General features: G+C 48.5%; 2 protein-coding genes across 2 annotated transcripts in view; both read left to right on the top strand.

Annotated features, from left to right (window-relative positions):
- The first annotated feature begins 19,007 nt into the window (after positions 1-19,007).
- Nmdyn-d7 (nucleoside diphosphate kinase homolog 7) lies at positions 19,008-39,510 on the top strand. Its single transcript, XM_077696767.1, has 12 exons — positions 19,008-19,053; positions 19,873-19,979; positions 23,604-23,770; positions 25,359-25,511; positions 27,514-27,637; positions 29,072-29,119; positions 31,165-31,267; positions 32,229-32,293; positions 35,331-35,399; positions 35,981-36,091; positions 37,823-37,930; positions 39,278-39,510. Coding segments are annotated over exons 1-12 (1,107 nt in total). The 5' UTR covers positions 19,008-19,052; the 3' UTR covers positions 39,329-39,510.
- An 8,927-nt stretch (positions 39,511-48,437) lies between these two features.
- LOC144169500 (glypican-6-like) overlaps positions 48,438-71,636 on the top strand; it is a 125,311-nt gene continuing 102,112 nt past the window's right edge. Inside the window, exon 1 of the mRNA XM_077698690.1 lies at positions 48,438-48,972. Coding sequence (XP_077554816.1) covers positions 48,807-48,972 — 166 coding nt within the window. The 5' untranslated portion in view covers positions 48,438-48,806. The remainder of the gene's footprint in view (positions 48,973-71,636) is intronic.

Below are 71,636 nucleotides of genomic sequence, written 5' to 3'. Positions count from 1 at the left end.
GTTCATTTCGTGTCAATACTTGTATATACAGTAATCCCTCATCAACTCGAACTCGGATAGTATATCGAAATATCGGGTAAGTTGAAACTTTTTTTCGCTGTGCCTTTAGCTCCCATAGGAGCTATGCATTCATTCTTTATCTCGAAACATTTTTCTGGGGGACCACGTATATCTCGCAATGTTGACAGAGAGAACACAAGGCAAAGTCTGCTTACAGGCAGCTGGTAAGGTTTTTGTTCGACTGCCTAGCTTCCACCGTGGGGTGAATGCACTCATGAACGGCGAGTTTACGCAGAGCATGCGCTGTACGAGTCCGATTTCCCTTTTACTGGGATGCAGTACGACGCCTACAGCGTTGAGGTAGCTGTGGACGACGGAGCTGATCATGCGCACAACGAGGAGCCTCAAAAGGTCCCACAAGGGCAAAAACAAGAAACATGCTGCGCCTTCTTGGCAACAAGGTAGAATGTAGCAGTGGCGACCAACAATTGATGCGATGCGTTGAGCAGCTCGAGAATGCTTTTCTGGGACCAGATGCAAAGATGAAAGGCGAGCATCACACAGTTCGTTCTTCCACATTATTGAAAAGTTGTTTTTCCTGCTAATTATTTTGCCTTTATTATGAAAGCTCCTCTGTAATGTGGAGCTTTTGTTTCCAGCACTGTAGCTCTTATTGAAGTGACATGGCCACAAATTTTCGGCATTGTGTTTAACTGGAAACTCTGCTTAGCTTGACATTTTCAGCGGATTTTCATGTTTGAGTTAACGAGGAATTACTTTATCTACATACATATACATATTTCATATATGCAAATATTTCCCCTGATGGGTGATATACCCATGACATGTTTTTTCAGAAATAAATAAAGATTTTTAAGAAATTAAGTTTTATGGCCAAACAATGCCTCCAAGAGTTCTGCCGATGTGGCGCTCTCTTCATTTCTCCTTACCGAAGTGTTTTTTTGTCTTGGTGTTTTTTCTCCTTGGAAGTTTTAGTTACTTCGGTGCTTTCTCGTGCAAACTGTTCTTTGTCGAATGTAGGGCTGTTCTAATTCAGTGCTGCTGCCTTTTTCTCGTGATTGCAGTATTGACATCTCTTCGTGCTTAACAGCTATTTTCTGTTTTCACGTATTTTTTCGTATTTTTTTACGTATTTTTTCCTTAATGCCGCGGTTATTCTTTCTTCAGCTGTGTTGTGTTCCAAGCCAAACCTCATTGAAGAAGGGTTGCCATAAGTCTGGGGAATTCAAGTACCTGATTAAGCACCTGATTCAAGTACCTGTTTTTAGTTCTTCAAAAACGAAAAACTAAAATTTCTTGTGAGTGTGGTTGGGTGAGTGCTTTAAAAAAAAAATCGGCTAGCTTACTGCACCTAATAGTTCTGTTTTTCAGGACTGCAAGTGCGAAAATCATGAATAGCATTCACTATTCATGAATAGCATTCAACTGGTCATTCACCAAAAACTGATGGCTCGATCATAAAGATGTACTAGGGCACACCAAAAATGTTGCAGCGTTGCTTGTTTGGGAGCATTTGCAGCAAGTGAAAATGAATGACTCTGGTAGCCAATGCATGAATGCTCTGGTTTTGTTGTGTGTACATGGGCTGTGCGATTATTGTGTAGTGCCCGTAGTTTTATGCATTGCTGGCTACCGCGGTAGTCGCCCCACTGTCTTTGTTCCTTCGCCAGGCCTCGGTAGAGGCAAAAGGCTGTAGACAATTGCAATAAATGAAGGTCTACAAAAGGGTTGTGTGACCTTGAGAAATGGCCCCACACACCTGGGTTCCAGCACTTCTGAAAACCAAGTAACCATCAGAAAATTCGGGAATAGCTGAGGAGTATTGAGCACAGCTTTAGCTGGTGAAGTTTTTTTGTACTCGGTGTTATAATAACGTTGAACACGATGTCACAAACTGCGTTAGGAAAGACCACTTCGATTTCACAATGCTGAAGGAGTGCATCTCTGACGAGTGCATAGTCTGTTGCCATGCTTTCAATTTGAACTGGTAACTATGTAGATATAAGTGAAGGTATCTATCGTGCCGTGTTTGTTTTCAAGACGCGCTGCATGTAGGTACTGCTGTCCTGGAATTTAATCAGCTCAACACAAAATGCGCTAACCGAACGCAACGAAGGAGCTGTTAAAAACTTTCAATTCTATTCATGCCGCCAGTAGTTTACCATCTGGGGCGGTATTCCCGTGTTTTGTCCCTTTTGTGTCCCTTTCAAAAGTGTCCCTTTTGAGCGAGCCCTGATTGGCTAAAAGCGAACACCCGGATGTGACGCCATGCAAGCACGGCGGAGCTACGAGCCGTAGCTACTCGGAGCAGACGATTTGGAGCAGACGATTTTTCGTCGCGGTTTGCTCGCGGAACAATAAACACATAAAAGATACTCTGATAGGGTTTCAGTTCTTTAAAATGCGTTTGCAAGAACAATTACGCTATTTGAATCAAAGGCCCACTGCTTAACCGGAAGTACGTCACGATGAAAGGGACGCAAAAGAGACGTTTTCAAAAGGGACAGTTACTAGAATACCGCCCCTGCTTCAGGCGTAAAGACTATCGCCAGTCAAAACCAGTATTCCGCATGTCGAAGCTTTCAATACTATTAAATAAGATCTTGCTTGTTCTTTTGTTTATGGCACGTACGTGAAGACTTCAATATTTCTTATTGAAGCTCTAAGCGTGTGCATGAAATTGCCTGTTTCACTAAAGCAGCAGGAGGAGGCAGCGGGCGCGGGTTTGAAACATGCGAAATGATTGGACGGTTTCCCGTAACACAATTTTGTGAGGTTGAAATGGCTACAATGGTAAAAGATCTTGCGGGCGGGTGACAGTGGTACATTCGTAACTTGAAATTGGTTTGTGCAATTCGTCAGCCAATATGTTAGGTCCACCATACTGATTAGGTCCACCATACTTCGTCCCCATGGTTGCCAGACCAGGACTGCCCTCCCCTTTACGGACTGCCTTTACGGGCCCCATACGTTTGTAGTACCTCCCATAAGGACGAAACGAGAAAAAAAAAAAAAAAACAGGCTCGAGCTCGAGCCCACGGCGCGAGCGAGCAGGGGTTTGTAACCAGAGCGGGCTGACAGATCCGCAACCTTTACGGGCCCCATACGTTTGTAGTACCTCCCATGAGGACAAAGCGAAAAAAAACCCGGGCTCGAGCCCGAGCCCGCGCGGTGAGCGCGCAGGGGTTTGTAACCAGGGCGGGCTGACAGATCCGCGGCCTTTACGGATGATGCGAGCTAATCAACAGAGGGCAGTCCTGGTCTGGCAACCATGGTAGCCCCGCGAAAAAATGGCGGGAAAATTTGTGGGTACGCCAGCCGAAATGCTACCGATACTTTCATACTAACTACGTACACGCATACTGCCCCGATCATCTGGCTAACTTGACGCTGGCTGGGGGTTTTCACCGGCGAGTCTCTCCTTTGTTGATCAGAGGTTCATAACAATGACAAAATGAACCTTCTTAGGGTCCAGAGAAAAATTGATTGAGAGGTGTGGCCATTTTTCAAGGTTTGCAGCCATGAAGCAAAAAAAGTTTGGTGTGCTTCAGCATCGGCATCCAATCTTCTGCTTACAGTTTCTGTTTTCTGCCTTCATTTTGTTGTCCTACGATTGATGCTCTTGTCTTCATTGAAGCATTTCCTTGGGATGTGGTAGTTTTAACTTTGAATTGCCCTCCTCTGACGGAACCACCGCCTCATCTGATATTTAGATGGGACATGTAATTTCACTCGTGGGAAATAGTTTTCTCTTTCGTTTTAATTTAATGGGTTGCACCATGTCAGCATTTTCCTTTTTTTTTAGCATTCTGATGCCGAACTCATTAAGCAGCCCTATTGTAAGTGCGAAATGGTCTGCCGAGGCAACGGGAACATTTCAATTAAACAAAAATAAAAAAAGTAACGAATTGAGTGCTCATCTTCTATTTACTTCGGTGCTTGTTTAGATGTGAGTGCTGTGGCACTATTGAAAGCGTTTTCCTGAACAGGGTAAACAAGTCAGCAATCTGAACTAGTAGAATATTTGGCATTACAAAAAAATTTGCCGAAATTTTTCGGTGATTTACCAACAAGAACGCCATGGCCTTGTGCTTTGTTACAGCTGAGACTGCTGCTGCGGGATACTGAATCACAAACGCTATTGCAGCTAAAGGTGTCACCTAATTGTTGTCGCATGTGGAGGAGGTGCTTAATCTGGGCCTTTAAACGGACACCGGAGGGAATTGGTCAAACTTCTAGCTGTTTGTGTTTGCATTAAACCGGGTGGCTCAGATAAACACACTTTTGATAGGGTTACCATATTCCTTGGGGTGGAAATAGGGACACACCAGGGGGGAGTGGTGCGTAAAAAGCACACGAGATTTAGATTTTGAGAAAAGAAATTGAATAAAATTGTTTATAAAAAACAGTTTTACTAAGCCCTCACTCAGACCGAGGCAACAATCCCACTCACAGTTCAATTACGTGCATTCATTTTGAAGATCCCATTTCGGGTTCTTCATTGGTGTATTTTGCGGGTGGCTGAATTTTTTTTTAAGCAGGAGCTTATCCCGCAAGATTCAGTTGTAAAAATCTTCGCACTTATACAGAAAGTTCAGCCGCTCAAGTAACACTGCACGCGATGTGGACAGCAGAAGACGAGACTTATTGGATGTTTACGTAGTCTTCACAATGGGGAAAAATGCGCTCCACTGGTGCCGTGGTTCCAGGAAAACACAGGGCCAGTTTTACGGAGCGGACAATCTCGGCGGAGCATACAGCTTGTTTTCATATCTTTAAAAACTTGCACCCATCTTTCAGAAACCGACATATAGGCCGGAAGAGTTCCAGTCTTCTGGGGGTTTTTTTTCAAGGCTGTGCTTAAAGGGATCCACTGGTGAAGTAATGACTTTTCAATTCTGGCAGCTGCTTTGAGCTCAAGAAATGACGAATTAATCGAGACTGCTTTGAATGTCCTGCCATTCTGGCATTTTTCATAACAGTACCCACTTAAACCTCGCAGCAGCTTCATATCTTGGTACTTGCCCAGATATGGTATGCACACGTGCAGTTCTATGAAATCATTTTGTTTGAAGAGGAACAGATTCGACAAAGAACTGTGCTGTCACACTCTGTTGATCTCAGAAACGTACTCATTGCGAAGATCCCTATTGAAAACGCAAGTATAGTGGAATAAAATATTCCAATTCACTGTAACACAAGTAAGTCTTTTCTAAACTTTTTTAAGTTGCAGTGTTGCAAACCGGGATTGTACGTGTGTGCTATACATAAAGGGCCCTATTCTCGACACACTAAATTTACCGTGAACTGTGAATTTGCCAGAAGTCTTTTCTGATTGGCTTGGCTTTCAGTTTTGGTCACGTGCTTCCAATTGACAAAGCGGTTGTGTGTGCTTTTGTCATTTTTACATTTCATGATGTTTAAATACTGGCAACAGTTCTAAAGTTTGCCTTATTTCGCTCTACTGAAAGTGCATAATTCTTGGCCGGCAATGAAAAATTAGATGAGATGCAGCGGACATGACAACGTAGGCCTGTCTTTGTTATTTAACAACGATACAGCCTGTATGCCACGCCCTCTCTGTGATTGGCTGAGAAGGCGTGACGTAGTATAACTAGTTGGCGGGAACACTTGCGTCACACAGTGGCAACTTCAGTCTTCGTAAAAGTGACGTAATGCAATGTGACTGCTTTCAAATGGCGGCTTCTGTCGCCGTGAAATAGGGCAAAAAATTTCACCGACAAATCTCTGTGAATTTGCAGCAGGCGCAGTGCGCAATTTATAACTGTTTTCTAGCGAAAGAAATAATAGTTGTGACTGTTTCCAAGTCGGCGATAACGGCGCATAAAGATAACGTCTCGTATATTGTGTATATGTTTGGCAATAAAATAGCAGCTATTTGTTTTTTTGTAACAGCAACATAAGATGGTGGTACAAGCCTCTCCATTTTAAAGAACCCAATGCATGGCATTTGCCCAGACTCCTTCTAGTAACCTGGTGGGCCACATGATCGAATCCAAGAAAAAAACAAGTAAAACCGACTTTGTTATTCATTACTGCGCTGATTGAGGTCGAGCTTGACGGTACGTCGAGCATCGGTACGCTCTGCCGTTATCAGGCGTAGCGCTTCACTTTGCTTACCGCGTCATTCAGCCAATGGTCATGGCCGTCTTTCTCTGTGATTCCGCCATAAACTTGTGACATAGCAGCAGACTGAGCAGACTGCATGGTGGCGGTGACTGCCGGGAAGGTGATAACGCAACAAAGCTTGCACTGAAGCAGACAGCTCAACTACATTACTAAAAGCGATTGAAATAAATAAATAGATACGGCAAAAAAGATTGTGTGATGTTCTTTAGCTCAAAATCCGCCTTTCGCTCGCTTCAGGATCAACGTTACATCGCCTCGTGGCGTTGATGCCAATTTTAACCTCAAGGAATGTGTTTCTCCTGCCAGCCTCAGCTGGCGTCCTAATTTTTAGAATACATGCCAAGTGTTTTAATGTCTTTTATATGGAATATTTGATACCTTGGACACCCATATGTCTCCCTGCGGGCAGAGATAGGGCTGTCAGTTTTCCTCTTGTCTACAAGCCCATGCATTGAGAGCAGGTGGGAATTCCGCAACATTTACAACTTCACTGTGCCATGGACTACATTACGAAAAGTAAATGAAACTCAGCCTAAAAGTTCGAGTCGTCGTAGCGGGTAATTGTCATATAATTTGCTTCTGGATAGTTCTGATACGGCCGTTTTCTGCCACCTTATGTAACTACCCGTAGATGACCATGCATTGACAGCAGACTGGAATTCTGTAACGGCTACAACTTCACTGCAAGCTGACTAATTATGACGTGTAAATGAAGCTCGTCGCACTGATGGACTGTCTTGGACTGTCTTGGAGCACTGTCTTGGAGCTCAGTTTCAGTGTAATTTTTTTCAGGGATTAGATTGGGATCTAGGGAGCGTTTTACGCTGTACTCGGTTACAACTCAAGAACGGCACCACCTCATGTAGTGTATCACTCCGCCAAAGCGCCGGACCTGTGACGTCAGTGCGCACGCGCGTTTTGAAAGGGGTTTGCTATGAATGCGTGATATCGTCTGCCTTGTCTCACGCAGTTTGTTTGTCGTCACTGGAGTAGTTTATAAGCATATTAAGTCCAAAAAATCACGGGAATGGCTCACGCCATGTTCAAAATATTCCCAGTAACGCCCTACTTGCGCCGCGCGGAGCAACATCCGGCTACGGTGATAAGGCACAGCGGCAACTTCCGGTGCCGTATATAGCTCTTTAGCGAGCACGTGGCTATGGGGCGAGGCGTGCGACGCGACTTCCGTTGACGCACGCTGTGTAGGGGGGAACCGAGGCATTTACAGCTTCGCTGTAAAGTGCGCGTTCTTCTCCACTACGTTGGAAGTGGCTGCCAGAAAAGCAGACCGCGGGAGGAGGATTCTCACAACCGCGCACGCTGCCGAGTGCGCCACTGCCGCTTTCAAACTCCTGTGAGAAAATTGTGTCTAACATCTTTAAGGCAAAGTTTTACTACTTTCGTCCAGCGGTTTCGCTGCGGATGCACAAGTTCACCTTTTGACCGCAGACACACACCCCGTGACACACCCCTCGAAACGCGTCGCGTGATGCACCGAGAGTCGAGACCGCTTTCGGCGCTGGGCACAAGGCCCCGTTTTCAGTCGTTCTGCTCAACCATGTGCGGCGGCCGCCAGAGCGGTTGCGGCCGAAAGGCTGATCGGCAGCCGACCACCCCCCAGCGTCCCACGCATGCGCCGATAGGTCGTCTCGGACTACGTGACTCGTCTTGCGCTGTGTTCGCTGTGAATGAAAGAGAGGCCGGACCTCCTTCTGTGAGTATTGCTAGGGACCGAACGGCTTTGAGCCGTGGTCGGTAATACAGCTATATCAAAGGTTAGCCAAGCGAAACCAGTACTCAACCAGACTAGGCCAAGCTTTCGCTTTGCATATCCAAGGTTAGCTGAACTAAGCTAGAGCCATTTTTTAGTGGACATTCTCGAGCGGCTTCCTCTCACCCTGCGCCACACAAATTCTACTGCAGCATCCGCCACAACACCGGGTAAGGATTATTTGGGCTCCCGCCCATGCCGACGTCCCCGGCAACGAAGCTGCCCACCAGCATGCCCGAGATTTGACACACCGGGCTAGTCAGGACATCGGCGAGCAGTGGCGTGTCTGTCCCCTTTTGTCATACACAGAAATCACGCAGCACTACCGCCTGCAGCGAACAATGTACCCTCCTCCACACAAAAACCTCACAAAAGAGCAAGAACACCACCTTCGATGCATCCAAACCAACACCTTTCCCCACCCAACTAGAGCCCACATTCTGGCCCCCACCCTCTACTCCTCGTAATGCCGCTTCTGTGAGGCTCCGGGCACGCTTTACCACATTGTGTGGGGCTGCGAGAAGAACCCCAACCTACAGCCCCTGCCCTTCCCCTCCCCTGAGCACTGGGAGAGAGCACTAACCAGCTCGGACCCTGATGACCAGCTTTGGCTGGTGAAGAGGGCTCAAGAAGCCGGACGGTCTCAAGGGGTCCTGGAATAAGGACTCTTCCCCAAGGCGAACTGCTTTATAGGGACGTTTATTCCTCCTCCTCCTCCTCGTCAGCACTCCAAAGAAATTTTATAGGTCTGCTGCGTCGACCATAATGCAGCAGAACGATCTATCGTGTTCAGACGGTCGACCCGACAGAGCACTTGCAAGAAAAATTTTATCTGCTCTGTCATACCGTGCAAAACAATACATGCTGATATTGCGTAATGATTGAGCGCCTACCACATTTCAAGTGCAAAATTTATTTCGATCCTACCTTTCCGGATTTTGCGTATATACGATGAAGTCTTAGCAACGATGTGATTGTTGCTAAGAGCCCAGCCGGACGCAGGTGGAGCCGGGGACGCAGGTATGCTCCGGCCTGACATTAGTCCTAATGTTACGCTTGGAGGTCTATTCTAACTTCGTCGAAAACCTGTAGCTTGACGTTTAATGAGTTAAATTGAAGTTGCTTGGCGGGCCAATGAGCCGGCTGTTACTCTGCGCGGCGCAATAAGTGCCTTACTGCGAGTTTGAACGCGACACGAGTAATTTCTGTGATTTCACGCACTTATTTTGCCCTCAAATTCCTACAGCGGCTGCAAAAAGACTCGGTATGAAAAAGAATGCGATGTTACGCATTGAGCGTATTCTCGTTTGTTTACAGTTAGTGTCCACAACTAATATCCTCAGCCCATGCCAAATTGGCTTTTGCCCTGCAGCTGCTCGATATGAAGTGCGCACGTCGACATTAAAAGCCGTATAAAATTTGCCCGTCGATATGACCGGGATTCTGCTTTGGTGACACCAGGTATTGCTAAAGCCTACGACAGTGTCGAATATCACACGTTGCTGCCTTGATTAGAGAGCTTATACTTTCCGAAATACGTAATAGCGTGGCTTTATGTATGTATTTCTAAGACATAAACGATTCTGTTGTGCAAAGAAACGTACATGTTTCTCTCGGCGGCCGCAAACATGAGGAGGGCCGCACGGGTCAGTTCTTTCGCATGTGCTTTTTAACTAAGTGCGGTCCCTGTGGTTTTGGAAGTCCATGCATATTTTTATGCTGATGATATTGCATTTTTCACTGCAGAGTCTGATATTCGAGCCATTTTCTCCTCACGGCAATCATTTAAATATTCTAGACTCCTGGCTAGGCACTACTAATCCCTCTAGAGACGCCAATAAATGCTCACTACCAGTCTTTCCCGTTTCTACCCCAGTTAATATCACTTTTTGTTATCGCCAATACATCATCCCACAGGTTGATTCATTAAATTATCTTGGGATCATTTATACCAGCGCGCTTGACTGGAGTCCACGTATAGCTATTACAGCTGTTAAAGGAGCACGTGCAGTAGGTTGCGGCGTATCGGCTATATAACGAAGGGTATGCGCAGGAACTCACTTATGATATACCGAATGCATGTTCGCCCTATTTTAGAGTTTGTATGGGTGTGATTCTCTGGGTCTGCGACATACAAGCTTCATTTATTCGTCCTCCCGGAACGGCAGGCATACGCTGCTGTTTAGGATTGCCTAATTACGAATCAGCCCTCCGCAGTGCTTTTTGCAACACTCCTCGGCTGTGTGGCGAAGCCTCCACTACGCGCGCCTTTCAAGCCGGCCTCCCTGTCGGTGACTCACGCTTGCAGCCGACGGAGCCAAACGCGTCGCTACATGTCTGGATCGCAGGCGCCTTCGCTATCGGCGTGATCAAACTTCGGTGGCGCCGACGCAACACGCAGAGACTTGACTCCGAAGGACGCGGAGGCTGTTGTGGAGACCTCCTCTCTCCCCTCTCTCGGACTCGGCGTGCGCCGCTACTACCGACCGCTCACAAACTCTGGAAAGAGTGTTGTGTCTTGTGTGTGTGTGCCGTTCGTGTCGTGTGCACAGTCTAGAGGGAACGCTTTTGACTGTTAGCGCTTTGGGTATAAATAAGACCCCCCCAAGCGCTGGAGTTCATTCCTGTTTGAGCAGTGAATCAAAATCAATGCTGTCACTCTGCTCGAGTCCTGTACTGTAACCTCGCCCGTCGGGCCATTGTTCTTGCTTCGGCCATCTCTCGCCATGAAGTAAACAAGTTAAATTTGCCTTCGGCTTCTGGGCTTCTTCAATGCTGCAACATTGGCTGTCCGCTCGCTTCACCACGCTACCACACGCTTGTCGGAGGCGACGGAGCTCGTCTCGGGTACGCCTTCCTGTATGCAGCAACGGGTTGGCAGCGGTGGGATGGATGACAACGTCGCAACACTAAGTTTGCGGCTAATGCGATACTTTATATGGAAGCCCGCATCTTTCCACTCTTAACCAGATATCGCCTGCTCGGTGTGAATACCTTCCTACGAGCCAATGAATCTGTGGTTAAGAGGTGGCTGTACATCTTTATTGCGGAACCGGCTTCATTTTATGCGCTCCAGTGGCCTCGATCGTATCGCCCGCAATGTACCTGAGTACAAATCTTTATTTCTCTATTACGGGTAGTGTCCAATAGGGTCACTCCTCTTATTTATAGGAGTACTCCCCTAGAGATGAATTTCCACAACATCTTCCAAAAAAACGCCAAATTATGGCCTTCTCGTCTACTCAATAGGCTCCTCGAAGATCATTTGGCCTCCATTCAGCCTGATGGAATTATTGCCACAGATGCCTCACAGTGCGATGAAAAATTAGGAATAGGTATATATTCTCCCTCCCTTAATTGGTCGTTTTCGCTTCGGTTAGTTGAGTTCATCCCCATGTTTTATGCTAAATTTTTGGTGATCGTATTGGCGCTACAGAAGTTAGGTGCATCGATTGTTTCTCCGGTTGCTTCTCTGATTGTTTCTCTGATTCTCTTTCAGTCTATTTTTCCCTAACTGTACCTAAAGATTCCCTTCTCCAACGCGCATTTAAATCTCTTGTGACACCTCATCTGACTGAGGTTAATCTTCTGGGTTCTTGGACATGCGGGGATTTCTTTAAAGAAGCTGCTTACTCGCTGGCAGGGATAGCGCTCTCTGGGCCGTTCGTAGAAGTTATCCACTCAACCGAGTTAATTTTGGCGGCAAGGTATTACAGAATGCTAAAACTTCCAAGGCCAGCAGGAAATTATGATTGGCAGACTTTAATCACCTTAAATTTCCCTGGAAACCTGATTGGCGCCCTTCACGTAACCTTGAGTTTTTTTTTTTTTTTAACCGCTATCCGCTGTCGTGCTCCACAATTAAATAGGTATCTTTATAGGGCACGTTTAACGCAATCTTGTGTGTGTAACTACTGTAATGGAAGATAAGTCCGTCGGCTATTACCTAATGGCCTGTCGACGTTTTTCTAGAATCAGATTCCAGCTTCTTGAGGTGTCGCTTCGCAGCCTGGGGATTGCATTATCTGATGTGCCGAGTCTCCTTTTGCTTGGGGCCTCCGAGACGGGGTTCTGCCGCCGGGACGTGTGCTGTGCCCTTCTGAGATTCCTAGAAAACTCAAATCGATTTCCACTCTGATTGAATTCCTTTTTCGCTGGCCACTTATGTAATTGGTTGTACGTCTTCCCAATTATCTCTTTTTTATCTTGGATTCTACTTTCGAAAAGATTTTCAACCGCGCTAAATTTCCCTTTTTACAGGAGCCTGCAAGATCCCCTGTTTGGATACGTGCCATCCACCAAGGAACATTGTTATCATCATCATCGTCATCATCAAAACGCGCGCGCGCGCTGACATACGGGTCCGTCGCTTCGGCGGAATGATACACTAGATGAGCTAATGCCGTTCTTAACGCTCACAGGTGAGGGTGTGGGAGCCCAGATGGCTGCACGCACACGAATGCGCGTGAACGTTGGCGGCAAGGTTGAGTGCGAACGGCGCGCGTTTTTTGGGGATTTAAAGCGCGAGTACTGTGGTATCTGCGAATAGTAACTTTGTACACAGACATTCAAACACACCACGGGTGTGTGTACTGTGTTAAGCGCGAACCACATGGAGCGATTTTTCCAGCGACGCGACGAGCGACGCGACTAGGATCCGCAGTCGCCGAACCGAAGTCGCTCGCCGAGGCAACCACATGACAGCGACGGCTCGAGCGACTGAGCATGCGACTGAGGATGGCGATTTCAATGTTTCCGCACTGCGCATAGTAACGCGCTTGGTACGCTGGATGTTTGCTAACATTTTTTTTGTTCATTTGTCATAAAAAGCATGACTAAAAAGTATTACGCCTTTCTACTTTGCTTTTTGCACTTCATTGCATCTCTAAAACTGGTTTGGGTTAGCGATAGCGCACGCTTTTCCTTCTGCGCCTCGTTTCTCGGCTCCAACATGAACGCCGTGAAGAATTCCCTTTCTTGACGTCTTTTTTCCCACACGGGTCTCACCCAGTGTGAGCGGGAGCCTTCTTGCTTCTGCTTCAGCGTGTACACAAGCTTTGCCACGCAAAGCTTGCTTTGCCACTGCACCGCAAACGTCGTCTGCGTGGATTTGCAAAATCCCCCCCCTCCCGTTCCCTTTCAAAACCGGAGGTTGCGTGCTTACGTAGGGGCTCTCCTATTGGCTAGTCGCTAAGGCCACTTCCGGGAGGCGAGCGACTGTTTCTGGTGGCCCAGAACCGAGCGATTCGATGAGCGACTTGGTGCGCGGCTTAAAGTAGTTCGTCGCTAGTCGCGTCGCGCCCCAAGTCGCTCGCAAAATCGCTCCATGTGGTTGGGGCTTTACGAATCGACCCGCGCCGCCGTACTTTCCCGCATCACTCCTCGGCTGTGCGGCAAAGCCACTGCGTGCGCCTTTCAGCAGTCAGGCGCCACCATGTCGGTGACTCATGATTCACGTCGGGACAAGCTTGGGTCAGAATCTATAGTTCATTCCACAAGCTAGGTGCAGCACTGTGGAGGCTACATTGTTGTTAACAGGCCGCCCCCTCAGGGTGCCTCACCGCGAAGGAAGCGACAAAAGGCGCCGGGGCCTTGCAGCTCCACTTGCCGAGAGGGGAGAAAGAAATGTCCTTTCAGGACCCCCTTCACGGCGAGTTAGGCGCCCTCAGTGGGCGCACTGTTGACTAAAATGCAGCCTCCACAGTGCTGCACCTAGCTTGTGGTATGAACTATAGGTGGCTCTGGTCAGACGCCTCGCTTTCAACGCGCTTCAAACTCCGGCGGTTGCCAGTGGCACGTCGAGACCCGTCCCAAGGACACAGAGGCCCCGCGATCTCAGCGGAGTCCTCCTCTCTCCCCTCTCTCGGACTCAACGTGCGCCGAAGCTACCGACTGCTTACGAACTCTGGAAAGAGCGTTGTGTGTGTCTGTCAAGAGCGTAGCGTGCGCAAAATGTAGAGGGAAGGCTGTTTTTACCGGTACGGCTTTTGGGTATAAATAGAAGCCGCCCAAGCGCTGTAACCCATTCCTGTTTGAGCAGCGAATCCATGCTGTCACTCTGCTCGAGTCCTGTATTGTAACCTCGCCCGTCGGGGTATTGTTCTTTGGCTTCGGCTCACCTCTCGCTATGAAGTAAACAGTTACGTTAGCCTACGGCTCCTGGACTTCTTCAGGGCTGCAACAGCGGCTGGCCGCTCGCATCATACACGCTACCACTCGTATGTCGGAGGTCACGGAGCTCGGATCGGGTGCCCCCACAAGTTGCAACAACTAGTGTCAGCGCTGGGATGACACGGTTGCAACAACTGTCATCTCGTTTTACAGCATACTCCTTTTGGTTCGCATTTACACTGCCGCTTTTAATAGTTGTGTGTGACATCTCTGTAACGTCTAAGTATTCTTTCAACCATGCGTCTAATTATTCCGTTGCACTCCGATGGCTGTATTCGCTCCGTCTTTTTCACCTTTCTCTCCTTTCAAGCTAGCTTTGCCACAAGTGAAGGAACACTGCAACAAAGCTTGCTTGCGCAGCCGAAGTGTCATTTGGATAGCCCAAGTGCATACACCGCAGGTGACTTAAATTTGCGCGTTTTACAGCGGTGAAGCATATCGTTGCGAATCTCCGAAATTTCTATCACCGCTTGATTAGCGTGCCGTCCTTCTTTTATGCTGATTTCGGCTGAATAGAACCGCAACTCCTGTCACGACACTTCTCTCGCTACAGCTTCTGCGGTTTAGTATACGAACCAACTTTTAAAAGTTTTGTAGCAGCGTTGGCACTGTCCATACATGTCAACAATATTTAGCGCAAAAGACGCTTTGGGCACATTTGATGCCACGCACAAGGGCACAATTCTGCGTAACAGCGTTCTCTTAATTACAAACACAGATTGGATTGGTTGTAGCGTGTACAAAACAAACTAGAGTCACTGCAGATAGTTGAAAAAAGTGCGTTGAAAACAAGCAAAACACTATTAAAATAGGGGGGATGAGGTGGAAGCTGTCACGCGCCTTCGCAAAAGCGGCCCTGCTGCCGTGGTCCGCAGCACCGCCAACCGATAGCTGCGTTCGGGCGTTCGGTGGTTTTAGAGAGAGAGATGCTTCCTCCCTGTATAGCTTGCCAGTGAACCTAACGTCTCGGGTTACATGCCCCACACCACAATCGCTCGCCAAGTATGCTGCCACGTGGGGTTTCGTTCGCTTATCTCTGGACAGCGAAGTTTGCTGGGCGAGCGCAGCGCCAGCCGCGGCAGACCCGCGCAGCTCTGGGTCGATCCCGCGGCGTACACCGCCTTCAGCGCCCGTGAACGCAACTTTGCAAAAACGTGTGTCACAACATTATTTGCGTGTATATTCAGTACTTAGTGCAACGGAGTCAAGCAGAAATTTATTATAGAAGGGGGAAGCCTCCAAATAAAACGGGGCGCCGTTAAAATGCTGTCGTCTTGCTGCCGAGCCGTAGGTTGACGCAACTGGGAAGCGTGTGTTCAAGGTTTTGCATTCTCCCGCGGATTCTTCTCTTTTTAGATACGTAGCGTGGTTACTTAATCTTGAAAAGCCCACACTAAGCGAGCGGATTACATGCTGCCGTGGTGTACGAGCAGCTTGTTAGTAGGCTGGTTAGCAGATGGTAAATACACATAAGTGCGCATTAAATTTGGTAACAAATAGGGCCCCCAAACACAGTTATTGCAGCATAGGTTATCACCCAGTGGTTCTATACTCTGCTTTATCTAATATTTCACGTGCTTATATCGCCGTATTAAATACATACAAAGACATATGGGGCGGGCACTTATAGGCGTTAACGTTCTCAAATGTTTCGTAAGCTATTGGATAGCATAAAATCACCGCATCTTCTTGCAAAAGAAACAATCAAATTGTTGTCTAAGTCACTGAAGAACAAAGAAAAATAGAGATAAGACGTTCCCCAATAAAAGTTGGAAATATATGAACGCAGGACAACATTTTCGCGCTCGGGGAGGAGGAGGAGTAGGAGGAGCAGGACAAACTTTCTTTGTCTCATCCGTTGTGATTGCGGTCACTCCGGACCGGTGAGTGGTGTCCTCGGGTAACTAAATTTTTCTTCCTTGACTTTTGCTGCAATGGTGTTGACGGTAATAAAAGCGCTACCATTTTTAAGTGCGAATGCACTTCTTAAGCGACCCTGAACCTGCGTCCACCGGCGATGTCCGCGCACGTGGAGATGGGCGCGCGCAGCCTGGCCACTGACATGGCACATACCCACGTGGGGGATTGGCCAGGAATCTCCTCGTCTTCCTTGGTTTAAGTGCGAATGCACTTCTTAAGCGACCCTGAACCTGCGTCCACCGGCGATGTCCGCGCACGTGGAGATGGGCGCGCGCAGCCTGGCCGCTGACATGGCACATACCCACGTGGGGGATTGGCCAGGAATCTCCTCGTCTTCCTTGGCAACGGGGGGAGATGGGCGCGCGCTGCCTGGCCACTGACATGGCACATACCCACGTGGGGGATTGGCCAAGAATCGGGCGTGAGAAGGGCTAATGCACCTGCTTAAAGGAGTACTGACACGAAATTTCAAAGCTGAAATCCGCTCTAGCAATCAAGTACAACGACAACACAAATAGGTGTCTGTGAATAAATGCATCTTTCTTTCTTTGTAGTTGTGTGTGTGTGTGTGATCTCTCTTTCGCGAACATTACCGAACCGCGCAAATTCAACTCGTGCATTCGCACTTTCACATTCTTCCCTTCGGGGAAATGCGGGGAATTTTTTTTAAGAGGTCTGACGCCGGACCCGTTGGCGTGGAGAGATATAAATACCCGAACATGAATATTCCGTAATTTATTCCGATACGCCTATTAGATGTTCTGCCTACCCGTCTCCCCCCCCCCCCCCCCCCTCCCCTCCTCGCCCAATGGAATTTCTTGTGCTAGCCTTCTCGTGAAGAGTTTCTTTTTTGGGGCGTGTTTTTATACAGCCGGCGTACTCGGCTACACCTGGAAGCCCAAAAGTTTCTTGCCGGAGCGGGCACTTTTTAGCGGCAGAACTTTCGCTATACACAAACAAATGGGAATTTAATACTGTTACATGTACGGAGCATCACATTCGGATCAAAGACCCATATGTAACATCCATGTGGTCCAGTTAGTAGTTCTGCAGTCGCAAATGCACTCATATGGATGGACCTCGCGCGGAAACGTCAAGCAACGTCTGATATATTTGTAGACAAAGCCTCCTATTTTGCGGATTGAACAATATAAATTACGTTTTCTTTTGAAGGGAAACATGGTGGTCTCGAGAAAGTTTTGCCCGCAGGCAGGCTGTACAAGTGTTTCACTTCTGGGCATCACGCCTATGCGGCCTTTATATGCATTTTCATACGTGAATTCAATCGGATAAATCCTTCTCCATTCACCTGCACTATGTGGCAGGATTACTGTACAATCTCTTACTTCGTTTTAAACCCAAAAGGGGCAACTAATATGCTACGTGAATTCAATCGGATAAATCCTTCTCCATTCACCTGCACTATGTGGCAGGATTACTGTACAATCTCTTACTTCGTTTTAAACCCAAAAGGGGCAACTAATATGCTACGTGAATTCAATCGGATAAATCCTTCTCCATTCACCTGCACTATGTGGCAGGATTACTGTACAATCTCTTACTTCGTTTTAAACCCAAAAGGGGCAACTAATATGCTACGTGAATTGAATTCCATCGGATAAATCCTTCTCCATTCACCTGCACTATGTGGCAGGATTACTGTACAATCTCTTACTTCGTTTTAAACCCAAAAGGGGCAACTAATATGCTACGTGAATTCAATCGGATAAATCCTTCTCCATTCACCTGCACTATGTGGCAGGATTACTGTATAATCTCTTACTTCGTTTTAAACCCAAAAGGGGCAACTAATATGCTTCATCCCCGCTATAAAAAGAGGAGCGCTCCCCACCCAGGGACGTAACGGCTGGCGGGGACCGACCCAGTGTTGCACATATCTGCCGAAGGGGGGGCTGGGTGTCGCGGGCTCTGTGTCGCCCTCTGGGCGCTGTCCGGCGCCTATAGCTCCGACTCGAGTTCGCTGGGTTGTCGGCACCGTGTAAATCGAAACATCTGTGAACAAAAGGCTCACAAAAGGTTAACAAGAACAAACTGAAAGGTTCACAAAAGGTTGAGAGAGAGAGAGAGAGAGAGAGCTCCTGGTGAGCCGTGCTGCGCGTGCGCGAGGAGCAATGGATTGGATTGGATTGAAATGGATTAAATTGAATTGGATTGGATTGGAAATCGTTTTAGCAGCAGAAAGCACTCTCACGGATGATTCACTTCGTGGAGATGCGTGATTTTTTTTACTTATTCCACCGGTGCCTTGACGTGCGTTGAGGCTCTTGTAAATAAACAAGTACTATGGCATCGCTGTGACATCGCTGTGGGGCATCGCAAGTCAAATTTCTCCAAAACGGAACGCGTGAAGTACTTTCTTGTCGGCCCCGACACATTCACGCTAAAATTACTGACTTCGACCGCGGGGGTAGAATCATCGCCACTAACCCACGGTCAGAGGAGCCTGGGGACACCTAAGCGCTTCTTAAAGGTTCTGAATGCGAAAGCATTAATGTCCACTTGAATTCCTGAGAGAATATGCTTCCGCCCCCGTTCTCGAAGGGTTTCGTTCTTTCGGATTTGCTTCGCGATCCGCTTTCATCTTACGCTTTCGAATGGTTTCGATCTGACCCCTACGCGTTGCGCCTCTGCTCGCCCCCTTTCGCTACCGCCGGTTAAAGCGCGTGCTATGGAACGCCTCCCTCTTCAAAGACACGTGGAGCCTCGAGAGTTCTGACGCGAGGACATTGAAAAATGTATGGAAACCTAGCCTAACACAGCTGCGCTCTAAAAGGATCTGTAGCGCGCAATCCCTCTAGATTGAATTCCACACACGTGGTTTGGTTTCAAGCCGCACGCTGACGCTACATCGATCTACTGAGCAGCTAGCGTTAACGGCGGCGCCAAGTTCTGGGGCGAGCGTCTGGCAACAGTGCCAACATCCACGGAGCCTGTCCTATTTTTACGCCCGATTTCGGTGGGGATCCGTTCGTGTGTGCAACGATCTCGAGACTTCGAAAGTATGTGTAAAGGTTTTTTATTCCGATTTGCTCGTTTTGATTTGCGTCATGTTTAGCAAAGCGAGACATGTGAAACGGAAGCTTTTAAGTCCGGCACCGTACTTATTTTCTTTTGTGAGGCTCTTTAAACATCGAGTTAAGCGCGAGTGTATACGAACCACGCAAGAAAGTGAGAACCGTGGTACTTTCTTATTTCGCATACCCATGCAAGATGCAAGGGAAAAGGGGACTACCGAATGTGATAAATGAACATTTGTAAAATACGCTGAAAATAACGTTTGCTTTGCCTACCCGTTTTATATGACCGGTACGACGTGTCCCTGCTGCCCCCAGCGGTGCTACAATGCGAGGATTGGCGTCTGCTATAAACGGACCGGTAGGCTGTGTCTAGACGCGGTAACCACGGCAGCGTCACGTACCACCCTTGTTGCCAGTCCGTCACCTGTCACGTGACACGCGTCAATAAAGCGCGCGTACTACGAAGTTTAGTAACGCGTGTAGTTCAGTAACTGCATTCGGTACTAAACTGCACTTCAGTAACTGCAAGTCGCATTATTACGAGCTTTTATATCTTACCTTCCCTGCATAGCCCCATGCAAGCTGCCTGGCAGCAGAGCCTTCTAAAGAACTATCGCCGAGATTTTCTGGTCATTCTCTCATGAAAGAGCCGATCCGGGATGGCTTTGTAGGGGGGGAGAAGGTGGCTTAAATTTCGAGCATAGCCGCTTTGGAACGCCTACACCCCTCTCTACTTTACAACATTCCCAGTAAACATTAAACAAGCTTTTTGTTTTTAACAATCCGCTTTATTTGTACCAGTGTCGGGAAAGAAGTACTCCTTCCTCGCTGAGTGGAATGACGCGAGCACCTACTCCGTGAGGACCTTTATACTTAACTTTTTCACCAGGGATTCCACAGTTGAAATGGTAAGTGGCGTTTTTTTTTATTCCCTCGCATTTAACTGCGTGTTTTTGGTAGCAATCAGGAAGCAGAATAAACTCCAGAAAAATAAATCAAATCGAGATTGTAAGTCATGTATCTATCTTCACAGACGAACAGGCTAGTCACATTTTTCTCTTTTTTTTTTTTTCTCAATTATAAAGTATTAGAACCGCTCATTTCGCGGGCTGATTTTAGTCTAGAAAATTACTTGGTTAATTAAGAGCTTTATGCAACGCACGATGTATTTTGGTACTGTGGTTACCTGATGGGCCAGAAGTGGGAATTGAAAGGGAACACTATCACAATGTGGCTGATGTATATGCATTAGTTTCGAAAAAATTAGAAGTACTGATCATGCACCATGTTTTAAAAAAAGACAAGAATTCCGCACGGCAATAAACCGAATTGTGTAGTGTTGACGGCAATGTTGCAAGATCTCAAGTATTTTGCGATTAAGTCTAACTATTGTTAACTAGACAAGGCACATCAGCTGGATTTTAATTGCCGATTTAAGGGCCTGGGTGTAGGGAAAAATTACGGGCGACGTTTCATGCCATTTGATCCAGTTGTTTCGGGTATTCTGGATGATGTGGAGCTCTTTTTATAGCGTCGCGAAGAAAGCATTAGTCCTACAGACAAGAAGTGATGCAAAGCTATCGGTGAGTAATCAACAACTATCGATAGTTCACTTTAATGAAGCTGTCGTGTAATGATACTGATAATCTAATAATGCGAATCTGTTGATTAGTATTATCGATTATTGAGTGTCGCAAAATTTATCTGCGGAGTACTACCGATAATCAGATATATTGAAGTTAGTAATATGAATTTCGTTTGCTTAAATTGTTGACGGTCGCAAAATTATCGACGTAGTACCATTGATAACTGGGTATACTAAAGTTACCAAATACCATCTGTAGTCAACTGTGGATATTTTTGCACCACCTATGGTATTTAAAAAAATGAAGGAAGCTCAGATAAACGCGTAAGACTTGATGGTAGCGAAGCTGTACGCAACCTTCACGACCATCACGAAGATTTGAGTTCACGATTACAGCCGATTTGCTTCTTCTTCTCTGCCGCAATGACCTTTACTCCACCATTGTTGCTATAAGTGTTAGCTTGCTTTTTTTTTTAAGTGACAATCATTGGACATTACGTTGGAGGGGCGTATGCTTGATGTGTGTTTCTCGTTCCGAGCAAGTGTTGCCACTGTTACGGCGAACGCTGGAGTTGTTTTTTTTTTTTTTTTTTTTCCAATTTTGCCCAATCTTCCGAAGTGGGTGTGCTTTGGTAAACAGCTTCGAACAACTGCCGATGGTATTGATAGCTCATTTATGGAGAGTTTTCCATCACTAAAGGCAGCGCGTCCTTGTACTGTGCTTGATATTGTTCGTACGTGTGGGCTTACAATTTGAGTTGCTTTTTTTTTCTCGGGAAAATTTGGCGTCTTTAAAAAAAATTAATTTGCAGCATAACTTCCGGCGACAAAACGTACAAGCTTACGAATCAACAACAAAGCCGCGCGCACATTGCGACAACGTTAGGGGAGCTATAGAGAGCTCTTGAAATATTCCCGCACTTTCGGAGCAAGCGACGGTGTTACGGCGATAAAACGGGCATTGGAGGCTATCTCTGTGTTCTGACCTCCTGATATGACGGTTCCGACCAATACATAGCGCCTCGAATGGACCTTTCTGGACGGACAAACGAGAGATTTCATGTAATTGTCGCCTGATAAAATACCCACAACATCTTGCATACAAATGTACGTAAAGAAATCGCAGAAACTCCCAAGCAGGAATTTTCGGATAAATGAGTTACAAGCCGCTCTGCTAAACACCAAGCACCTACGAAGTCGGCTTCACAATTTCACATAAATTTATTGCTAGGAAGACGTTTTTTACCCGCCATAAAGCAGCTTTTTACCAAAGCAGGAAGGGCTATGCATGTAACGTCTTAACCTAAGCTTATATTCTCTACTTTAAACAGATTCATTACTGGAAAAAAAGTTAAGATGTCTATAAGATATAAGATATAAGATATAAGATATAAGATATAAGAAAAATATAAGATGTCTTGTACAGAAATATGAAGTCCCTGAGGAATTAATTTGAATACCTCCAAAGTTGTGATAGTATGTAATGTAAGGCTTTAGAGACTTCATGTTTTCATGTATAGCTAACAACGCTATAAAGTAAGCCTCTTTGAAGTCGTCTTCACTTCTAACAAATTAATTGCTCTGAAGAAATCTCCCAGAGGCAATGTCAGGAGTCTAATTTCGAAGTATGACGGCCCTAGCGCCTTTGATTAAATTACACCGCTGTTAGTGGTGCAATTTTCGGAAATCTCGTTTTATTGAACCCGTACGCTTTGATAGAAATGTACTCCTGAAGTTTCATGTCTCTAGGTCTTGCAGTATTGGCAGAGCGTTGATGAATCAGTCAGTCAGTCAATCAGGGTATCGGGCACTTCCTTTTATCGGTGCTGTATATCTCCGAAGACCTCATATATTCCCATGAAACGCAATACTCCAGGCCCTTTTAAATTTGGTTTCCTTTTTTGACACAAATGCATTGCTGGAAATTCGTTCGTCCAGGGGCAGTATAAGAGGTCGTATATGAAAATAGGAAGGCTCTAGGACCCCTTTTACAACAAATGCATACACAAAACCACATGTATCCAAACAGAGGGCTATGCACCAAGCCGTTTTAAAGTTGGACTCTCTACTGTACATAAACGGTTTAAGGAGAATAGATTTTTACGGGCAATATAAATGGTATTAATGAAATAATAATGTCCTTGGGCCTTTCATTATTGCCATTTTCGTATGCCCAAAAGTGGGACGCATCAAACGGTAAAGACGGAGAGAGAGAGAGAGAGAGAGAGAGAGAGAGAGAGAGAGAGAGAGAGAGAGAGAGAGAGAGAGAGAGAGAGAGAGAGAGAGAGAGAGAGAGAGAGAGAGAGAGAGAGAGAGTTTTATTGGTCATATTTGGTGAGCGAAACGACTCTATAGAGGGAGGGTTCCGTGTGGGCGCTGCCAGCAGACGGCCAAAATCCCTGGGTCCGTGGCGGCGCCTTCCGCCAATTGGACGGCCGCTTCTTGTACTTCGTTAACAGGGCTGGGCAGCGCAGCCTCGCACTGCTGGTAGTTACTGATGTGAAGTCCCTGGTCGGCGAGCGAGGCGGCCAATAGTTCCCACCGTGTACAGGCGTCCTTGTATCTATCTGGGTATTGTCGATGGCACTGCGCGGAATGAGTGAAAGGGTATGTCTGCTGCCTACTCACTGTCCTCTTGTGAGCAATATGTGAGCTGCTGCATGTTTTAATCGACTAAGCCTGTAGTGTGGGTAATATCTTGATATGTCCAGAGCCCGTCCCGTGTCAGATGGAACCACCCCGGAGAGGTCGGCCTGGTTGCACAATCCTCAGGCTGCCCCGTACCTCGTTCTCCGGGAGGGTGTCGAAATCAGACGGACTTGTCTTGCTATTATTTCAGAATGGGTCCGGAGTATATGCGCCGCCGCTGTAGAAACTGCCCCCTTGCGTAGTTGGGTGAACAAATGGGCAAATAGTATACCTCGTGGTGCTGGCGTTCCGTGCACAGATTGACTTGAAGACACGGCGCGTGTTTTTGCGTCGCCTCGAGTGCGAGAGCTGCTCGTTGCGGGACCTGTACGTAGGCAACGTGGTGGCTCTGCTCTCGAGACACCTGCGCATCGTCGGGTACGGCGACGCGCAGACTGCCACCTTCCTCGGGCCCAAGCACGAACGGTGCGTATGGCTGTGCAGTACCAAACACGACGCTTCAAGAGAGCTCTTCTCCATGGCTGCCTATAGCTTACGCAGCAACGCAAGTAATATCGCCGATATATATCTGGGGCTCGTAGTGCGCACGGAATACAACATATTGTAGCCAAATGAAATTTTAATAATATCTACGGTATTTCTCAAACAAAAACGCAACTATACATAAAGATCCGTTCTGTGTTTGTCCCCTGCAGTTTAAAAGCGCTCTTCGAGTATTCACCGATACCAACGAGCCCAACTTCAAGCCAATTAATTCGCATTCTAAGTGAATTTATCTATACAACGACATTCTAAGCATTTTAGCGAGCCAAAATGCGCGTGCGCAATTAAATATGTTCAGCATCAACTCTCAGCTGCTGTATTTTGCTGTGGTATGTGGAGGTGGCAGGGTACTACAGGTTTTCCCGCTCAGTTTAATCCAATCGCCATCCAATTTATTCCAGGCGCCAGCCAAGATCATAATAGCGCCATCTAATTTATTCCAGGTGTTAGCGAATTTAAGTCAAGTGCCGTCCAATTTAATCCGGTCGCCAGCAAATTAATCCAGGGGTCAGAAGGCTGTTCAGGAGTGTTTCGCGCGAAATTAGGCGCAGCTTTGCGGAGTTTGTTGTGCGTGATGTAGTGAAAACTGGGTGTTTCTTGATGCATTACGTTCAAAATATCTTATGCGCATAGCTTAATGGACATCTACTAACACGCGCAGACCAAGAAAGCGGTCCTGGTTGATCCACCGGTGCTCGTGTGCTGATCGTCTGCGATATCGTCAGAAGTATCGTCTGCTCGCGCAACGTTACGCGAGCAGACTTGCCAGCGTATACTGTTACGCGAGGAGACAACATTTCGACGTGAGTTATCGACGGCGCTCTCGCAAACGATCAGCTCACAGCATGCAGCACCAATGGACCAAATAAAACCTCTCTCTTGGTCGCGCATGTTAGTAAATGTATAAATTTAGCTGTGTGCATAAGATATTTTGCACGTAATGAATCAAGAAGCACCACGTTTTCACCACAACATGCACAACAAAGTCCGAAAGCTGCGCCTAATTTCGCACAAAACACTCCTGAACAACCTCCTGACGGCTACAAACTAAGCTTCATTCTTTGAGGAACTGTCGTACAGCGCAGTACATGCACTTCAAGGCTCCTTAGTGACGTTGGCGCTTGTTTCGGTGGCAGGTCCGCCAATTTGTCGTTGGTACGGGCAGGCTACAACAACTAATCCACTCCCTCTCCCCTTTCGTGCGTGCATCTTGCTCCGATGCCGCTGTATGCTTTAGAACTATTATGGTCACTTGCACACGTGTAATAGCCGTACACGATACACCTTCGTTAACGAATTATTCGGGAGAGTAGACTGGCTTCGTCACAAGCGATACTTCCCTAAAATCGGGGAGGATCTGCTGTTTAATCGGGGACCACGAGCACTTCGAATGAAGAAATTTCACTTTAATGATCGGTTAGTGTAATCCTCTCGCTCCATCTGCATTTTACCTCTACCCTTAACGGGGATCATCGGCTCACCCCCGTGTCAACTGTGCTCACGCGTGCAGCGCCGTGCTGGTGGTTCAGCCGGCCGGCGTGCGACGCCTGGGGGACGTGTGGGCGGCCATCGAGGCCGCGGAGGCCACGGTGTGCAAGGCACTGATGCTCCGTCTGACGGCGCAGGACGTGGACAAGTACCGGCTGCTCAGCGCGCATGACGTGTGAGTACGAGGCGTCTGAGTCTGCACCACTAGCGGTCCGAGATCGCGGGGTCCGCCTGCGGAATTTGCTTGCTACGGTGTTTCTCCGATTTTAAATCTTTGTTGCTGAACCTGAATGACGTATTATCCCTATTGTCACCGGTCAATGGCGACTCGAGATTTCAGGCAGGGAAAGGTGTGATAACAAGAACATAATAAGCAAACAAGTTAAAAGAAAGAAAGAAAGAAAGAAAGAAAGAAAGAAGAAAGAAAGAAAGAAAGAAAGAAAGAAAGAAAGAAAGAAAGAAAGAAAGAAAGGAAAGACACAAATTCGTAATTGGAGAGAAACTTCAGAAGGCACTGGGTGTGCTTCATTTCATCTTCCGACTTTTTTTTTTATCGCTTTTGTTTTCCCTCAGGGTATATACAAAATGCTTGGTCCCTGGTGGGAGAGCAGCCGTCCGAAACACAACACGAGCTTAATTATTCCATTACTTGCACCAGACAAGTAATTGCGAAAATTATTACAAAATTATAGACAAAATTGATAGAAAGCAAAATAAGTTTCTTTGTCCCTTCCGCTTTTCTGATGGAGGCGAAAAGCAAAAACGCCCGTGTGTACGAGATTTCGGCGCACGATAAAGATCCCCAGGTGGTCAAAATTAATCCGGAGCCCTCCACTACGGCGCGCCTCATTGCCTGCGTTGCGTCGGCGCGTTAAACCTCACAATCAATCAATCATTCTTTGTCCGTTCCCCCTCCCCTCTAAAACTTGTTTCGCGGTTAGCCGTGGCCCCCTCGGTTGCAATCAGCTTCAACACGATACGCGCGAGTGAGCAATCCATGTCGCCAACAAAGCCACCTCACGTGACTCACAGCAACGTTCATACAATTCGACTCAAAAGCGTGATATGCGCTGCAATAGTGCGCAGTGGAGTACGTCATGCTTGCTTTGCGTAGAGCAATGGTGAAGACCGAACTTAAAGCGCGCGCTTTATTCGCCGAAATTTCATTGTTGGCTGTTTGGGCTGGTCAGCCGGGTGCATTTGCGGGATGCTGAACCCCGGGATTGTCTTGAAGCACAGTTCGGGAGACGAGCTGGACAAGCTGAACAAAACAAAACAAAAATGGCCGCGTATCTGCTCCTTTTGTTGGAAGTGTCGACTAAAAACGATAGTCGACTGGCGCCCCTGTCAAGTAAATGCCTCCCTTCTCTTTCCCGCTCCCCTCTCATGCTGTTCCTCTCCAGTCTCGTTCCTCCCAAGATAACATGCTAAAGGTTTGCTCAAGTCAATTTAAATTTACCGCGGTCTACTGCCCCAAGTAGGGTGCCTCGATGCCAGGGCTGCCGTACGGCGGAGACGCGCGCGAATCGAGGCACCCTATATAACGTTTGTAGAACCACGTTGCCCTACTCCATGAGCTTCCAAACGGATCCGTGGAACATATCTAGGGGAACCTTTCGTTGCTATTACCGTTTTATTTCTTAATTGCCGCCAGGAGCGCGGGCAACACCACGCTACGGTTTTCTGCAGTTGATGTATACAGTATTTCCTTTGCTATCGCAAAAACCAAGCATCCATGATTTTTTAATAAAGGAACACTACAAATATCACTTATGTATTATTGATTTCCTGCCTCATATTTGCATAATGACTTGTTGTTCAGAAATGTTGACAAGTATGAACATTGACACCGGACTTAGACATTTAGATTTGGCCGTGGCTATGTAAGACTATTGCGAATATCCTGTTTCACTTTGGCGGGGTGTCTGAATCACAGACAGACAGACAGACAGACAGACAGACAGACAGACAGACAGACAGACAGACAGACAGACAGACAGACAGACAGACAGATGGATGGACGGACGGACGGACGGACAGACGGACAGACAGACAGACAGACCGATCAAAATTTCTGCGTTTAAGTAGCCCAAGATAAACTATCGCCTTTAGTAAAAATATATACTACGCTGGCTTAGGACACCTCTCCCGCTCCGGTTTTTGGTTGTTTGTTGCAGAGATGAGGCTGGCATCCTGGAGGGTCCGGTCATCTGCTTCCAGCTTCTGGGCGAAAGGGTCCTTGCCCGCATCAAGAGCCAGCTGGACACGAAAGATGGCGACAACTTGGACGAGAAAGGCGTGGTTGCTCGTCATTTGCTCGCAAACGCGTGTACGAAGGGTATACTGCAGGATTAGCGAGTATAAGAAAAGGGAGACCCGACCATTTTTGTGATGCGAGTGGTATGCACTTAATGGACTTGTGAACGGAGTTAGTCACAGACCCGACAACTTTCGCGATGCGAGTGGTATGCACTTAATGGACTTGTGAACGGAGTTAGTCGCTTCATCGGGTAAAATTCTGAACCCAAAAAACATACGTGCCTCTCGAGTACATTCGGCTAACTGCACTATTTCTTTCTGAGAATACATAAACACCAGGCTCGATAGTGCTGCTTTTCTTTCGCCTTGCTTATATCAGTACAATATGTGCGTGGCCTAGGCCAGTTCTGGCAACATGCATGCAAGTTTATGCAGGCAACATTTAGTATATTCATAGCTCGTATTCGTCCCGTAGAGGTCGCGCCTGAACGTAAAACAAGGCCAAAAATAACCGTGCATAAGCTAACAGATATAAGCTGACTGCCTATGCTCCCTTCACATATATATAGTCAAACGGAAGATTAAATGACAAATTCGTCGAGTTCACTCTTTAATGGCCCTTAAAACAACGCCAGTCTTTGAAAAAGACCGGCCCCCGGTCGAAACGTTAGAATAAATGTTATGTTTTTCAGTTTGACTTCTCTATCGTACAGCTAACCTCATAGCCAGGAACCTTTTTTCTTAACTATATATATATATATATATATATATATATATATATATATATATATATATATATATATATAAATATATATATTGTGTGTGTGTGTGTTTTGTAATTAATGAGTACAGCAGCCACCATCGACGTAGCGCCACCAGCGCTACACAATAGCAGTGAAGTGGGAGGGAGGAACAGGCAGCGGAGCATATTACACTCATGCGACCTGCATAATCATCATCGCGAACCACAAGATCATCATCACCTTACCATCATCAGTGTGTTTGCACGAGAGCCGAGCGCGCTCGACAGAGCTCCTTCGGACCTCAGCTAAACCTCTCTGCGGTTTTACGCCCTGCTGCCGTTCTACCAATAAGCTTCATCATGATATATATATATATATATATATATATATATATTACTGTGTGCGTCACCTATCAAATATGTTCTTGCATGAAATAGAGATTAATTTTAAATGATTTAAATGATTGAATTGCAGTTATGTCAGCGATTTTATTCCTTCAACTACTGCAGTGTGTGTCGTGTTCTTGGAACGTGCTGCGGTAGAGGCCATCGATCAATTCAAATGTCTTGGGATTCCTACGTGATCTCGTATGCATGTGGACATTTTTATATTTCGCCTTATATAATAGCCGCAACCGCAAAACACCAAACCAATCGTGTTGTGAATCTCCAGTGCCTCCAAAACGATTTTACGCGCACTCATGCGTTACTTCATTTTTAACTCTGCAGACAAGTTGAAGAATTTGTGCAGGATTTCCAAGAACAACAGATACGCCGAAAAAGTGAGTATTTTATCCTACTACAACGAAATTCACCAAATATACGCGGAACCATTCTGTAAGGTGCAATTTGCTTTAAGGAAACAAGATAAGCGCGGAATCCGATGCACACGCTATTATTTTGTTGAAAAACAAAATGCAAGAGTGCTTTAAAACTATTTTGACCAGCATTACACACTCAACCAGGATAAACGTTACATCCGCGAAATGAATCACTGCATGCTGCAGTGACGAAAAGTACCTCCCCCACCCCCCTAAAAAAAAACGTAAACTAATAAATGGTGAGTTACTGCATGTATCATTGCTACATAGCAACTTCAAGTAAGGCGTAGGTTGCGTCGTGGTGGACCCACAAGTAATACCATGTTCAGACGACTGAGTCCTAACGCATGAGTCGCACCGTAAGATGTATAGACGTAAAAAATAGTGCTTCATGTAAATCAGGTGGTCGCTACGTCACATAACGCCATTGTTAAAAAGCTTTACGACAGTTGCGCGAGCTGTATGGAGCTAGAGTTATTTTAGTGTACAGGGCAAAGTGCCAGCGCCACGGAAATAAAACAAGCGCAAACGAAAACAAACCGAATGCTAAATCAGAACTTTTAACTGTTACGGCGAATTTCAGGAACAACATAGTATTTTTAATATCAGTAAAATATAGGAAGTGCATGCACGCAACAGAATTTTGAGGATTGCCTCATCATCATCATCACCAGCCTATCTACGCCCACTGCAGGGCAAAGGCCTCTCCCATGATTCTCCAATTAGCTCGGTCCTCTGCCAACTGTGACCAATTTATATCGCAAACTTCTTGATCTCGTCTGCCCATCTAACTTTCTGCCGCCCCCTGCATCGCTTGCCTTCTCTAGGGATCCGCTCTGTTACCCTTAATGACCAGCGGTTATCTTGCCTTCGCATTACATGCCCTGCCCACTTCCATTTAATTTTCTTAATTTCTACTAATATGTCTTAAACACCAGTTTTCTCCCTGACCCACTCCGCTCTCTTCTTGTCCCTTAATGTTACACCTATCATTTTCCGCTCCATTGCCCGCTGAGTCGTTCTCAATTTAAGTTGAACCCTCTTAGTGAGCCTCCAAGTTGATTGATTGATTGATTGTGGGGGTTTAACGCGCCGACGCAACGCAGGCGATGAGGCGCGCCGTAGTGGAGGGCTCCGGATTAATTTTGATCACCTGGGGATCTTTAACGTGCGCCGAAATCTCGTACACACGGGCGTTTTTGCTTTTCGCCTCCATCAGAAAAGCGGCCGCCGCGGCCGGGATTCGAACCCGCGACCTCGTGCTCAGCAGCGCAACGCCTTAGCCACTGAGCCACCGCGGCGGGTTGAGCCTCCAAGTTTCTGCCCCATAGGTGAGTACCGGTAAGATGCAGCTGTCATACACTAAAGCTTAATAATTTTTACGCCACTTTTCCGTGCCACCTCACGTTCCTCTCGTGGCGTCACGGGGCACTAATTAGCGACACTACATACATTAAAAATACTATGTTGTTCCTGACATTCAACGTAAATAGCGAGCATTTTAGGGGAGAAGCACCTTAGGGGCTCGGGTTGGGGCTCGGGTCGGGAAACTCGTTTTCCAGCGCCTCGCACTAGAACGTAGGGCGTACTAAAAGAACACAACGGGATACTCTTTTTCCAACGCCTCCCGCTAGAATGTTTCGTGATCCCATGGATGAAGACCTTGCATAAGAGTTAGGCATGCCAGGAGGGAAACGGTCCACCAAGGTGCACTTCCCGGACAGGATTCCTGGGATTCTAGACAAAATTCTGGGATGATTTCCGGCGCAGGTGGTTGCCTTGGTCAACGTGCATGACAGCGCGACAAATTTCGGGGGTGGGGAAGGGGGGGGGTGGGGATGAAGCCCCATACCCCCCACCCCCCCTCCCTCTACGCCCCTGCTACAAGCAGTCGGCGCTTAATGTTTAAATTTTCGTTCACAGTAACGTTATTCAGAAATAAATCGAACTGCTTAAACAGTTCACTCTACCCACCCGCAAAACTTTGCTTTTCTTTTTACACGCAGGAATCGTCTCTGTTCTTCGAGGGCCGCATTGGGCGCCACTGCAACACAGCCGTTTTCGATAAGACCACGTGCTGCGTCATCAAGCCGCACGTATTCAAAGACGGTATGTACACTGCATGCGTGTACACCATGGTAACCGGACACGTCAAACAAGCGCTTCCGCTTTAACTTTTCTCACTAGATAAAGTCGCGCATGATCTAACATTTTAACATCTGTTAAAGGGGCCCTAAACAGAGTTCCGTGCGCATTCGCTGGAGTACTATCCAAGGAGCGTCCTGCCACAAAAATGGTTTAGAAGCGTGGAGTATTGGCCGAGTTATCGTTCATTAAAAACACCCAGCAATAAGGCCTGGCGCTCTTACACTCTCATCGCGCCTCCGAAGCACTGTGGAAGCTGTGACGTCAGCGACCAGGCGCAGGACCACCTAGAGAAACAGGGCAAGGTTCAAGGTGCGCTCAGCCATTGGCTGCGCTCGGCGGTACGTCACGCTTTTCTTTTATTTTTTAGGGCGAAGCACCTTAAAGCCGAGGCTTGTCCGGCGTCCGTGCTCACGGCACAGCACCGTGTAAACCGAAACATCTGTGAACAAAAGGTTCACAAAATGTTAACAAGGACGAAACAAAATGTTCACAAAAGGTGAGAGAGAGAGAGAGAGAGAGAGAGAGAGAGAGAGAGAGAGAGAGAGAGAGAGAGAGAGAGAGAGAGAGAGGGGGGGGGGGGGGGGGGGAGAGCCCTGCTGCGCATGCGCGAGGAGCATTGGATTAGATTGAATTGGATTTGGATTGGATTGAAATAGATTAAATTTAATTGGATTGGATTGGATTGGAAATCGTTTTACCACCAGTAAGCTCTCTCGCGGGTAATTTACGGTGAGAACGATCCCCAGTGCTTCGCCCACTCGTCATGATTCACTTCGTGGAGATGCGTGAATTTTTTTTTTTAGCCGACGCGCAGGCTTTGCCTGGCATGGCGTAATATAGTTTCGGAAATAATTAATGTTTGTGAATCTCACTCATGCTGCTGCGTGCCTGGGTCTTGCTTTGCTCTTTTTTTCCACTTCAGGGAACGTCAGCAAGGTGCTGGGAAAGATACTGAACTCAGGTTTTGAGGTCACAGCACTGGAGATGGTAAGTGTCCAGAGTGAAAGCACGGGAGAACATAGACGCTGTTTCCCTTTGCATGCGTAGAAAGAAAATGGCGGCGTATCAGCTCAGTTCGCTGCAAACGTCGTCGAAAGACGATACTGTTCTTCCGCCCTTCTCTCCCCCTCCCACCTCTCGTGCTCTACCCCCTCCCGTTTTGCTCCTCCCACGAACACCACGAAGGAGGTTCGCTAAAATCAATCCAATTATCGCGCGGTCCACTGCTCGCACGCCATCTATTGGAACCTTTCGTCATTGTGGAATTTGGAACGACGTCACGAGGTCCAAACTCGTCACATGCTCTCTTTGTACGTTGTGGTCAAAATATTTTTTTTTCAGCGCAAACATTTTTATTTGGTGTCGCAAAAATTAATCAGCAACGTATTCTGATTAAAAGAACACTGTAAATACCATTGATGTATTGACGTTTTGCCTCAAATATGCATATGTCTTCTTTTTTGCTGAACAATGCTGACGAGTATGAAGTGTCTTTCCAGATTGGTGCCTTTGAAACGTTTTGACTCTGGATCGAGGGAAAAGCCAGACGAGCAGACAGACAGAAAGACAGACAGACAGACGTTTTAGCCCAGGAAAGACGAGTCCCGCCAAAACTTTTAGAGAAGACCGTCACATGCGTGAAACACGTTTGTTTCAAATGTAGTGAAATCAAAGGGACTCATTTTCTTACAAAATGTTAAAAGTATAATGATACAGTGACCTCGTAGAGGAATTAGCAAAATGGGAGACCTTAAATGGAGACAGCAGATAAAACGTCCTCATAACATGGTTAGCGTACTCCGAGATTGAAGACTCTGCCACCGATAAACACTGAGCTACAGCAACACGTACACTGAAGTCGCAGCAAATGCCCTGATGCTATCTGGCATCTCTCACATCTGTTAGACTAACCACAGAAATCAGGAGAATGTGAGCTGCAAGGACTCTGAGTGCGACAGGGCTCTTGACTGCACGGCACCAGACCGAATTGCGATTGTTATAGCGGGCAGCTCGTTAGTATTTCTATGTGAACTCAGTGGAGAAAGCCGTCTGTCTGTCTATGATGCTTGGTGTGTGACCCTCTTACCCCATAAAGAAAATGCTGTTGATAAAACGCCTTGGTCATTTTAGCTTTCATACAAAACCGTCTAGAATGCCCTAGAATGTTTCCCCAGCTATGCATCCGTGTGTAGTTGTGAAGCCGACTTTAAAAGTGCTCATTGTATAGCACTTTATGGGAATACATGAGTTCTTATTTAATCAAGCCGCTAGGGCCCTTATACTTTCATATATGACTCCTTGTGCTGCCCGTGAAAACAATGTCTTTCCAGCAGTACATTTTTGTATAGTAGCCAAGGCACACCGAATAGCGCTCCGTAGGGATACAGGGGAAATATTTAATAAAAGGTTCTAGTTCCATCAGACGTCTTACGCTTCCCCTGGAAAGTGCGTCCCCGGTAATGCATTTTGCTGTAGTGGTGAAGCCAACTTTAAGGGGGCTTGGTGCATAGCGAAGTTGCACACGCATTCATTCGACAACTATCACCGTTCACCGGGGCGTCTCTACATTTTTTTGTTTCCACCAGGTGACTATGCAGACAGTTTCGGTAAATGGAATAGCGTCAGTTCCAGATCTACGTTACAGTTACAGAGCTGCAGACAAACAAACACGCAAAACAATCGGCTTCTTCGTAAACCTTTCCTTTTCATTGCAAAGCTTTTCTTCGTAAGCCTTTTCTTTTCATTGCAAAGGCTTCATTGCAAAGCTTTGTTGCCGTGTCGTGAAGCCAACAACGCACTCGTGGCGTCAAAATATGATTCCCGTTAATTATATTGACAACAAGTGTTTAGATCTTTACAAATAGCCTGCAAGAGACCATGCACACAAGCAGACACGCATGCACTTGCGCAAAAATTTAAAGCGGCTTGGACGGTGTTTCGGTCCTAAAACAGCTTTGGTTTTTTTTTTGCGTGATTAAGGGCTCCGACTGTGAGCTAACGTGGGGAATCTATATTTAGCACAAAGTCCACCACAAACCGCATTAGTCGTCCAGAAATGTTAGGTGACCGTTGTCGTCACAGCTGCTACCACTTCGGTGCTTAATTGACCATATTTCTCCGATCATCTCGCACGTGCGCACGCCAATGTAAGCTGTCAAGGAAATTGTTTGTATGACAACAGTGTTCCACTCAGCTGAGTAAAAATACAATGAACCGAAGGCTCATCGTGTATTGTCACACAATTCGACTCATTTTACCTTTTGAGAGGGCGCATGTCTGCTTTCCTCGCGTACGCGAATTCGCCGGGAGATGATCGTTTTAGTCCAATCACCTGCTATTTTAGGGGCGAAACCCCTTTAGGGGCTCGGGCTGTCGCGTCTCCTGTCGTCGTCATCATTTCATGTATTCACGGTACTAAAACAGCGGGACACTCTTTTTCTAACGCCTCGCGCTAGAATGTAACGCGTAGTAAAAAGTGTATAAGGGATAAAACCGGTTAAAAGTAAACTATACATGATTGAAAGATTTGAGGAACGCTCCCTGTCCGCTTAGGCAATAGTCAAGCACAAGCAGAAGCTGTTTGCAGACGGGTTATAATTTGTGCAACACTCAAATACTAACCGGCTCTCGACGCTAGGCCTGATCGGGTCGGGTAGTCGGTTGAAGCAAGAAAAGTCATACTTACCTTGTGCCGGAGTCTCGTTGTTCACCCACGGCGAGCCCCCAGGGCGATGCGCGGGCATTGCACTGCTCCTACCACCGGCGCTTCTCCGGCGCCCAATCAGCGCTCGCCGTGGGGCACGAGAGAGACTTGCAATCTTTGAACTTATACACTACATGCTTCGCTCCTCCCTCTGTTTCATGGAGATGGCCCGGAACTTCTTTAGCGAGGAACGACTACTATTTGGGGTTATCATTTCAATATTGGTTTCCTTCGTGTGCCGCCGTCTCTGAGTACTGCACGATATCTGTGTGTTTTTTTTTTTTTTTGTGTGTGTGTGTGTGTTTTTTTTTTCTTCCGCAGTTTCACCTCGACTGCGCAAAAGCCGAAGAGTTCCTCCTGGTATACAAAGGCGTCGTTCCCAACTACACCGTAAGTTTATGTGAGCGTGTGTGTCTCTGAAAATCTACTCTTGGGGTGCATGGAGGGCCCCGCAAAAGAATTCGTTCTTTCACAGGGAAAGTTCTTGGCCGAGTCGTCCGTAATCGCCAGCTGCACGCCGCGAAAATCTAATCTGTCACATTTCTCCGTGTTTTGAAAAGGAATGGTTACATGGCTTCTACAGTCGTTGTAAAGCAGTTTAATTGCTACTTTCCGTGACGAATTCAATCTAACTACATGAAATCCTTCAGTCAGAGAGGAACACGGAAAAAAAAATCCCAGTAGAGTAGTAGTAAAACAGTTTACTAAAACTGTAAAGTGGCCTCAGTTTTATGTTGCGTTTATTTAAAACACACGCTCTGTCGCCACTTCGTGCGTCCTGTATTCAAGTCTATGAAAGCTCCTCCGGTTCGTGTTACCTGACGGCTCAAGTAAATCGAGCGAAGCCATCAACTTTGCTGTTCTTTAGAGCCAGTTCCCCCTTCTCGTAATTTTATTTATTTGTCGATTTCCCAGTGCTGTCTTGTTTTTCCTCTCCCCCTCCTCGTCCCTCTCCTCCTTTCCTTTTGCAGAACATGGTGCAGCAGCTATGCTGCGGACCATGCCTCGCCCTGGAGGTGAGGGGCCCGGATCCCTCAAGATGCGCTCTAGACTTCAAGGAGCTCGTAGGCCCAGCAGATCCTGTGAGGATGCGGATGAAAATTGTTCTCTCTCTATCTCTGCCCTCTCACTGTTGTGTCATTATGTTTTATCTGAATGTGCAAAACATCACAGCGGTTGTTGTCGTGGGTTTTGTCGTGGGCGTCTGCATTCGGAACGTGCAGCGCCAGCGTGGCTCGTACCATAGTTCCTGTCCCGACGTCAGATAGTCTGAGCGGGATCAAGAGCGACTGCTGGAACAGCATGAAGGCAACAACAAATCCTTGCGGAACACCTGTGCAATGTTTCCAACGCTGCGCTATCACTTTACTGGGACGGATGCTCTTTTACAGTATTTACTTTTATTGTTATATTTCCCAAGACTTTGACACAATTTTTGTTCTGTGGCGTCAGATTACGACTACAAGAAAATGTTTCGAACTAGAAAAAGAAAATACTTTTGGACGGAAACGAATTCTGACGGCGTGAAGAGCGGGGAGACGTTCGGTCAACGTTTTGTATTCGGGCATATTCAAGATCCCCGGAGGCCCGGACGTCAAGAACGAGAATTAAATCTCGCATAAAATTCAGTACAACAGGCGATGAAGTGTAAGGAAATGGCATCCCTTGACATCGTACTGGCAGTTGTTACATAGTGCTAAAAACGTTACCCGAGGTCGCAGTAGGAAACGGATAACGTCCGTTGGTGCAGCGGGAAGTAATTTCATCTGACGCCTCACTGAAGGGAGGGACTGGATGAGGAGGGATAGCTTCACCGGATTTCTATAATTGGACGCGCAGATGCCCAGGACATATATCTTAATAAGATAGCCCAGAAACAAGGAAGGGTTAATATGCGGCTTGAGCCGGAGTCCCTCCCGCCCTGATGTGTAAAGCTTGGAAGCACGATGGAAGTTTCACTAGATGCTGGTTCCTTGTTGAGCTTCGTTTATTTTTGGTACGCAACCCATGCAAGTGTTTTGGCACGGCGGGGCGAGCCATGCATGCATCAGGCCGCCATTTTCCAAGCAGCCGATTCATGGAAATTGTTTGTTCAGGTGGCGCGCGCCGTGTAGGTTGAGTCTCCTATAAAATATAGTTCACACTGCCTGCACATTCCTCTTCTATTTCTTTGCCAAGGACGGGACAGGCAGCCGCCACACCCGCCTTATTGCCAAAGGAAATTTCTGTCCCAGTAGACTTCCAGCATCAACAAAGCGTACAGAAAACAAGCGAATCGCACATCGTAAATTTGCGTATGAAGTGAGATGGAAGGGAAGCAAAGCACGTCGCAAGCCGGAAAATGTTCATGAGCATCTGGAAGATGACGTTGTACCGTCCACACCGCCACATAATGGTCGTGTGGCGTGATCTAATCGCAATTGAGACAAAATCGCAGGTACACCCTTTGTAAAAAAATTGTGGGCCAATCCTGTAAGCCTTGTCAACCACAAATAATTCAAAGAATCGGCTTTACCTTTAAGTGTGGCAAAAGATATTTTAAGGCAGCAAGAAAGAAAGGTGTTTCCGCTAGCTTTCCTGCATAAAAAGTTTCAGCCTCGCTCGGGACGCAAGCTTGTACATTGAATTTTTCGCGGCCTGCGCGTTTCCGGCTTGGCCCACAAAATTTTGACAAAGACTGTACCTAGTCTATAGGCCTGGGGTTATAACCCTGGGCCTTTAACCCCGGCACGGGAAACATAAATCATAGTGTGAAGACGTTCAATTAACGGATCGATAATTGCCTCGTTTTCCCGTCGCCGTTCTATCGGCAGGTGCTCGCGAGAAAGCTGTACCCGGGTTCCCTGCGAGCCCAAGCTGGAAGGGACCAGCACAGGAACGCAGTACACTGCACCGACGTCCCCGAGGACTCCCGCATTGAGGTATCGTGTGCACAGCGGGGACGGTTGCAGTGCTCTGTCCATCACTAAGAACCCGGGTCCTCGTGCGGCGAGGAGAAGCAGACGTCAAGTCGCTGATAGGCGCCATTAAAAGGACCCTGCAACACTTTAGATAAACTATTTCACTCTTTCCTTCGCGTCTGGAAGCACTGCGAAAGCTACAGTTATCGCCAGCACGGAGCGGCACTGCGTGATTTGCTCGGCGCACCAGATGCGCCTTACGTTTTTGCTTTGTATTTGCGGCTTTATTTTGAAAGTTGCTGTTGAAAAGCGTTCATTGCTGCAACTGAAGGAAAACCGGCCAACAGCCGCTACATGGCCTCAGTGACGTAATTGTGGTGCTCGAAGAACGTCAAGACCGGAAAAGAGAAAAATCTTTCGAGCGGGTTTACAAGTTAAGTGATGGGCATAGGTAAGTAATTTTTGGCTGCGGTACTTTGCGACCCCCTAATCTAAATACTGGGTGTGTTGGGTGACTACGTTCTGCAGGCATTTAAGATTTCAAAAAAGTTGAAAAAAGTGTTGCAGGGTCCCTTTAAGAGATCGAATTCCTGGTAACACGTTCCTCACGGTGCATGGTTTCGTAGATATGCGTAGGCAATGCGGGATGTGGATCTCGATTGTTATATCGGCACAGGCAACAATGCGCTGGTATTTGTTTTACAGTTACCAGATAGGAAGTTACCGTGAGTCTACTCTTCAAGGAACCGCCATTCACGATGACGGTGAAGGCGAGGGACAGGTAGCGAGCGGCAGAAGTGCGTTGATCGGGCTCGAATAATCGCTGCATTCCGAGCTCAGCACTTTACCGGTTTTGAAGAGGGCGTATAGGCGCTGTCAGCTGCGTTTGTGCCTTACAACTGTTAGCGCAGTGAACGTCCTCCCAGAAACGGCGAAATAGAAGATTTGCCGAGAGTTTTACGTTTGCAGTGCTTTCGGTCTGCCCAGTGACAAATCCTGAGCGAGAGTTGGGGTCCTCAAACTTTTTTCATCGCATAGCGTTAGCTGAAAAGCACGCGAAAAAAAAAAATCCATTTATGAAAGAGCAAGCAGACAAACAAATACGGCAGTCTTAATTCAAATTTAATTGCGTAATATTTCTGTAAATACTGATCCATTTGTTTTCCCCGCCCCCCTCTGAGTTTGCATTACCAAGATCACTGTAATTGGCGGGTGTTTGTTAATCAGCTCACGGTTACATCCGTGCTTAGTGCTATACACTCCAATCTAAGCCTGCGTATATCGTTTTTCGGCCTAGTTGTCAACTCTGATATTCTTTAGCACTTGCACTCACTCATCTTCTATCCTTTTTATGTGTTTTTCTTCTAGGTGGAGTTCTTTTTCTTGCTGGAAGAACGTGAAGGTCACGAGCAAAAATAAACACTTCGTTCGGGCATTTGGAGAAAATACATCTGCGCAACGGACCAAAACATTCGAGTGTGAAATAATTCAACGAAGTTACTTGCAAGCACAAACTGACCGCTCCGTCTGTTCTTGTACCAAATACACTATATATAGCAATTGAATACGAAGAGCTACTCAAGGTGTTTCTCACTTTAATAATACATTACTCCACTCCTGCTTACTTACCTTTCATTGAGCGCCTCTTTTTACTCTGTGATTCCTATCAAGAACCCACACTTGTTCAAAGGGGAACATTACACACTCCTTCAACGGTTGAGGCATTACGAGTACTGTGGACGGATCCGAAGTTGGCGAGCCGCACCACCGGCTAACCACTCAGTGTCGCTTGCTGGACGTCGCATTCGGTACGACTCTGCATGTACCGCGCGGTGAGTTGCATCACAACCGAACAGTGTGTGAACCTGTGACGGCTCATGCACGTGCACGTGGTCCTATCGGTGACTTTTCCGGGAAACAGCTCGCCGCGCAATCCGGCTGTCGTGTCGTCGCGTCCGTATGTGGAGTTGGCGAAAAAAATGTTTTCGCGTTGGGAAGCCACCAACGAGTCTCTTCGCACATGTGACCTGATACAGTCGACTCCCTTGGCCTGAGTGGCCTAGTCGCTAAGACCCCTTGGGAACCTACGAGAGGGTACAAAGGCGGCGGCCGCAGAGAAGAGTTGAACATGAACATTTTGACAGACTTCTGTCTGGTTGGGAAGTTCCTAAACTGAAATTTAATTATGCTCCAACCAATACATAGACAGAAGCCGACGTTTCGAAGCCGGCTCGGCTTCTTCTTCAGGGGTGACTGGGGCCACACTCAGTGCCGTATTAACAAAGTTCGGGGCCCGGGGCTAACCGAGTCCACGGGGCCCCAATAATGACAAAAATGCTATCTCTTTTTTTTTTCGTGTTTTTTTAGCTCACATTTTACGTTCGCTGGTAAGTGATATAAAATGCACATCACTTTTATTGGTTCGGGTGCTTCGGGAGAGTAATTTGTGTGCGGGATTTCTATTATTATTTGACGGTTATTACCTGACGTACACGCTGGTTTGTTTCAATAGTCAGTTCATCACAAATTCACAGTTAATGGAATTGCTGCGGTGGCAAGCAAAATTGGCTAGAAAACAGAAAAGAATTTTCTTCAAAACAAGAAACATTTTGTTAAGCAGTCAATCATCAAATTGTGAATGCAAAAAAGACATCAGCGAAAACGTAGGCACAGCCTCACCCTTTGAACCCAGAAATAACCGTCGAATCAAACACAATGATTTCAGTTTTTAACCAATGTTTGCATTTCAACACAGCAACGCAAATCAATCATGTCGAAATCACTGCCGTTATAAAGACAATAGAAATCGCGCGTGCTATACAGAACTCTCGCAATTATGCGTGACACAGTTACAGTCTACATTTACAGGGGCTCGCAGGCCGCATGCCGACAACTTCTCTGCAACCAACAAAATACACAGAAATGGCTCAAAAATACTCAACAAGGTCCTCGCTACATTCCAAACATGCTACAATGTGACCTGGATTGGGCACCTAAGCCACAACCTAAATCAGGGCGCACACGCACTCTCCCGGGCGTTAAACCACTGGGCGCCTAAGAATGCACAGCAACACCCAAAGACACGTGGGACGCAACCATGAAATGAAGAAGCAGTTGACATCGGACACCTGCTACGGACAACCATTCAAAAAAAAATTCCCCGCATTTCTCCGAGGGGAAGAATGTGAAAGTGCGAATGCACGAGTTGAATTTGCGCGGTTCGGTAATGTTCGCGAAAGAGAGATCACACACACACACAACTACAAAGAAAGAAAGATGCATTTATTCACAGACACCTATTTGTGTTGTCGTTGTACTTGATTGCTAGAGCGGATCTCAGCTTTGAAATTTCGTATCAGTACTCCTTTAAGCAGGTGCATTAGCCCTTCTCACGCCCGATTCTTGGCCAATCCCCCACGTGGGTATGTGCCATGTCAGCGGCCAGGCTGCGCGCCCATCTCCACGTGCGCGGACATCGCCGGTGGACGCAGGTTCAGGGTCGCTTAAGAAGTGCATTGCACTTAACAGAGAAGTACCCAACACTATACAAAACACTCACGCGCCGAGAACCCCTGCATGTACTAAGGCAGACTCAGACAAACATGCTACCCACTGTACAGCTCACGGACCGATTCCATCCATTACCAGGACCCCCAGGTCTCCCTAGCTACATGTGACAACCCCAGCATTTATCATACTCTCTAACTGGACGGGCACACTCTAGAACCCCAAACTTCACCCATATCCAATGCTACACCCTCTTCAGGCTGGCCGAAGGGCATTGATTGAATGCGGAGAGATGGCCCGGTTGACTATCTCGGGAGCTCCTCACTAGGGGTTACGTTTACTTAAGGAAATAAAGTTACTTTCTTCTTCTTTACTACATCACTCGTGACAAAATGGGAACAGAACGACATCCTTCCCGCTGCCCATTGACCCAAAACAATCAAGCGAGAGATACTATAACTATACAAGTTAAACCATAAAAAATATAACATTTAAAATGTCATCTTAAACAAGCAAGCCAGAAAAAATAGAAATAATGAAAGCTTGAACAAACGCATCTAAAATGGCATCTTGCGGCTTTTCAAACTCGCGAAGTCATTAATGGCTTCATCAAAATAAATGTCTCTCAAGACGTCCCTTTCTATTGACATGATGGCTAAGGAATTCAGCTTCGTCTTCTAGAGAGTGGATCGCAAGCAATTTTTAATCAAAGACAGTTTTGAAAAGGAACGCTCAGTCTCGAAGTTAGTTGCAGGAATGGCTATAGGTATAACCTAAGAGCAATGGAGACATTTGGAAAAACGCATACAATCTCTTTTTCCTCTAACATTTTCAGCAGACTGCTCGCTCTCCTATCATGGCAGCTGAAACTCTCCAGGTAGTGAAAGAACTGGACTAGTTCAGGGGGAAAAGTCGAGTCGAGATCGCCTTTGTAGGCTTCCACTAATCCACTTGCTTGGTTGATTAGATCGTCATCACCATGAGCTTCCCTGAGAAGCGCTAAACACTGGAATCTCTTGCAGAGGATGGTGTACGCAGATTTTCTAGCCTGTAATGCTGTGCTCAGGTTGTCGATAATTACTTTAAACGTCTCTATTTCGAACTTTTTGCTGCCACATGTCCTGTTGTCTTCCGTTGAAATGGATCGAGTGCGTTCACACTGATAACTCTTATTTACACTCCAATGCCTTTGCCCTTTCCTCAAAAGCTTGAAATTGGGATCGCAGTGACCTCACGAACCCTTCTAAAGAACTCATCAAGTTTACAGCCGTTGACAGGTCTAGACCAGGTTTCTGGAGGGCAAAATTCGCCTTGTCGAACCGCTCCAAAACCTCAAGCCACAATGCTGCCATGAATGCCGTTTCCAGCTTGGAAAGCTTCTTAAAAAGAGACTGGGCTTCAATGCGGGTGTCACAAGTCTCTGCCTCCCCGTACGCCAGTGTATGCAGACAAGTCTTGATGCATCGGAAATTGGCAACAATTTGTTTGCAAGAATCTGCATGCCGTGACCACCTAGTGTTTGACAGGCTTTTCAAAACAGAAGGTTGTCCCCATGGTCGAGGCTATTGAGAAAGCAGCTCCAGTGCTTCGGCGATGCAGAACATAGCTTCTGCGTTAGGCTGAAGAACTTCACTGCTTCAACACAGCAGTCCACGCTCCACGCTCCAACTAAGCACGGCACATAAACCGCCAACGGGTTTTTATCCTTTATGTGAGCTTGAAGGCCCTTGTATTTCCCTGACATGTTGCTTGCATTGTCATATGACTGACCCCTGCAGTTGTTAAGAGAAATACCGTTTTCATCAAGAAGACATAACACGGTGGAGGCCAGATGCTCACCAGTATGTGATTCGATTGGAACAAATCCAAGGAATCTCTCATACACATTACCTTCCAAGCAGTACCGAAGCACAACATATAGCTGGTTCACATGGGCAATGTCGGGTGACGAATCTACAATTAAAGAATAATATTTGGCCCGCTGTACCTCTTCAACAACGCGCTTTCTGACCGTCTGCCCCATCATGTCAACAAACTCATCGCAGATCGATTTGGAAAGATAGGAAGGGTGACCTTTACCCCTGTTTCCATGGCGCGCAATGTGATCACTTCGGAACGGGTCAAACTCTGCGATCGCCTCAAGGATTCCTAAGAAGTTACCATTTCTGGGGGAACCAAATAAATCATCATTGCCTCTCAACGCCAGCCCTCGCTCTGCCAGCAGCTTTATAACTGCCATGACGCGCTTTAGTACCTCTCTCCAGTAAGCTTTCTGAGTAACAAATTGCTCGGCCAGTCCTTTGTCGATAGTTTCTGCAGCAGCAGACCGGGCTAGCCAAGCAACTACAGAATTTCGGTGCTCAAGGCTATCTTCATGCGCTCTTGTTTTTTTTTTCCGCCTTTTTCCAGTCGGAAAAGCCATGAATAGCAAAAGAGCTGCGACTGTTTGATGCCGAGAACAATTTACACATGAAGCAATACAGGCATCCTTTCGACTGAGAGTACCGAAGCCAGTGTCGCTCAATTATGACTCCCCATTTGCGACCTTTTTCTCAAAGAGTCCGGAAGACAGGTACCGTTTTTGGCCCGTGTATTGTCTCTCTATGAGGGGAATGCACCGCACAGTGTGTCCGCACTGTTCAGCGATCTCTATCGCCGACCTGCATCATTTAATCGGACACGCGTCGTTGCATTCTCAAACCAATGTAATCTCGAAAGTGCACTCTTCTTATCCTGAGCCCCCCAATTCCTCGCCGCGCTAGTCACTTGTTTTCTTTTGACAGCGGTGTGAACTAGAGTCTACGCGGAGCTTGGTTACTAAACTTGGGCCATTAGTTCCTCCATTGGAAGCTGCCTACACGACCCTGCAAGATTTAGCACAGTTTATTCTTTCCCCAATCCCAGCTACTCCCCCTCGCCATCCGGCCTTCTTTTTTCAATAAAAAAACTTCACTACTACCATTCCTCTTCTCCCCGTTGAATCTGCAACTACGATGACCCTTGAATTGGAGAGGTGGACAAAATGAAAGCATTTTTTTAAGCTATGACAAATATTAAAAGGGATGGCGCGCGCTGTAGCTTTTGCCGTACTGTCACGGCTCGTCATACTTCTCGTCGCTCTCCGTACACCCTTCTCGTCGGATATCCCCCTCCCACTCCCTGTGGCACAATAAGCACAATCGATCTTTTTATAACAGCCCCTGCTCAGTGCCCAGTCGTATTCCTGGCCTAACTTTGTCGTCGAAGCTATAATACACCCTGCCAATATCCTCAGCGTATTACTCAGCAATCATAGTTTGCGACGGATCGTACGTGTCTGACAGAGTTTCAGATTTCTGATAACTCCCCTCGTCTAATTATTCCCGCGTGGTAATAACCGAGCTTTCCATTACAATATTTTATGAAGTACACGGCATACAGGTCGCCCAACTCCCAGTCACCACGCCCAGGGGTTTATCCAGAATTTCGATTGTAAGGGGGGGGGGAGGAGGGGGGAGGAGTCGATATCCTCCACAAGGGGGGGGGGGGGGGGGAGGTTGTATAAATTCCTGGCTACGCCCTTCTAACTACTCCGAGCCATTCCTGTTTTCGAACTTTTCATCTGACGTCTTCTCGTGAATGGGCTTACTGGTCGCACACTTCCTCAGCCTCCCTTCCAAACCGCGCTGGTTAGCGGCAAAATATACTTTATACCCCTGCTACACTGGGGTCTAAATGTCATTTGAACCAAATTTCATTTGGCTCAAATGCCAAGTTGTGCTGCTACACTAGGTTTGTAAATGCCATTTGGCTCAAATGACATTTGAGCCAAATGAGCACCGAGAGAGACATTTAAGATTTCAAATGCCATTTCCAGCCCTCTCGGACGCAGCGTCTTCGATCGGCAATAAAAAATATAATACTTCCGTACGTAAAACAAACAAAATATTGTTGTTTGTGAAACTTTGTTTACTGTTTATTTACTTAAAATACGAAATCAACATATTTAATTTTCATACTCTCAAAACCAGTGGGTCAGTTGCAAAAAACACAAACAAAAACGCAAGACAGCCATATTTAGAGTCAAAACTGGTGTCTCTTCTAATTTGATATCATTTTACTGCCTCGGACTGCTCCTAAGTTTGATTGTTGTATTAGTGTACGAAAACGGAACGGGGCAACAACAGCGCCACTACAGCACAGCGAACAGTTGTGAAAGCTTTCAAATGCCATCGAAATTGTAGTGTAGCACGGCGGATTCTGAATGGCATTTGAAGCAACCCATTTGAGTCAAATGACATTTGGACTCAAAACGACATTTGAGTCAAACCAATCCGCAGTGGCGTCGGTACTATTTTTCCCTGGGGGAGCCAAAATTATGCGACCTTAAACATCATCATCGTCGTCATCATCATCAGCAATTATATTAACATTATGGTTGTTTTTTAAATACCTCGTAATTTATTTTCCTTGAGTGCTTCTCCAGGGTCTGTACAGTGCTGCTACAATGACTAGTATGCAGAAATAATCGCAATTGACCCATCAACATAAAACGAAATCAAACCCAGTCAAATATTCACCGAGTCACGACGACTGTGCCCTCTACACGAGGCACCCACGATTCCGTACCTTTTTTATTTATTAATGCAAAGGGGCTGCGTACATCTAAATAAATGGAAAAATTAAAATTTGTAAAAGAAACACATACTTACAGCACATTCATATACTTGCGTGCTAACCGCGAACATACTACGAGACCTACACATTCATGGCACAAAATGAAGGCTTACACGAAGAATATTGGCGAAGCAAGTGAGTTAATATATACAGGTCAGTTGAAGAAAGAAGTTATGCTATGCGTTAACATGTACGTGTAGATTGAACTATGTGCGTTTTATTATCATTGTACGTACATGTACAACGGATAATTTGTTTTAATTTTGTTCCGAGTATTTCTGACTGTCCGGTGCACCATTATATTGGAAAAATTTCAGTAGTATGATACGGAAGCATTCATATTTCGTAATATGTAGTCGCACTGCTGATATCTCTGCTGAGAACTTGTTAAACTGTGAGTTTTTATACTATTGGGGCAAGCAGCTTAGGGAACCATGGTTTTCTAACAAATATGAACTGGTTAGCGTAAAAAAGTATTGGTCATACTGTCCAGTGGAGCTGGCTATAGTATCATGATTGTACGAGCCGAATACAAAGCCAATATACCATCGATCATTTGATTGATACCGCAGGCATCGAATATTTGGGCGGGGAGAGTAGCTTTTCAAATGCTTCGTACGATGGCCTTTCAACCATAAATCTTCCGAAAGCGGGTTTCGGCGAACTCACTATTTTTTTTTTTCAGATTTGAGGCCACTTATAAGGGCGAAAAATATCGTCTGATCCTTAGCCATTTTGCCTTCAACAAATAAACCGAACTTTGCTGGAGCCCTCTGAGGCTCAGCAGACGTCTTCTGGTGCCCCTTGACTGGGGGAGCCATGCTCCCCCATTTGTACATTAGGGGGAGCCGTCGCTCCCCCTGCACCCCCTGTTCCGACGCCCCTGTCAATCCCGTTTCAGTTTTCTTGTGTTGTGATGGTTCATCTCGGCCCATGTCCGGAGAGAGAGAGAGAGAGTGAACTTTATTCAATTTGCCAGCTGTGTAGCTTAGTCGTCGGCCGTGAGCCCTTGGGCTCTGGCAGCGTCCTCAGCCAGCTGGACGGCCCAGAGTTGATCTTCCGGGCTGGAGCTGAGCAGCACGGTCTCCCACTGCACACTGTTAGTGATTGTGCGGCCATTTGTGATCGCCTGCGGACACTGCCATAGCATGTGCGCCAGGTCCGCTCGTTGCTGACATCTATGACACTGGGGGGAATAGCGCCCTGGGTAACAATAGCTATACACTAGGGGATTTGGGTACGAGTGGGTCTGTAGCAGTCGCCAGACCACCGAATGCCGTTTACGGAGGGATGGGTGCGCGGGTGGGAAGCGGGCCCGGCCTAAACGGTAATGACCGATGATATCACTGTACGATAACAGCTTGTCCCTGCCTGACATTGGGACGAGTTCCGCATCGGAAGCGCTGTCCGCTCGGTCTGATATTTATTTTTTTGTACTTTAAATAGGTTGTCAACGGTTACCAAGTTACAGCAAAGGGTGCTTGCGGTTTTCTGGTATTATGATGTTTCACTTCAGCCCAAAGAAAGAAAGAAAGAAAGAAAGAAAGAAAGAAAGAAAGAAAGAACGGGAAATCCTGGGCCGTGTCCACTGTATAAGTGTATTCTTGGTGCCTTCGCGTTTTTTCCAACGGAAATGAAACCGTTGGGGGGTAGAGGTATACAGTTTTGTTGTAAAAGTTTCGCGTCTTTGAAGCACGAAGTGATCTAGCGCGAGGAGTAAATGACTGTCCCGGTGTTTCGTACCGTGACTACATGAGACAATGGTTACGACGACGACATTAGACGCCGGCAGCCCGAGCCCCTAAGGGGCTTTGCCCCAAAGAGAAAGAAAGAAAGCTGCACGTCGGGTGTTTTGTTTTGTCCCTACCAAGAATTTAAACTGAACCTCAAGAACCGCCAGAAAGCCTAGTTTTAGATACTCATAACAGCTGGCGCGGCAGTAGCTACATCTGTGCTTGCAGAACGCGATCATAACCATGAACACACCAACGAGCCATGAGTAGCGGCAAAAACATGAATTAATCAGAGCTTAAAAATATGTTCGTTGATTAATTTGTAAATTTACAATGAAAAGGTACGAGTTTATGGTTCCTTTTCGACGCATATGAGTCTATCGGTGGTGTCTCCATCTGGCAACAAGTAGTAAAAGCAAAATTTGTAACGGTTTTCAAAGTTTAATAGTCGTTCTCACAAAAACATTTTACGTAGTACATACGACTTCCGTATTCAACAGTCAGGAGATCGCGAACTGCTGTGAAAACGTAAAGAGGAGCAGAAGCGGGCGTCCTAGCGCTCGCAGCGCCGCCAGCCACCTTCCACCGCGCACATCTTGTCGCAGAGCGCGCTCGCCGGCGGAGCTGCACCTCAGAGCGCTTCGGGCAACACTGGGCATTGTTGGACCGGAGAGAGAGAAGGGCACTCCTCTCTCGGACAGCATTTGTTCGTGCGGCTGCGTTCCGTGTGGGATGTTGTGGTGCTCCGTTCGAAGGCCCTGATTGCAATTCACGAGGCTGTTCGACGGCGATCGCCGTTAGCGAGCCCAGCTAACGCTTCTACTCGTCTGCACTGCGCGAGCCTGTTATGGGATACGCCAGGACTACGTAGCAGTACTCGCAGATTCCTCGCTTCTCGGCTTCGCGCCGCTGGTCTCCCGGGCATCATCGGACACGCGCGCTCCCCGTCGCGGCTCGCCTCTTGACATCGCCTTGAGGACGCCGCCGTCCCGCTTCGAGCAATGGGCAAGACGTGTTTCGGCCGCTTTCTGCTCGCGGTTGCCACCTCGCTGGTCGCCGACTCGTGGCTTGCGGCAGCTCAGAGCAGTGAACCCGGCTGTTCGGGAGTCAAGTACGCCTTCCAAGGGAAAGGATTCGAGAACGACGTCCCTTCGCGGGCCATCTCAGGTGAGGAAACGTCCGTGACCTGCTAGTGTCCTCCTTTTTCTCTCGCCAAGTGGCCGGCCGCTGGCGCCAAGCGAGCCGTCCTCTGTGGTCATCGACGAAGTTGCCCCGCTGGAGAGTCTGACACTTTAGCAAGTTGTTAGAAGTGCGACTACTTTTCATATAAACTTCAATTCAGTGACGTGAGCTATTGCACCGAACTTCTGTAGCCGACCGGTTCCCTGAACGAAACCGGTCACATAGCTTACCGATGATGCTGTTCTGTGAACTTTTTTTTGGTAGTCCCATTCCGAGAGCGTTGGTAGTGCGCGGTGACATGAAGCAAGTCTACAACGGGACGCTGAATTTGAGAGTATAGATGTTAATTAACGAGCTGTCACAGAGTGTTCTACAGGCAGCTCGTAATGTGGAGCCTTGACCGGCGAGAGCGCCTCTAAATCATGTCATATCGATTATGTACCAGTCTTTAGTTGCGTGCAGCGTCCGCATACGCTATATACGCTCCCTCAGGCTTTCGAAGTGTTCGATAACGTGCGTCAATGCTCTATTCGAACTGTTCGTTACTCTACACACGAGGGGAAAAGCGCATGAAAGAAAAAATGACGAAACGTACACTAAATATCACCACAGCTCTAGAAAACGGGATGTCCGCAATCTGTTTGAGAAATCGGTAGGTAACATTCTTCGGTTGCCATTCCTGGTGACTCCCGCTTTGTAACTACACTAATTCTAAAGATACAGTGCAAAGAAACAGTGCATTAGACATTTGGACGACATGATACACTGCATACTAAAGACGAAAACTGCCCCGAAGCACCATGCACAATATATAGAAGGTACAGGCAAGGCGCCGTAAATCTCAAAGAAGGCTATTCTTAAGCGCGATATTATTCGCAGAGCAAGTTTCGAACTTCACTAATTGGGTCGCAAAAAAGAAACTTCGCGAAATAATTGATTACTGTTGTGTAATTAGTCTTCAGAGCCAGCCGCCCTTACCACGGAGAGAATTTTCCGCGAGGTGCAGTCAAGTTCTGAAATAAGATGTTCTCATTCGGAGAAGTAATTACCATACCGAAAGTTAACTATACGCTGCTCCATCTTATCTTTCTGTCTGTTTTTTCTTCTTCCATTTTAGCTCTACTTTCTCTTTCAGTCCTTAATTCTTTCATTCTCGCCTCGACCTGAACGAAAAATCTAACCTCGAAAAAACGTCTGATCCTAGTCTTAGCGCCTTGAAATTTTTGAGATCGTTTTATTTCTGACTGATTATAGCGAATTTTACGAAGACTCTAATCAAACTGGTCAATTTATTATTCGATTAATTTCCCTGTTTCGGACCTTATCTGTCAACAGCAGAACTCAATAAGCTCCCAGCTCTTCGCGGCATCTCGAAAGAGCTTCCGGCGTGGCTTAAGAGCTTTTAAGCACGGGGGGAATATCAGAGCAGGCTGTTTGGATTATAGGTTCGCCATTTAGGGGCCTCGTAAGTTAATATTAAGGACACAGCTCGCGAGATTCGAGTTCTCCGCATGGCTCGAAAGACCGTCGAAAGCGGCTTAAAGCTTTTCAGCGAAGAACAAACAGCGACTGCGCGCACTGGGATAGAAAACGGACGAGACGAGGCCCATCTAATAACATTCCCTCAAGGTAAAAGGACAGTGGAACGTAAACATGAAATCATTTAAGAAGGTGAACCGTTAGCATTCAGAATGCAATAATTAGAGTTGATGAAAAAGCGGGAATTTATTGTTCATTGCTTCTAGCGATCAGTACTGAACAGCGCGTGTAAATTATTGCTCAAAAGAGTTCCCGCAGGTGAGTGCGATTCGCTACAATGCACATCAACGACCAATCCCGAAAGTCGCTTAAGGGCGAAGCTGATTAATCGCCAAGTCCGACGGTTGCGGGGCCCAGCGGCGTGCTACATTACGTAATGTCAATCGTCCGCCGCGCTTTTCGTCAACGGTCGACCTGTCCACTTTTGAAGGCAAGAACTGGTGCGTCGCGGGGAAGCGCACCCGCTTGACGTTCTACGAGCACAGGTAGACCCGAAAGAACTCTGTAACGGGTTCCGAATGTGCCAGATGTGCGTGCGTGTGTGTGTGAGAGAGAGAGAGCTTTATTACTGTGGAGAGGGGTTGTTCCTCCCGCTCCCGCTCTTTTGTTCCAGTGCCTCAGTATCCGAATAAGAAACAAAGAAGGTAGTGCAAGTGTCAGCTCTCCTGTATATCAAAACATTTCAATCTTTAATTTTTTTTCCACCGCTGATTTGTTTTTTAAAGCCAACCTGGATCTCCAGTTCGTAATTTGAATATTGTCACACAGTTGCAGTGCCGGCGGGACCGCCGTTGTTTCCGTTCCTCCGTGAGTCGCCGGAAGACTGAAATCAGTTGCAACGGCTGTGTTTTGCTTGACGGCAAATCGGACAAGCGCTTTCAAGACGCCTAGGGTATACAGCGTTTAGGACGGTCACCTTCAGAAACAGACGCCCACGCGCAGTCATTTCAATTCACTTTGGACGAGCGGGAATTCCCCACCCACTTGCGGTATAGTGGCAGACATAAGCACTGGCTGCTCATTGTTTATGGAGGTACATGTAGTACATCACGTGCGAGAATCGTTTCACTTCCTCTCAACTTTTCTTTCGAGTATCCGACGGCCTTTTTTCTTTTATTTAAACAGAATTTTCCAGGTCGGAAAAGGGCCGTGCCGGACAGTTCGCCGTCCCTTCGCTACCAATTAATTAAACCACAGCGGCAGCCGCGGCGCGGCCACTTTGCGCGGCGAGCGTGGCCTTAGCAGTGCCGCGGGCATGACGCCGATATACGTGCGCCGGACGCTAAATTGCTCCGTTGAGCGTTGCGGGGAACACAGGAGCGACGGGGCTTGCATATAGCAGGAGCCCGGCAGCTAGGCCAGCTTCCGAAACATCGCGCTGGCATTCTGCCGATTGGACTGTTTACTTTCGCGGTCGCCTCCAGCGGCTGATGTCCCCCGCTTATTACTCTAATGGCGGCGTTTAGAATGGCGAGGCAAACCACTTCGGCAAATGCGTCGCCGCTTGGCGAGAAGTTGCCCCCCCCCCCTTCTCCCCCGTCCGTGTGCATTCTGGAATGCGCTTTTGGCGAAAGAATGCTGGTGCTGCGTCTTGTAATCGGAATCGCCAGTGACAGCTGGCAGCGTCCGTTATTCGCCGACGCCCTCCCCAGCAGCGAGCACCGGCCGGACACTGGCGAGCCGTTACAAATACCAGGGCCGCTGAAAGCTGAACCTGAGTTGTACGGTATAGACGTAGCTAGACGTTGTTGGCGAATTCGCGCTGAAACTTTGTGAAGCCACGCGCAGTTGAGAGCCGCCGACACGGCACCCATGGACGATGACCATACGCCGACACCGTCAGTCAAGATCGGTTCCACCGCAGCACGAAGGAATGCGGGATTCGAAAGCACCTCCCTGTAGCGGTCAACGATTCCCGCTTCAAGAAATAATTTGCATGACCGAGCTTCGGGAGATGCGAAGAGGGAGAAAATGAATACGGATAATTCTGCGTACTTAGTTCTGCGGCTACGCAACGTTGGAAGCATAACACGCGCGGTTTTGACCGGGCTTAAGCAATGTCGTGGAGCGGCGGAGCGAGTTGAGGAGCGGGATGCAATCCCGTTATTCGCGATGTATGGAGAGGCGCGCACACAAACCGCGTGTGTTTGATAAGTTGCCCGTGAGTGTTTTTGTTAGCGGTAAGAAAGGCGTAGGCGGTTTTGACGCATTCGTACATTGTATGGATGCTTTAAATCATTCTTAAATTAACTCCCTCGTAATCTAATGAGTGCGGACGCAGAGTTTAGTGAGGACGATGATAGGGAGGGGGAGAATGCTTTACAACGATTTTTTTCTCCAGAACCTGATGAAACGAAGCAATGTCCCCTAAGCGGCTTGGAATGACGTCAATTTATACGACCGTCGTATATATGTTTTTGTTCGAGCCTTTCAGCGAGTGTTGGTTAGAGAATTCCTCCGTGTCAAGCCCGCTGCTCACCTACATTCTCTCTACGGGTCTGCATATGAGAAAGAAAAAAAAACAGCAGCGGCACAAAGCACAAGGGCGAACGTAAGGAAAGTCAGCTGCGCATTTGCGCGCGAAACTTGCCTCTTTCGCGTCAATGAACCCAAAAAAGCGCGCTCTCGGGAAAGCGGCGTTCCCGGCGCGGTGTTCCCAAATTCTCCCCATTCTTTCGCGCATAATTCTTGCGCGCGCCCGCGTGAAACTTCGCAATTGGCGACAAACCGGGCGTGCTCGCGCACGACGCGCTCCGCGTGCACTTTTATGCTTCGTTCTCGGTTTGTTCTGGCGCCTTGTCATTTCCGTGTGCGCACGCCAGAAGCCTTGGCAAAAGTAGATCTAAAACAGAAGCAGCAGCGGCAATAATTTCAAGAAGCGTACTAGCAAAGTCGAATCAAACAGGAAGTGGGATAGTGCGGGACCTGTACGGAGGGAGCGGGAGGGCGGAAACGAGTTTGTGCGTACAGTCCGAAGAGCATTTATTACCATGGGGTGCGCTTGTCAGTAGGGGAGCCCCACAAGGCTCGGTTCTTTCCCCCTCCCTCTTTAAAGGAAAAGAAAGAAAAAGATTTTCTATTACATCTTCCTTTCCACTCTTTGCTCCTCCGCTCAGTGTTTGCGTTCTACCGGCGGGCCTGCCTGCTTCGCAGTCCCTACTCTCGGCGGCACGAGGATTCCGGGGCCTCTTGTGGAGCGAGGCGGCGGCACGTTGAGAGGGAGGGGGGGGGGGGGGTTGAAGCAATAATACGTTTCCGTTTCGGCGGCTGCCTGTCCACCGGCAAATTAGGCATCGATTCCCGTTCAAGACGGAGGAACTCACGGGGGAGAGAGGGAGGGAGAGATCATGCCGGAAGGACGGACCCCGTGTTCAGGAATTACCGAAGAAAACGAGGAGGCAATGAGAGGGAGGGGAAGAAGGGGGCGTGTACGGCCGACCTGAGGAAAAAAGGTGTCGTCGAAACGCGCGCGTTAGCGTCGCAAACCTGGAGCAGAGGTGGTGGCGTAATTTTCGCTGTCTCCGGTCCGCGCATGTAAGATCGAAAAGTACTCTTTTAACAACATTTCTGTTTGTTTTCCTAAAAGTTCGGCCTCGGCTTCGACGTAGTAAGGATAGATTTCCACAATTACGTGTCTTCATGTTTAATAGCTGCTTATTTAGCTGTGCCGTGGTGCAAAAGTCATTTATCGCAGTGTGCTTTTTAGCGTAAACTGAACTAAGCCGAGGTAGGAGACGTTGTGGTATGGCACTTGTATTTTTTGAGCGTTTAAGGGATCATGATGACAAAAAAAAATCTTCAATATGCTAAGTTTAACTCAAGCTGTTTTTACAAGACTATATAATTCCGGAAACGTGGATATGGATGTGACACCTGGAGACGTTTTCGGCAGTTACTGATTGAGTGATGTGCAACTGGTGAGGTCACTCGCTGGATTGCATGGGTTGCCTAACATTTCTCTACATCTGCGAATGAATGAGCCGGTTTCTCTGCGCCACTTAAAAAAAAAAAAAAAAAATTTATGGTGTCGACAAAGCGTTCCTTTCTCACTTGTAATGTCCAGTGAGCTATTCACACGAGCAGTGTCAGTGTGTCAACCGATTTTGCGGCTCGTCAGATGTCACAACGTCGCAAACTGCCAAGGCTTGCAGCACGGGTTGCGTGCACATAGATGCGCATAGCGCCGCTCTACGAGCACGTTACGGCTGCTCCTTTTGCGGGGCTGGGAGATTGGATGCCACTACACACTTCGTTCGAGGTGTGCTTGCTGCTGTGCACAACTTTTCCCGAAAAGCGCGTGAACGACGGGCAACGGAGACTGCCGGAGAAGTCAAAGGAAACTGCGAGTTAGAACAACGAAGGCAATTTTGTGCGATGCCGGCGAGAGGCATTAATCATCGGGCGCTTAGACACGGCATCACACGCAGTGGCGTTCTCCCCGAGCTCCCCGTCAGGGCAGCAGTATACACACAAATAAATATAGGGATGCTAAGAGGCCAATGACGCGGAAGCATTAGTCAACACACCAGCCTGGCGAAGTTTGGCTTCCGTCTCAGAAACTTATCCACCCGAGGCGTGCTTTGGGCGTTCATCGAGGGGAACGGTGGGCTACTGCAGCACTAGAGTTCGTCGATATGCTTTCCCGAAGAGGATATATATACAGGAACTCTGAACTGGCCGGAAGAAAATAAACGAAAGAGGGGAGATGAGCGCGACAGTGCTGGATAGGCTGTCAAGAGTAGAGAATGACAGAATGAAGTTTGTGTGTGTGTGTGTGTGTGTGTGTGTGTGTGTGTGTGTGTGTGTGTGTGTGTGTGTGTGTGTGTGTGTGTGTGTGTGTGTGTGTGTGTGTGAGAGAGAGAGAGAGAGAGAGAGAGAGAGAGAGAGAGAGAGAGAGAGAGAGAGAGAGAGAGAGAGAGAGAGAGAGAGAGAGAGAGAGAGAGAGACTTAGGAATCAGAGGAAAGACATATGTTGGAGGGGTGCGCCAGTGGAGGAGAGCGGAGAGTGGGAGTTGCGTGGTATTATTTGCAAACCAAGTTCACCGTAGTTAAATATATTCCAGCCTGTACGCGACATTTTTAATTACTCTGATTTGTACGGGCATTCTCTTGGTGCTCTGTGCATAGGGTGGCCAGGCCGGGTCAAGCTCGGTTTCAGCAGTCTTTTTCTCTTGTCTCTCCCCCAACTTTGTTGTAAAACCAATTCAGCTTAATCAAATTCTTAACAGGATTTTGATGGCGGCGTACCGAAAGAGAGACTAGCCCGTCGCTTCTTTCGCGTGTAAAACAGCCGGACTTGAGTTGACCTTTGTATCACTTCGCTCTCTTGCTCCTCTTCCTCGCCGCGAAAACCTCTAGCTTCCGGTATTTTCGGCCGCGCTACCGGCCTTTCGTCCGCTCACGCTCGCTTCTTTCAGTCGCGGGCCGGTACTCTTTACCTTTCTTTGTCGGCCCTGCGTAACTTACTTCGCTTCCTCGCTTGGGTCCCGTTCGTTCTCCGTGTGGCGTATATGGTATGGCGTTCGCGTCGCGCGATTCATTTTCGTCGCGTGAATCAGCGTAAAGAGGCGAGTCGTAGCAGGAACAGGAGGGCGTGGCGGGACTCGGAGGGAAGAAGACGTTCGGAGTTTTTACGAGTGCGGAGGAGAAACGGCGGCAGCCACCCTGATCGCGTGCGCGCACCGAGGTCGCTTGTGGCTTTGTGTGCGTGCGTCGCCTCTCTGCGGGCTTCCGAAAACAGACGCGTTGGCTTGCGCACACACCGCCTTCCGCCGTAGCCTCCCTGAGCCATGTGTTCTTTTTTTCTTTTGTTATTCCTCTTTATTTCCTCCGTCCCGAAACCTCTCAGTGTTGTTGATTTCCGGGCATCCGTTGCCTCTATTTCATGGCTGTGGATGTGTCCGCCGCATATCTATATTGTGTTTCGGGGAGCCATAGCGGGATTGGATTTCCCCCGGATGCCTGCAGAGTTTTCGTTCGCCGCACCGAGAACCTCGTCGTCTTCGTATATATACGTCGCTGCGCAGCGGCCTCCGACCCGTTTGTTTTTTTTTTGTTTTTTTTTCGACCCCCATTCCTCCACCTTTATATCTCCGCCCCCTTTTTCGATTGTCGCTGGCAGCAGGATTGGTCTCTGTGTAGCGTTTATATCTCGATGGGGTTCGACTGTAACGCTTACGCCTGCTCCCGAATTCGAACGAAAGGGGAGGGGGAGGGGGGGGGGGGGGGAGTAAGAGCAAGACGACGGGCTTTTAGTTTTGAAATTATTGGATTGGAGCGGAGGAGTGGTTCTGCCGTGTCGGCCCGACGTTTTCTCCGTTTCTGCGCTCCCGTACACGTTTCTCGCAGCCTCCGCGTTCGTTTCTGCCGCGCGTCCCGCGCCCACTCTTGTTTTCCTTTCATATCCCCTTTTCCGCTTCAATCTGGGGCCGTTTTATGGCGGCAGCGTAGTACATGCCCACCGCTGCGGTGCGAGCTCTCTTCTCCGGGAGAGAGGGGAAGAGGGATTCGGAGCGAGACCGGAGGTTGATGGCGCTCTGCCGAAGACGTACTACTGTAGCGTCCCTGGATGGTGTCCCCATTACTTGAATCATTTAGTGCTCCGCCGCTTCCGACCCGGAGTGGCCCATCATTCCCTCTTTACGTTGACGTGCGCGGTGCGGCGCTGTCGTGTTTGTGCTGCAGCGCTCCCCCGGCGGTTCCGGGGATTATATATAGACACGGCTGTGTTATGGGGGATACGTCTCTGTCCCGCGGTAAACGCGTCTCTGTATCTGTGTGTGTGTGTGGAACGGCACGAGAAGTGGCCGTCCTTTCTTATTTGCGAGGCGCGCGCAGCACGCTACGCAAGGCCGCGTCCATGAAATGCGCGAAATATCGGCGCATTTGCGTTGGCAGCAATCGTTTTATGGTACAAAACAGGCGTCACGGGAGAAATTATGTAGAATCGCGTACTACCTCGCAGTCCACGTTAAAGGGGCAATAAAGACAAAATACAGGTTGGGTTCGTCAAAAAGACGGCTTTCTCTAGATAATAATAATGGTACCAATTTTGTGGCCAAACTGGAAGCAAATAATCGGGATATTCTGACCGGGTCTTTATGACGTGACAGGATGTTTGTGCGATTGGTAAAACATGACTGGCGATTGTCGCGGGGCCCTAACTGTGCTTAATCGTGTCGCTTCAATGCTAAAGTGCAGGCAGCACAATGATAATTACGTCTTTAGTGTTACCTCTATTGCGTCACTGCTGAAGCCGTGTAGCTGGAAATTTGAAAGTCTTTTATTATTTCTTGGCCTCTTTTTTTTTAGTTAAAAAGCAGATTTCGTGGCCGGAGTGGAGCCGAGTGAGTTGGTTACCAAATCCGAGCTCGTTTTTTCTGTCTTCAGAGCGTCAATGAGACCGCAGTGCGCGGAGCGCGATGAAGAGGGGGCACTTATTGCGCAAGGTTGCGCACTGCAGCGGAAAGCCTCCTCGAGCGGGGAAGCCAGGGAGGGGGGAACAGCCCCTCTTGTCCCGTCTGGCGCGCGCCGTGGTCCAGCGCAGGGGCGGTGCGGGGCGTTTGATGTGCGCCCGCTATCTCTTGGACGGACGCCAGGCGGCCTGCGTACAAGGCGTCGAGAGGAGGGGGCGTGGACGCTTTGCACGGCGGCGGCGGCGGCTCGCTCGAGTGCCGCCGCGCTCTTCGTCGAGCCTTGTAGTCGTCGTTGGAGTCGCTTCACGTGTGTCTTGTAGTACGCTTCGTACTACGGTAGCAGTTAGTCAGAATATTGCCTGCTACCAAGCTTGCTTTCCTTTCGTTTCCTTTTTTTTTTCTACACGGCTGTAACCTTTACCTCCCTCGACCTTTAACGCACGAAAATGAGTTCCTAGGGGTTCATTCAACGAATACATTCTGGTGTATTAATGATAGAAAGGAGCGAGGAAGTGTCACATTCTAATGTGTTGCAGTGATCGGATATCAATTACGTATGAACTTATATTTTTCGTTCTTAAAAGTGCGGCGCCAACCGTACCTAATTATTTGAAGACGACATACAAGCTTTTTCCCGAGTCAGCTAGTTGGTAGCCTTCTTGGAATTCATTCTTGCAGAGTCGTTAAACGTTTTAAATTTCCCAAAACGAAGGAACTCCCGTTTTCATCTTCATATGAGACACGACGCTCACACCCGTTTTTTTTTTTTTTTTTTTTTAAGTATGCAAGTCTCCTGTAGTCAACCGGCCAGCGCGAAAAGAATAGGAGGTCCTTAACGTACCGCGGAAAGTCGCTAAAGCGATGTTGGTTTGTATTGTACGGTTGGCGTGCACATTCTGCGCGCAGCGCGGACTCCCATATGTTTGGGTACCTTTCTCTCGACCACCCGCGCAGTATATCGCGACGAGTATCAGCTTCACCGCGTTCCGGCCGGCTAAACAAACAGTCCGTCGATGGAGCACTTCTGCACATTGTCAGGTGGAACTTATGTCGGGGCAACGCGCAGTGACTGTTCGATCGCTTTCTGGACTACCAAAAGAGAGCTAGACGCTCTCTTGGAAGATTTACGAATTGGCTGAAGCATCGACAGAGCCGTCGCCTTGGTCCCCTGCTGGACGAATTCGTATACTTCGTGGCCCGCTCCGAAACTTAACACGGCGGGTCACAAGTTCAAACCAAACTCCATGCGAGGAAGAACAAAAACAACACAGCTATAGATATCGAATTTAGCTTTGGGGTCTCTGCTTAATTCACTCTATACTGTTGAGTCACCATCAAGGGGTACAGTCCTTCTCAGTACGGTTCCTTGTGAGGTGTCCCTCAAGGACCGGCTCGCCGCCTATCGATAGTTTTGTGGTTCCTAACGCACACCACTTGAGTTAGCTGCCTAGCTCGACACGGGCGTAAACTAAGCACCAAAGCAACGTATCGCCACCACATGCACCAATACGGTGGCATAAGATCGTTGGTCCGCATCATGTCGCAGTTTTCCGCGCACCGCCCCGTACGGTTCTGCTGTGGCGAAATCCATACGGCATGGAGAAGGAGTGGCGCGACGCAGAGGACGAGAAAAATGGCGGTAATAAACGCGATGCCGTGGCGTGCGCTTTCCTTATCCCGCGGTAGGTCGGTCGTCTTCTTAGGCCGTCTCCGGAGGCTCGGCTCATTAATCATGAACGAGAGAGAAAGACACAGCTCGCGGGCCGGACCATCCCATTTTTCTTCTCGCGATCCTCGCTGTCATTATCCCCTGGACCCGGTGGTTGTCGAGCTCGCCTTCCCGTAGGCCGCTTATTTCTGTCCGCTGGCATATCTGCGGGCATGGGCAAAGATTCCGTCCCTACGGAGGCAAGGGATATATAACGCGTCCATTTATCTGCCGCTCGCGCCGCGAGTCCGATTCCTCTGGGCATTCGACAGCACTTCTTCTCTGCCGTATCTTCAGGCAGGCCCACGGACACCAAGCTTCATTTCCTGACCATACTTTCGGCCGTTTCATTGGGTGGGCTTCCCCCTCCAGTTGGCCTTTTTCCTTCGGCAAGTGCAGTAGTGTCAAGTAAGAAGAGGGGATAAGTCGCGTGTAACGACGACGCACCCCCACGTGGTCCAGCCTTCTGGTCCACGAAGCATTCCGGGCTGTCGACGATGTCCAATTAGCGCCAGAGGAGGCGTGCCTCCTCGTTTGTTGGGGAGATGAGGCTTCCTGGGACAGCATTACGGCATCGGTGGGTACAACACGGCGGTGGTCGTGGGAGGAAGAGGAAGGACTACGCCTTCGCGAGGCCCTAACCGGGAGGGGGGCGCTGCGAGCGGGGTTAAGGCCCTGGCTATTCTGGGAACGAAAAGAACCGGAGGCCGATGCGATCGGGGCGGTTCTTTGTCCTTCGATGACTGCGTCGACGTACGGATCCGCGGCAATCAGGCGGCGCGGGGCTGTTCCTCCTTCGGCCTCCTCGGCGGCATTCCTCTTCATCCGTCACTCCGGCCTGTCTGAGAAAGAACCCCGCCGCCCTTCTTCCCCCTTCGACGGAGAGAGGAGCCTGTTGCGAGACGAAGCTGCCGGCTTGACGTGCTCCGCTGCTGCTGGGGAGCGCTTCCGCGCCGTGTGTACGGCACAATGCCGGACTGTACCTCGGCGCGGTGCAGTGCTTGGCAGTTGCCGTACCGGACCGTCGGCGTCTTGTTCTCTTGTAGCGCGCACCTGCGACCTGACTATGCGCCGAAAAGGACGCGTGAGCGAGAAACCAGCGGGAATGCGCGAGCTACAGCTATTCTTCCGCTTCTTAAATTTGCCGAGAAGCGGCAAAAACGGTCGGAGAAGAGGCTGTCACTTGTGTGCCGGAGGCGAAGGCAAATGATGAACGAGGATTTTCTCGGCAATAGGCTTTTTTTCCCTGAGCGGTAAGAAAGGAAGAAAAGGGCGGGAAACTAGGAGGTCTGGGAAGAGTAGAGTACAGCGTGTATAATGATGGGAAACTGCGCGCAGGACGAGCAAAGCCGAAGGGATGATCTTGCTTTGTGCCGCCCGGCCGGTTCCAGAAACTCTCTTGTCAGCCTCGGCAGCAGGTCTCTTCTGAGCGAGCGCCGGGCGAACACGGTCGCCACACACGTGCGCACACCTTCACCACCCGCGCACACTTTCCCTGCCTAATCCTCACCGGCGCTACGTGCCCCGCTAAATTTGGCCGACGAGGGTCCCCCGCGCGCGAAAGGCTACGCGCGCGCACTCCTGTCGCGCGCCGCGTTGAGAGCGAAGTCTCTTCGAGGTGCGAGGAAGGCGGCGTTGAAGAACCCAGACAAGCGGGCGGGCGTCTTTTCTGCGCTCGGTCGTGCCTCGTTTGGTAGCTTCCTTTCTGCCTCCTCTTCGCTAGAGCCCAAGATGGAAGGGCCGGGGAAAAAAGCCGACTGAGTGCCACGGCTTTAGTTACACGACTGCCTCTCTCCCCCCACTACTCGTCGGCTGCCGCTGAAGGGGGATTAAAACGTACCGGCTGAAAGAATAAAAGCGCCGGTTGCAGGCGGGGAAGAGATTTCGGGCGATGTATAATCAATGAGCTCGCGACGCGCTCCTGCGTTTCCCCTCATCCGTACTTCCTTGCTTTTTCGCGGGATTTCTTGCGAGAGCTCTCCCGCCGCTCCGTGCTGTGCTCTCCGAACGGAGTGCTTTCCTTCCTTTCCTTTGTCGCAACGACCCCCGTATACCTGCGCGCTCCAACTCTTCATTTGTGAAGCCAAACGCCTTTTTTTCACGCATCTTCTGTTTTTTTTTTCTCCACCTTATATTCACGTTTTTCGACTGCTTTGCGTGCGTGTCTCGTTCCCTTTTCTTTTTCCCTTCCTTCTTGAGGGAAGAGTTTTCGGCCAATTAGCGTCGTCGTTCGTGAAAGCGCGGGGGCGCTGTCGCTCGCTCGTCATGCGTCGGCGCGCTTCGTAGCAGTGAACTGGTCTTTGTTTCGCTGAGGAGCGTCATTCGTAGCATTGGGCGTGCTAACGAGCTTCGAAGAGCGGTTGGACAAAGGCCACGGCGTGGCCCTGCTAGGCGAACCAGTTACGTACGGACCGGTCGGTATGCCGCAGGGTGTGCTAAACCGGGAACTATATTATGCTACTCGATTTTTTGTAGCGTGAGCTACACTGGTTGAGGTTGAGCAGTGACGTCTCACGGCGCACAGCTGGCGCGCCGGAGCCGCCGCCACCGCGATTGGATTGGATTGGATTGGATTGAATTGTAAATCGTTTTAGCAGCAGTAAGCATGATAATCAGCTGATCGTAGACAACCAGGAAAGCTGAGAATAACCAGCTGAACCTTAGCTCACGCCACGTATATCCTGGCTTAGCCGAGCTAAGCCACTGCTAATTTTTTACACAAGCGGAGCTAAAGACACTTTTAAATATGTTTCGCTGTTCTCCACCGGGTTAGGCGGGGAAACTGAAGTTACAGGCCTCAAGCCAGCAACGATAGAAGCTACTGACATTACTACGTGCCGCGGGTTTCCCGAAACTGAACGAGTGCCTAGGACTGTAAGCACTTTGTAAACACGTACTTAAGTATATCTACAAGACTTGCTGCCTTGCGCGAAACCCAGAGGCTCGTTGCCAGAAGTCAGTTCGGCTTTCGGCCCGTGAAGTGCTGCTGTGATAAAGGATAAGCCGCGCGGATGAGTATATGTTCCACGCCCGGGAGTTCCGAAGCTTTGCTTCAATGGCGGATGGAGTCCGACGTGGCGACTACGGCACGACCATATTGTGCAATACGCCAGCCTTTGCCAGTCTCGGCCCAAAAGCTCGCTTCTTTCGCAGCCAGAACAGCTGTTAGATTTCTACTTCTCCCGCCATTTCTTTCTCCGGCACGCTAATCTCACGCGAAGGAGACGCGTTTTTTAAAGCGAAAGCTCTCAAGTGGGACCGATGGCGTCCTGTCAGAAAACTAATGCATTTCCCTGTAGACCTGGTTGGTCGACCGAAAAGCTCTCATAGCATCTCTGGATGCACGTCGCGTACGTAAAACGGGGCCTCAATTGTGTCAAAACGGTTACTTGAAAATGGCAAAAAAAGGAGGGTTCTAGATATGACAATACACGCATCGATCATTAAGAAGGAGTACAATGGTATGCCTTTATCTCATAAACCACGTATCAGTATACATTTAGATCGTTCGCAGGTGCGTTTGCTTAGTGCACGAAAAATCGTCGCGTGGGTTCGTTCTTCGTTTGCGATTTGGGTCTTTTGAAGGTTTGACGATGGATTGACGCACTTTACTTGGATTGGACGCACTTTACTTGGATTGGACGAACTTTACTTGGATTGGACGAACTTTACTTGGATTGGACGAACTTTACTTGGATTGGACGCTTACTTGGATTGGACGCACTTTACTTGGATTGGACGAACTTTACTTGGATTGGACGCACTTTACTTGGACTGGACGAAGCCTTCGCGCTTCTCTCAACTTTCTTTAGGAAGGAATGGTAAAGTTTTTGCATGCGCTGCGAAACAGATTACCGGAAAAAGACGTCCCTGCGCATGGGCCCCCTCCCCCCCCCCCTTCCCCCCCCTCTATCCCCCCGCTCCGAAAACCGGTCTGGCTGTCGCAAGACCTCCGGGTCGTCCGGTACTCCGCAGGTCCAACCTTCTTGATATTTCGCCGCGTCGCGTCGGAAACCGTATCGCTCGAACGCGCATGTATCTGCAGCTTAAAGACGATCATTCACGTACTGCTAGTAGATGTGACTGAAGAAAACCTTCTTTATAACGTACCGCACTACTCGAATTCTTTCGAAGGTTTTTAAGTTCTCCAGTGGAGCAGTGCACGGAGAGCAAATGCTCTCCGCTCATAACGGAGTTCCGCGTATAACGAAGCCAGTTTACTGTCCCGAGGACGTCGATAGAACGAGTGTTTATACGACACGCTGATCTGCGCACGCAAGCCCGCGTGCTCCAACATTTCGTGCCGCGCACCGCGTAATGAATCAATTGATCGGAACGACATGAACGTGCGCGCGTGAGTGCAGCTCCGTAGAAGCTGCTCGAAATTTTCAGCATAAACAGAATATACTGTTTACGATTTCCGTTTTAGCCCATAATTTTTCCTCCTCTCTCGTTCTTCTCACGGTTACTGTAGGCCTTTTGTCGGTGACAGCGCGCGCTCATCTCGCGACAAAGCGCCCCTCCGCGTTTCTTCCCCAGACTCGTCATACATTTTCTCCCGTTATATCTTTCTTCGGGTGCGAATTGGACTCGCGCCTATCGATCGCGTTTTTTCGCACGTGGTCCCGCCTGTCACGGAGCTCTTCCGTGCTCTGTCGTGTTTCACGAGTCGCTGCTGCTGTTGTTGTCATTGTTGTTGTTGTTTCCCCTTCTGCGGCGTGTCTGCCGCAAAGGCTTTTTGAAAGCGGCTGACTGTAAATATAAAGACCCAGTTGTGTCAGCGGTCGTGTGTTGGCGGCAGTTTCGCCGCACGTGTATCGCTGCCGGAATCGCATTTCCTCGAACGCGAGCCACAGGCGGCAGCTGGTGCCGGCGATGGTAGCTGTAAAGACTTCGCCCAACTGTACTACGCACACTGTTTTAGATGCGACGGCATCTCATTCACTCGCCTTGTCCCTCCATACGGCGTTGTCGTTGTCCGTCCACACCCCTCCCTCATTCTGCTCGCCGCGCGAGCTGCGCTCTCCGCCGCTCACCCCCTCTCCTCTCCGATAGCGAACACTTTCTCGCGAGGGGCATTGGATTGGATTGACTTGGATTGGATTGGATTGGATTTGGAAGGGATTGGATTGTTTTGCGTCATAGCCGCGCCACGTTGCGTCATAGCCGCGGCAGGGGGGTTCACGGCACGTTTCACGCGATGGGAGAATCAACCTAACGGAAACAACAACGGAACCCCCTATGCGTCGCATCTACACAGGGGTTCCCGCGAGGAAGGGGGGGGGGGGGGGGAGTAATTTTTTTTTTTTTTACGCGGAAGGATATTTAACTATAGGGAGTGATTTCATTTCGGATTGCCCGTTCGAGCAAGCGAGATTCGTGCTAGGCTTCGTATACGCTTTGCTAAGGCTTCATGGACTATATTTCGAAAGCTCGCGAGTGTGAGCCGAGAGAGAGAAAACTTTACTGAGAACCGACAGTGGTTCAGACGACCCGATTACAGGTCGTCTCCATTGAATGGCAAACTCTGCTTTCCTGAATTTTCGATGCACTGCACTAGAGCTAGAGAGAGAGAGAGATGAAACTTTATTCTGCAGCTCAAGACCGAGCCAGTTTCCCTTGAAAGAAGAGGCAAGGGTGAGCCAGGGCGGGTCAACGGCATGTGAGAGCTGCGTTGGTGAGCGTTAGTAAGGTATGTTTAGGGCATTTTTAAGACATTCCCATAGGACGTGTTGCCGATTAGGATATCCGCCCCAGCCGAAACGCATTTTTTTTCTTAACGAACTTCACCTGTGATGTCCGTTCCTTCGTTCAGTCGCCCGTTCGTCGTGTCGGCGAGACGGCTTTTTGTGCAACTTTAGCTCCTCAGTTTCCTCATTTGCACACTCTCGCTTCAGTTTTAGCTTTTCCTCACCCTCACACCACACGTACTGCACCCGCTACATGTTCTCTGCTGGCCGGCTTAGCGCAAAACTAGTCGCAGTATATGTGTTTTTTTTCTCTCCCCTATCGAGCAGCCGTAGCGTTGTACCTCATCTCCCCGCGGTCTCTGCCTCTGTCAACCGGTACCCACCGCTTGAGGTACAACGAGTGCAAAAACTACTTTTTTGATTGGCCCCGTTTGGCGGCATGTTTATGACGTGTCAAAGCGTGACGTTAGGCGTGACGTCGCATGTTGAGGCTCAATGTCAGGCCGGGTTCAGACTGTTGCCGCAACTGTCATTTAAAGAGTGACGTCATTTTACGTTTCAGCCAACCGAACTGCGTGACACGCCGTTTTCTTACGTCCATAGATCACGATATGGCTCTTGCGTCGGTAAGCAACCTCATGCCGAGCAACCTCATACTCGTTGCCAGTACCGGCTGCCGGTTCCGGCTGACGACATGGACCTCAACGGTGACATTAGGCCTAACGTCGGGCCGTCGCATACCCGCGTCGCATACCCTCCTCCCTGCGCTGCGCATCAACATATACCCATTGCCGCTGGCTGCGGTTGTTTATCTACCTAATTTCTGACTCCGACGGCTTTTTCGCTCAACAAGACACGTAATGCTTTTGCACTAAAATCATCCAGCTTGGTTTGTAAAATGTGCCTCAGCTATAGAACCAGCAGAAATACCGGCCCGTCGCAACCGATACCTGCAAACAGACCCGGCTCGAATACTTTCGCACGGCTCATTTGCACGCGGTAGATTGACTAAAGGTGTGTGCGGACCAGTCTGTCGTTGGACAGACCCAAAGGGACACCTTGCGTCAACAAAAGAAAAAAAAAATGGCCGACGTACCGGCAGTTCTCATACGCGCGCGCTGTATGGGTTGGCCAAGAAGGGATGAAATCCCTGCCCACCGCCGTACCAGGAATGGCAGCTTGTTTGCTTGCTTGCTTCCCTGCCTGCTTGCTCGTTCAAGTTCGCAGTTCATGCAGCTCGACGGCTTTGTCGAGGAAAGGTCAACCGCCACTTTTTTCCTTTGCTTGTGAGGTCTTCATTTCTTGCGGTTGCGCTACAGTCGAGATGGTTTGCTTCGTATGCGGCCCCGTTGCCCAAGCACCGGACTCCTCCGCATGCTCTGCATATAGACAACGCTGCTTTTGGAATAAAAGGGGCTCGGTCGTGCTTTCGGTATGCACGTTGGGCTTCTAGGTCGGCCGTGCGAGTGCATTCTATTAGGTGAAGCCGCTCCGAAGGGGCTGGCCGCATTTTTGCCTCCATGAAGACGTTCGCTTCTTTTCCCTTATCTATAAGTTACCGAACCCGGCCAAGCCACGCGCGAGTGCGTTCTTTTTAATGCCTGCGCGCCGCCGTCCGCGCATTTTATGGTGCCTGCCCGCGTAAAGTAGCCTTTCCCTCACATATATCTCCCGTCTTTTTTTTTTTTTTCTTTTCCGGCTGCCTCAAGCATAACCCTTTCTTTATGTCGTGCAGTTAGCGACGAAAATCGACTTCGGATGCGCCCCTGGAACGGGAGTTCAGCGGCCGCAGCATTCGTATATACGCACTTTCCCGACGCCCTTTTTCTTAATTCTCTTTCTTTTTAATCGTGGATAAATTGCGAGAGGGGAAAAACGTGGCCTTTACGCGTTTTTCTTCATCGTGAATGCTCGAGCGCATTCGCTGCTCCCCCCCCTTTCCTTTTTGTTGGAAGATTATTGATTTTGTCTCATAGGAGGGCAAGGCCCTTGTTTTGCTGGTTTACTGAGAGTTTGCATGGCTTTGCTTTTTTTCTTCCACAGTTTTTTTGACGAAAAAATCCGATTTTACGCGCTGTCTTCCTTTTTTTCTCCTTTCACGATCCTTCTCGCTTTAGCGCTGTTCTACACGCTCACAGGCAGAGCAATTATACAGTGCTTTACTTGCAGTGCGGTCTTCCCTATTTTCGTTTATTGCGTTTCTTTAGGTTGAGTAGCTTCGCCGACGTTTTTTGTTGAACGGAGAAAAATTTCCCTCTCAACCTCCCCCCCCCCCTCTCCCCACCCCCTTTTCTTTAGCCTGATAGGTATGCGCGGATATCATCAAATTGTGGTTCTAGTAAGTCCCCCTTTCTGTCATTTTTCACCTTCTCTTTCTTTTCGTTTTTGTCCTGTTCCTCTTTTTTTCGCATATTTTATTTCTTTCTGTCTTTTTGAATCTTTTCCCCCGTACACTTGAGGCGCCATTAAATCGCTTTCAGACTTCCACTGTTCCGTCCCACGACCTTCGGCTTCGGAGTTCTCCTTTTTTCTTTCTTTTTAGTAACTCGCGGAAAATGCACGGACAGAACGAACGGAGAATTAAAATGGATGCACGCCTTGGGGATCATGATGCCGTGGCTTGTTTTCGTGGGGCTCTGAAGAGCTACCGCGTTATTCGTAATTGCCTCGGTCGTTTCGCAGCACTGATGATCGCGGGGGAGTCCGACTTCACCGGCGATTCATCGTCTCATTTGAACAGGCCACGCTGTAAAAGCGTGCGAAGTTAACGGCCCAGTTTGATCTCCGAAGCGTGAGCGACCTCCTTTCTCCAGTCTGTCTCCCCCCTTCCTTTTTTTTTTCTTTTTTTAGTCCTGTTTTCTGCGATCGAGCTGTGCAGTACGTGCATGCAGGCGTTGCCGTAGACCGGCGCCTGTACATCGGAAGTTTGATGGGGACGAAAAGAGAGATGGTGGGCGAGTGTGTAAATCAGGGAGAGGGCGTTGTTTGGGTGACGCGACGTTGATCCTCTGGCACGCTCCTCTGCCAAAAAAAAAAAAAAAAAAAATTCCGTTCAGCGGGGTACCTTCTTATTTCACCCTTTCTCCGTTTCTTTTTTTTCCTCTGCTTCGACGGCTGGTTGCCTGTGCCCACCGTATAAACGGCTGAAGGCCAAGGCGCCCAGGCTTCGGGCTGGATGTTCTGTTTTCGATCAGCGCGCCAGAAGAAATGCCGTTTTGCTTAGTTCACACCTTCTTTCTTTTTACGTTGGTGTTCGCGCGAGTGTGAACGACGAGTTCATACGCGTGAATTATTTAGCGACGCGGGAACCGATTTCACGTTTGCCTCCCGTACGCGACAACCGATAAATCGATGCGCGGCCAGCTGACGAATTCAGATGCGGCGGCTTTTCGCTTGACGCTGCGGACGCCGTTGGCTTCCCTCTTAACGTGGCTGTCGTGTGGGCCTTCTTTTTTCTTTTTTTATTCACCGCCGTCTGCGAAGGAAATTTCTCCTCTGGAACTGCATTCTAGAAAGGACTTTGGAACACTTTTCGTCATATTTTTATCCCAAAATCTGAAATTCTTTCAGAATGTAGTCAACACAAAGCGTGTGCAGTACGACTAAGAAGTACCCCAGCCAAAAAATATTGTGGCTCTCCAATCGCATAGTACTACGTAGAAATTCGCTCCAAAGATTTCTCTCTTTCTCTGTCTTTTTCTCTGTCCGAGCATTGTATGTGCGCTTGAGTGACGTCACTCGAGCTATATGTCGGCCATTGGTCGGCTTCCTTTCGATTGCAGCAATCAGCGCATTCAATATCCACTTAAAAAAAAAAAACAGCAACAACAGCAACGCAGAAACCGGAATACGTATCTTCTGCAGCGAGCAGATCACGCCGTGCCTTTCTGTACAGGCGTTAAGTATAGCCTTTGCAGTGCTTCCAGTCACGAAGTAAAGAGTGAAAGCATTTATCAGCAATGCTGCAGGGTCCGAGTAATACTCGCTCGGTGACTACAAGTCCGTCGAGACAGTATCCCGCTCACCTTGTATCTTCACCTAACAAAGTTGCGTGCCAGAAGCGTCGAACAGTCGTTTTCGTACATATTTCTACACGGCTTACGCGTGTTATCGCCCAGACGCACGGTTTTCCGGGTTTTCCTTCAAGTCAGAATAAACGAGGCCGTACTGCGTTTCCTCAGTCGTGCAAGACGGCCGAAATACACCGACACTCGCGCATTGGAGTTGGCTTTCTTCCTCGCGTTTCCTCCCTCAAGGTATTCCGGCGCGATTCCAAATGTGGGCGTTAAGTGCGCCTCATTATCATCTCGTTTGTATTGTGGAGGTAACGAACAACGCTCCGCTGCAGTCCCAGTTGTGTTCCGCGCCTTTCTTCTTTATTCTCCCTATGAGGTTGTGCGGCTCATTAAAGTTCCGCATACGGCGGCCTGCTCATTATAAACCGCGCCTTTCTTCTTGCTCGTCGCAGCCGCCACATTTCGGCGTGGCGTTAAAGCACCCTTCATGAACGTGGGCCTTTCAGCCCAGCGCTGTACGCAGGCGTACAATTGGTTCCTTCCGCCAAGAGCTCCGCGCACCGCACGCACAATGAACGAGTCAGCCTAGCTCGAGGACGTAGAGTTATGGCCGCGCGACAGGCGGTATGTCGGTGGGGAGGGGGAGTGCGATTCTTGCTTCACGCGTGCTTTCGAGTGGCGTCCCTACTTGCCACGCGCACGGCGAGAGCACGGGAGAGTGCTCGGAGGGAAATAAACGGCACGGCGAGCGAAGCAGACAAAATTTCACGACAGATGCGTTGTGGAGGAGCAAGGAAGCAGCGGCTGCGTTCGTGCGACGTTTCTGGGCGTTCAAAAAAGCGCGCGCCACCCCTTCTGTCGTGCCGCCACCGCCGCCGCAGCTCGAAGCGAAGTGGAGGGAGTGCGCGCCTTCTAGCGTGACCGCTGAGATTTTTGACGCCTCATTACGCCCTGCCACCCGTTAGAACGCGGAGAGAGGGTGGTGTCGGAAGGGGCGGCACTCGTCAGTTCTTGCGTCGTCTCTTTCGGTTCCTCTTTATTTCCCGCCTCCCCCCGCTCCTATTTTGTGTGACCACCACTTAAATGTTTCTTTTCATTTGTGAGCGTGTCTGTATTAAAGCGTTTATTTTTTCCCTTTTTGTGTCGTCTGCGCGCTCGTCCCTCCTGGTCCGCCCCCCAACCACTGGTTTCCTTGCTGGTCGCGAGCGTCGTCGAGGAGTTCGGCTGCGAACATGTGAGAGGCGGGGCGCGCACAGCCGGTGGCACTGCCCAGTTACTTACTGCGGGGCACATGTAATATGTATGCCCCCTGCCGGCTGCACCGCGTGGACGACCCGACGGCGGTGCCCTGGGTACCCTGGGTTGGAAGCGGGAACGGGGCCGCTTCCGGCTTCTTTCCCTGATGACTTCCGCTGGGCCCGTGCAGACGTCGTCTGCGAGCTCGTCGTCTGCTACTGCTGCAGCTCTGCTGGGGCGACTATAGCTGCGACATGTACACCTTGGTACCTCTCAATTCTTACGAGGTTAGGTTACAGGCAGTCTTGTTCACGTTTTCTGCTGTTTTTTTTTTCGTTTTGTGTGACGTATACATAATTAATAATCGCAGTTTTATTGCTAAATACCGTAACTTTTCCGGATTCCTTTCAGATGTCAGCTTCATGCCAGGCCTACTTATGCAAGTGTGTCCATCCACTAAAGTGGAATCCCCAAGGCTGTCGTCTGCGCGGAGCACTGCAGATCTAACCTCTGTATTGTCATACAATTCGCTTTGCGATGAGTCACGCAGTTAAAACACGCCGCGCCGTGACTAAGGCGTTTGTTTATGGGATTCGGGGAAGTCTCATTTACACACACTGGCGTGGGGGCTTGATTGATTGATTGTAGGGTTTAAAGCGCCGACGCAACGCAGGCGATGAGGCGCGCCATAGTTGAGGGCTCCGGATTAATTTTGACCACCTGGGGATCTTTAACGTGCGCCGAAATCTCGTACACACGGGCGTTTTTGCTTTTCGCCTCCATCAGAAAAGCGGCCGCCGCGGCCGGGAATCGAACCCGTGACCTCGTGCTCAGCAGCGCAACGCCTTAGCCACTGAGCCACCGCGGCGGGTCGTGGGGGCTTGCAGAAATTAGCTCACGCGCCATGTGGTCTTGGAAGCGAGCTGCCACGACATGACACGAGGCCTGTTGGTATTTTTACGACTGTTGATGGTTACAAAGCAATTGCGTGCACTTCTCATACGCTACTGGCGTACATAGCAATCCATATTGCTACTCGCTCGCA

The sequence above is a fragment of the Haemaphysalis longicornis genome, unplaced genomic scaffold (assembly GCF_048455015.1).
Source record: "Haemaphysalis longicornis isolate Haplotype H1 unplaced genomic scaffold, Haemaphysalis longicornis Haplotype H1 scaffold_2, whole genome shotgun sequence".
NCBI lineage: Eukaryota > Metazoa > Arthropoda > Arachnida > Ixodida > Ixodidae > Haemaphysalis > Haemaphysalis longicornis.
The sequence above is the reverse complement of the archived record's forward strand: the minus strand, read 5'-3'. Positions and strand labels throughout refer to the sequence as shown.

Bases quoted from the DNA above. Each gene is read 5' to 3' on its own strand.
- Nmdyn-d7 (XM_077696767.1), top strand. The intron at 29,120-31,164 runs GTGAGTATTTTA...TTTTACACGCAG, and splicing joins ACAACAGATACGCCGAAAAA to GAATCGTCTCTGTTCTTCGA. The intron at 35,400-35,980 runs GTAAGTTTATGT...TTCCTTTTGCAG, and splicing joins GCGTCGTTCCCAACTACACC to AACATGGTGCAGCAGCTATG.